The 71592-nt window shown below is 36.5% G+C and overlaps 8 protein-coding genes across 9 annotated transcripts; 1 reads left to right on the forward strand and 7 right to left on the reverse strand.

Annotated features, from left to right (window-relative positions):
* Positions 1-17527: 17527 nt before the first annotated feature.
* LOC120770015 (early boundary activity protein 2-like) lies at positions 17528-18427 on the forward strand. The gene has a single exon (XM_040097107.1). The coding sequence runs from the start codon at positions 17528-17530 to the stop codon at positions 18425-18427; it is 900 nt and encodes a 299-aa protein (XP_039953041.1).
* Positions 18428-28453: 10026 nt separating this feature from the next.
* LOC120771489 lies at positions 28454-29450 on the reverse strand. Its single transcript, XM_040099537.1, has 2 exons — positions 29309-29450; positions 28454-29235 (listed from the first exon to the last, which is right to left on the reverse strand). The coding sequence occupies exons 1-2, from the start codon at positions 29360-29362 to the stop codon at positions 28588-28590; spliced, it is 702 nt and encodes a 233-aa protein (XP_039955471.1). The 5' UTR covers positions 29363-29450; the 3' UTR covers positions 28454-28587.
* Positions 29451-32431: 2981 nt separating this feature from the next.
* On the reverse strand, positions 32432-33708 carry LOC120771493. 2 transcript variants are annotated; one of them, XM_040099541.1, is made up of 3 exons: positions 33309-33708; positions 33146-33240; positions 32432-33078 (listed from the first exon to the last, which is right to left on the reverse strand). In XM_040099541.1, the coding sequence occupies exons 2-3, from the start codon at positions 33194-33196 to the stop codon at positions 32512-32514; spliced, it is 618 nt and encodes a 205-aa protein (XP_039955475.1). In that variant the 5' UTR covers positions 33197-33240; positions 33309-33708; the 3' UTR covers positions 32432-32511. The 2 variants fall into 2 exon arrangements, with proteins under 2 accessions (XP_039955475.1, XP_039955474.1); XM_040099540.1 differs by having other exon boundaries at positions 33146-33707.
* Positions 33709-34943: 1235 nt separating this feature from the next.
* LOC120771494 lies at positions 34944-35703 on the reverse strand. The gene is made up of 2 exons (XM_040099542.1): positions 35582-35703; positions 34944-35528 (listed from the first exon to the last, which is right to left on the reverse strand). Exons 1-2 carry the CDS (start codon positions 35633-35635, stop codon positions 34989-34991), a joined length of 594 nt encoding a protein of 197 aa, XP_039955476.1. The 5' UTR covers positions 35636-35703; the 3' UTR covers positions 34944-34988.
* Positions 35704-38291: 2588 nt separating this feature from the next.
* On the reverse strand, positions 38292-39119 carry LOC120771495. Its single transcript, XM_040099544.1, has 2 exons — positions 38980-39119; positions 38292-38902 (listed from the first exon to the last, which is right to left on the reverse strand). The coding sequence occupies exons 1-2, from the start codon at positions 39028-39030 to the stop codon at positions 38459-38461; spliced, it is 495 nt and encodes a 164-aa protein (XP_039955478.1). The 5' UTR covers positions 39031-39119; the 3' UTR covers positions 38292-38458.
* Positions 39120-44871: 5752 nt separating this feature from the next.
* On the reverse strand, positions 44872-45891 carry LOC120771491. Its single transcript, XM_040099539.1, has 2 exons — positions 45585-45891; positions 44872-45516 (listed from the first exon to the last, which is right to left on the reverse strand). Exons 1-2 carry the CDS (start codon positions 45636-45638, stop codon positions 44944-44946), a joined length of 627 nt encoding a protein of 208 aa, XP_039955473.1. The 5' UTR covers positions 45639-45891; the 3' UTR covers positions 44872-44943.
* Positions 45892-49036: 3145 nt separating this feature from the next.
* On the reverse strand, positions 49037-49869 carry LOC120771488. The gene is made up of 2 exons (XM_040099536.1): positions 49751-49869; positions 49037-49681 (listed from the first exon to the last, which is right to left on the reverse strand). The coding sequence occupies exons 1-2, from the start codon at positions 49802-49804 to the stop codon at positions 49142-49144; spliced, it is 594 nt and encodes a 197-aa protein (XP_039955470.1). The 5' UTR covers positions 49805-49869; the 3' UTR covers positions 49037-49141.
* A 3914-nt stretch (positions 49870-53783) lies between these two features.
* On the reverse strand, positions 53784-54783 carry LOC120771490. Its single transcript, XM_040099538.1, has 2 exons — positions 54597-54783; positions 53784-54501 (listed from the first exon to the last, which is right to left on the reverse strand). The coding sequence occupies exons 1-2, from the start codon at positions 54654-54656 to the stop codon at positions 53863-53865; spliced, it is 699 nt and encodes a 232-aa protein (XP_039955472.1). The 5' UTR covers positions 54657-54783; the 3' UTR covers positions 53784-53862.
* Positions 54784-71592: the final 16809 nt, after the last annotated feature.

Genomic DNA, 71592 nt, shown 5'->3' on the forward strand with positions numbered 1-71592 from the left:
CCTCTGGTGTTTGCTCTCTAATGCGCTGCTTCCTTTAACTTCAATATTTATGTTGCGTAGCTATTAAGAATCCCGAAAAATGCCGGTATAAGTTTAACGGGATTTCTTGATTTTGTTAATTTTACTGAAAAAAAGTATTTCAAGCTTAGAAATTATATAGATATTTTATATCAATAAATTTTTATGGGATCCCGAAAATCCGGGATTGGGTTCAGCGATTTCGGGATCAACTTTTAAATTTTTCTTAAATATTTTTTCACCTCATTCATGTTTATGCACAACGATTGCCCCCGGTGTTTTCTTTTTAATGTGCTTCTTCCTTTAACTCAATGTTGAGTAGGTATTAAGAATCCCGAAAACTTTCAGTATAAGTTTATCAGGATTTCGTGATTTTGTCAATGTAACTCGCAAAAAATTGTTTAAGCTTCAAATTTAATATTTATCATCAACAAATTTTTACGGGATCTCGAAAATCCAGGTTCTGCGATTTTGGGATTAACTTTGAATTTGTTTTTAAATATTTTTTCATCTCACTAAGAAAACTTCTAAATTAAATACTTATATTTAACAAAATTCCGAAAATAGGGATAAGATTCTCGGATTTCGGGAACAAATAAATAAATCAACAAAAAATTGAGAAGATAACGAAATTTCTAGATTGCTGTCAACGTCATTAATCTCTGCAAATGGTCAGAAAATTTTAGTTAAAATTAATTGTACCGTTTTGGTATCAAATGCCTGCATGAATTACCAATATTAATTCTTTGAGCATATTAAAATAAATATTACTCTTTCTATTATATAAATTATATAAAGTCCAGATGCTTCTCTGAGCTTATACTTAATTCTGCTCGCTTATGTTTTATCAATTAAACGTTCGTTTCACTCTTTTGAACCTTAGTCAGCCGTTACATCCTAAAATATAGCACTCTATAGTTTTCCAATGAGACTGTGGTGTTCCAGAAATCATTATGGGGCACACTTTATGTGATAGTCCAAAGAAAATCGATGTTTTGCGATATATAAAAACTACCATATTATTTATTTTTTTAGTTTTAAAGATTCAAGTCTTTCTTAAGAAGACAGTAAATTTCTTAAACAAACATATTAATTGCTTTTCGAACTGCACGCGACCCTTAAATATCATTTTATAACAAATTCAGGGTAGTATTGTCTTTTATCGATAGATGGAAAATAAAAAGGGTTTTGTATTGCGACTTATGGTTTATTGCTCCCTCACCTATATCACATATGGTAACAAAAGTCCAGCACTCTGAATAATTCCAGGAGCATGCTGGCCGCGATAAAGGTAATGTGTTCACGTAGATGGATCCTAGGGCCTTGAGCCTGTTGCGTGAAATTGCTGGGCAATATAGAATCAAGTGTTCTGAAGTTTCCTGTTTCATGTCGCAAAACCAGCAGTTTGCGCAAGAAACTATGCCCATGTTGGACAAATGTTTCTTGAGCCTGCAGTGCCCAGTATAGAGCGCGACGGAATTTGTCTCGGAGAAGGTTAATCATATCATTTCTGTCGCCTGCATGACTTCAAGTGCTGCAGTTGGGCAAGTGTGCAGACTCAGCTCAGGGATCACATGATTTTTTTGTTCAAAAAAAGTGTATGCCGTGACGTGTTGTTTCAAGATCGCAAGATGTATTTGCATGAAATCTTCTAGGTTTCGAGCTTGTAGTTCCGAAGTCGATGGTGAGCAGAGAGAGTACTTGAGAAGATAAGGACCACATTGTGGAAGAAACGAAGTAATGAAACGTCAGAGACCCTACAAAGTATGTTTATAAATGATCAGCGCGTCCAGTTGAGTCGATACAGGTATATCTGTTTGTCTGTTCGCTAATCCGCCCATCTATATATATGAACTACTCCAACAGTTTTTAAGGTAGTATTTAAAGTCTCTGGGTTTTTCCTTTAAATAAGTAGGGAACCTCGAAGTGGATCACCCTTGTGAAAGCTTATAGCTTTTGTGCAGCCGGAGTAAGGTGTTTTCTTGTTTTAAATTTTTTTTCATGAGACGCAATCAAGCAAACAACAACAAAATTTGAAATAATGGATTCTACATGAATTTGCTAAGAATAGGCACTAAAAATAGATATATTTCACAACTCAAGTGTCAAATCGCATGCAACTGAACTTATTTGTGATATTTCTGATATTTTTGTACGCGCAACTCGATTGCTTCTTCACCAAAAATATATACAAAGTCATTTGCGCTCCAACGAGAGCAAAGTAGATATCCACAAACAACAAAACACACGCACTTCAACTACGAACCATAAAAACTTTAAAAAGGTGTATCTGTAAATGGAACAAAGTAAAAATCGCAAGACACTTTGCCATTGTTGTTGCTACCAACACTGCAGCACTAATACGGATATTGGACCATTGTTGGACTTTGCACCACGTTTACTATGGTGGATATCAGAATTCACAGAGAGTCTTCTTCTTCGCATTGCGTCCTTGGATTGCAAATTTCATACAAAGCTAAATACGAAAGCTGTTAGTGTATGGGTACATTGCTTTTGTTGCAAACTCAAATCTTCGCCAGCAACAATTTCGATTTACAGCTAAAAATGTGTGGGTTTGTTCTTATGTATATGTGCAGGTGATAGTGCAAATCAACAATTTGTTATTGTAGTTTGTTGTTGTTGCTCGTGAATAGCTTAAGTTGCTTGGCGCTTGCTGTGTGGCATCAAGTGCCAATTAGCTGTTAAAAATAGGGCAAGTGCCAAAAAGAAAGGCAAACATCGCACAGTTAAAGGCGGCTGGAAGATAAAGAAGCAAAGCAAACACAAAGAAAGAATCATCAAAAATTTAGCACAACGCAGAGGCAAAGAGATAACCAAGCAAAAAAAAGCAGATAAAAGAAAATAAAATTGCAAAAAAGCAATTAATTAAAAATTCAAATGTTCAGAAGAAAAAATAAAATTAAAATATTACAGTAAATTGAATGCAAAACGGATAACGGTCAAAATCTTTTAGCCAAATTGACAACTTGGTGAATACTGCAGAAAATTTTATTTTGAGTTGAAATATTTATATTTAAGATATTTTTTAGTCCCGAAATTTCGGGATTGTTATTGTTGGAATTTCGGGATTTTTCGAACTTTTTCGAATTTATTATAAATGAGTTATCATAAATCCTCGAAATTATAATCGGGATCGGGATTAGGGATTTTCGCGAATTTTTCCGGGATTTGTTCAAAATTATTGTTAACGACTTATTATAATTCCCCGAAATTTCGGGATTAGTACTGTTGAATTTTTGATATTTTTCTGGATTTCTAATAACTAATTAATACAAACAAATTTGAGGACTTGTCCTCAACAATTTTTGATAAGTTGGTCTAATAACAACTTTAAAAACCCGTAACCAGTACCGTTGGAACTTCGGAATTTGTTAGCGAGTTTGTCCAAATGAAAGACTACCTTTGAAATTTCGTGATCTTTGGAGATTTGTTCGAAACTATTAATAAGGAGTTAGATTGATCGAATTTTTAAAACTCGGAATCAGTACCTTTGGTATTTCAGGATTTTCGGTATTTTTTCTAAACTATTATTAACGAGTTAGACCGAATGAACTTAAAACACGGAATAAGTACCGGTGTTATTTCAGCATGAATAGAAAAACACAGGTTCAGTATTGTTAGAGCTTTAATATTTTTCGGGGTTTGTTCTAAACTATAGCTATCGAGTTAGTCCAATAGAAATTAAAAAAAGACGGGATGAGTACCGTTGGAGTTTCGGGATATGTCAACTAGTTTTAAGAGGTTGCCCAAACGAATTTGGAAAAAATGGAATGAGGACCTTTGAAATTTCGTCATCTTTGGAAATTTTTTCTAAACTATTAATAACGAGTTAGATGAAAAGAATTAAAAAACAAGTAAGGAAGGGCTAAGTTCGGATGTCACCGAACATTTTATACTCTCGCATGATAAAGTGATAATCGAGATTTCATTATCCGTCATTTACATTTTTTTTTTATTTTCCTGTAAAATTATTTAGATTAGTAGTTTCTGAGATATGGTTTTTGGTCCATAAGTGGGCGACACCACGCCAATTTAAAAAAAAAGCCTGGGTGCAGCTTCCTTCTGCCATTTCTTCCGTAAAATTTAGTGTTTCTGACGTTTTTTGTTAGTCCGTTAACGCACTTTTAGTGATTTTCAACATAACCTTTGTATGGGAGGTGGGCGGGGTTATTATCCGATTTCTTCCATTTTTGAACTGTATACGGAAATGCCTGAAGGCAACGACTCTCTAGAATTTGGTTGACATAGCTGTAGTAGTTTCCGAGATATGTACAAAAAACTTGGTAGAAACTTTGCGTTTCTCAAAGAAATTTCCCTGAACTAACTTTGGAGTATATTTGGGTTCTGGCTGTTTAAATTTATAGGGTGTCAATTAACGTTCTTTACATCATCATTTCAGCATTCATTAAACATCGAATAGTAAATCGCCTTTAAGGTCATCTGATGAATTTAAAGAAAGACATAAAGCGAAACTATTTATAGGAAATTCTGCAATGATATATTGACTAGAAGTATTGTAACTATGAATTCCATATAGTTTGAGTAGGTGCTGGAAATTATCTAACGTAAAATCTCAGGAATTATTAACGTTACAGACTAAAGTAGTCGAACTTTTGATATAGTTTTAGCAATTGAAATCAAATTAACGACAACAAGGTGTAGAAAACAAGTCTAAGAAGTGAGCAGAAGACAAACCACAGACAAGAATCAAAACTTCATTAAGAAAACATAAAAAAATGTAATAACGGGCAAGGTTTGCCATTTCATCATGGAAACATATATATATGGTCGAACAACGAGCCGAAATTATTAAAATTTACTACCGAAATTCGGAGTCAGTGCCCTCAGCTTTAAGAGCGTTAAGTCCAATTTATGATCGTCATAATCGTCCTGTGAGATCAACAATTGTGCGCTTAGTGGAAAAATTTTAATCCAGCGGCACAGAGGGAGTTCCTGTGCCAGAAAGACAAGGAAGTGCCCGTATTGCCGAGAATATTGTTGCCGCTATCTCTGTGACTTCCTTGTGGCGAATTTTGCGAAAGGATCTTGGCCTACATTCTTAAAAAATAAAACTGACGAAAGAAGTGAAGCCGTTTGACCATCAGAATCGTCATATGTTCTAAATTGTGGCTAAGCAACAACTTGAAAGTGATCCGGATTTTCATCTAAAAATCATCTTTAGCGATGGAGCTCATTTCTGGCTGAATGGCTTCGTCAGTCAGCAAAATATCCGTTACCGGTCAGGCTGCAATCCACATGTAATCCATGACTCACCATTGCATCCGGAAAAAATGCGGTTTGGTACGGTTGATGGGCCGGCGGCGTTATAAGTCCGTGATGATCAAGACCGGCATGTTACTGTGAATGGGAATCGCTACCGCTCAATAATAACCGAATATTTTGGCCTGAATGGGATGATATGGACTTGGAATATGTGGTTCCAACAGAACGGCGTCACAAGCCACACAGCAAATGTCACAATCGATTTATTTATTGAAAACCAAGTTTGACTATTTCCTGTATGCTATGTCAACTCTATGTGATCTGTGCCAGCAAGCCAGCGACGTTTGATGAACTCAAACTAGTCTATAAGATTCTGTGATACTGATCTATCCTTTCCTCTCCAAGGAGCTGCTAATTTGTTGGAACCGCCGAATCATATTTAACAAGATATCTTCACGAAATTCGACCTGGAATATTGTCTAAAATAACGGTAGAATCTTCGAATGTGATTTTCGAAGTTAACTAGGAACATAACACTTCAAATTAATGATTGTTGTGGGTTTAACTGGAATCAAAAAGTTTAGAACGTTTCAGCTTTAATGGTATTTTGGGAACACGAGAAAAGCTTAGAATAAAAAGAGAAGTGAAATAGAATTCATAACTGTTGTTATTTTTTTAAAAGTAATCACATTTTGATGCTCTGCAGGTCAATATTGCACTAGAGAATCATTTAGTATTTCGTTGATTCTCTTTATTTACTCTCTTGAACAATTTGGTATATTTTGAGAAAATAAAATATCAACACAAATAAAATTTCATCAAAAACCTGGGAGAAAGATTTCAAATATATTTGAAATGCTTTTACTAGTAAATATTGCACATTTCCGTAATTTATCAAATCTGCAATATTTTCAATTTCATAAGAAGCTAAGTTATTGGAAAATATCATATTACAAGAAAGTAGCAAAAGCGGAAACAAATCGACAGATGAAAATCTAATAACTTTCCCAACTAGCCGAAATGCACAAGTGGAAAGCTGAAGTTGCCCCGGGAAACATATTGAAGTGTATATTTGTTGTTGGCGGAAAGCAAAGGTTTATGTGTGGCAACAACAAACTAAATGCAATAAATAAATAAAAATGAAAGAGGCGGAAATGTAAGTAATGAACAACAGTTACAAAGCGGCGACCCACCGCGGAGTTGCAGCCATTCGCGTTTGCGTTTGCGTTGCCTTCAAATCAACTTATCGACATTGCAATCAAGCGGAAGGCAGCAGCCGAAACGAAATGAAAGTGAGTGCGGATGCACACACACACAAACACAAATACATAGACATACATATATGTATGTAGCATATATAAAGGAGCGCTTAAGCAAGTGAAAGCTGCGCTGAAAACTTTCATTTTTATGTTTGAGAGGCAGCAGCATAAAACACAAAAAAGAAAAAATAAAATAAAATAAAGAAACTCTTCGAGCACTACGAATATGCAGTATAAGCAATGAAAATTTCATTTTATTGCCACAGCTTAATGGAGATTGGAGCGGGATGATTTTTTACTTGAAAATACTAACACTCGTTGCAAGTAGCGAACAATCAGTGAAGTAAACTGAAGAAATAAAAATGAAAAATGCTGCGCAATAACAGTAAATGAATTAAATATTAACGGAAACTATGAGTCATAAAGTGTACTGGTGCACATATGGACTAACACACATGCATTTTTATGAGTACACATGTATGTATGTATGTACGCTTTCCTGTGGATGATTATGTGCTTTTGGGTGTAGCTTTTTGGCATTGTAACTGATGCACCAAAACTGCGAATTCATGCGCGAAACTAAACGTGGAGAGCACATGTAAACACACACGCATGTAACATATACATATAAATATATATACATGCTCACATGCATACTTATAAATACTCAGTCGCCATAAGGATAATGACTGCTTGAAAGTTAAGTAGCATGTGTGTTATCGGTTGGCAATGTTGGTGAAAGTGCATTAAGCAACTTTCTCTAAATACTTAAGTTCGCCGTAGACAAGTTATGACACGAAAATCGAGTAATGAAGAAATTGTATATACGCTAATGACTTTTAGATACAAACTACGATATGTTATGTGTGAAAAAACTTTTTTCAGCGTCTTAAGTGAAGCTTTCCGAAATTGATTTTTGTGAACATGAAGAAACATTTGTTATAAACAAATGATTACTTGCATAAATTTATATTCATAATTGTATTTTAGCTCTTAATGCACTCCTACTTATTGTCACCTATAATGCATTCTTACAAAATGGAGTTATGTGCAGAAGTTCACGCAGGTGAGGAAAGTTCTTTGAGTGACATTCACTTTGTAGTGACCAGAAACGATTATTTTCCATATGGCTCAAGCAGCTCACGACCTCCGGTCTTTTACCAAGTATCTTCTGTGTAGCCAAAGAACATCCGTTTGAAAGCGAGGTAAAGTGAGAAGGCGAAACATCACCTTCCCAGGGTTGTGCCTTAGGTTTGAGAGACGGAAAAAACACTACCAATGAAAAGAAGAAAATAGCCCCAGATAAGAAATCCCCTTTTTATAACGACCCCTGCAAACCTGAAATCTGCGGTTTCTTAATTGGGAACGTGTCGCTGTCCAGCTGGTCGAAGTCCTCGTTAGAGTAAAGGCTGACAACACCGCCGTCCAAGATATGTAATGGACGAGATAAGGCCTGAGGTGATTAGGGCCTTAAGGCATTTACTACAGTGGCCATGAAAAGGAGCGCAAATTCGGTGAGGGATTCGTGGTGGGAGAGAGACTACGTCGTCGAGTCTTTCGCCTCGGTGGATGAACGTCTAGCCACAATCCGCATCAAAGCGAAGTTCTTCAACATATCGCTGATGTTCGCCCAGGTCCCGACGGCAGAGAAGGCCTATGTGTGCAAAGATGTCTTCTGTGAACGCATGAAACGCACGAGAGTTGCCCCTGACAACGGTCGGTTAATTGAGCCTCCATGTTGAAATATTCCCAAATTGGTTGAGGCTGACCGATTTCGCCGTAGCCGGAAATATGGTTATATCTAGTACTACAGATTCCAGCATAAGAAAACTCACCAAGCTATGTACCTAGCTGTATTCGTACCTAAAAGCCACTAAACAGATCGATCATGTTGTGATAGACGGAAGACATATCTCCAGTATTTTAGACGTGCGTACGCTCGACTCGGACAACTATCTTGGTGCAGCCAAGATACACACCCGCCTCTGTGCAGTAAACAAAAAGCTCGTCAACAAATACAAGGAAGATTCAACGTCGAGAGGCTGCAATCAAAATAAACAACCAAACGATTTTCAGCTCGATTTGTACTCTTGCACTCTGAGGTCATGTGGGACGGTATTTCAAGCTCCTTACTCTCACGACGAACAAAAACCAAACTTTAAAAGTCACTAGTTATTCCCGTCCTGTTATATGTTGAAGAGGCATGGACGGTCGCAACATCTGATAAGTCGGCCTTAGGAATGCTCGGGAGAAAAGTTGTGCGGAAGATTTATGGTCCCGCAGTGTGTGGAATGATGATATAAGATATACGGCGGCATTGACATATTTCAGCGAATCAAGAGATAGGGCCTACGTTGGCTAGGTCATGTTGTCCGAGTGGATGAAAACACCCCAGCTCTGAAAGTATTCGGAAGCAGAGGAAGAGGAAGACCTCCTGGATGACTTTTCGAAATAACATCGCTACTGTCTAAAATAATATTGTTCGAATCAGACAACTATAGCATATAGCTACCATACAAACTAGTAGATCAAAAACAAGCTACACTTGTGAAGTGTATTATAGCTCAAATTATGCTGATATCCTTTTCTTCCCGAGAATCTACTCATTTATTGGAACCGCTGATATCGGACCACTTAAGAAGAATGTTATTCTACAGCATCCATAAATTCGAAAGCAAATTAATAACTCTTCTAGTCAAACTAACCGCCAAAACTTCGACAACTTTTCGCCCAACAAATTTCAGAATATTCATACCAAATATTCATTAGTTGTCGCAGCAAGGCATAGTTTCTGCGCCCACAAGCAGACTACAATAATTGTCAGAAACCAGATGTAACACACTTTGACCAATATTACAATCGGAGCATTCTACAGAAATTTGGTTCAACTCTCAATCAGCGCTAACCACAGCGCGTCTATTCTCCGACAACAAACGACTTTGTTTACAAACATACATACGTACATATACCAAAAAGTTCAGTTCATTAAGGAAGAAAGTTTCGCCGCCAAACTCCGCAGCTAGTGGCTGTCATAACCGATTTTAATATGAAACTGCGGATATGCATATATATTAATATATAGTTACAATTCTCGTACGTATATTGTATTTATTATTGAAACTATGTTCAGATGTAACTGGTTGCAACCCTGCGCTGCTCTTAATAGCAATGTTACTAAACTTCCACTGAAAGTTGCAAAGCTCTACTCCTTGGAGATTGCTGCAATATTGTCGCCAAATCGTTTACTTAAAGTTGCCAAACTGTTGTTGAAATTGTTCGAGGCGTGTCTGGGCATATTCATTTAGCGTCTTTGAGTTCGGTTAATATTCATTTAATTTTGTCGAAAGTAAGTGAGTAAGAAAAGTGCGCAATGCGTGTGAAGTGAAAAAGAAATGCGAAAAATGATGGCAAGAGATTGAGAATTAGAATCATGTCTTTAGGCACTAGAATGAAAGACGTTCGGGTTTTGGGCGAAATGAGCGAGCAACTACAATAAATATAGCTAATAGGAGCAAGGAAGTATTATCTGAAGTGAAGTGAGCCTAAGGGCTTTCATGAGCTACGTCCATAATTCCTGCAGTCCATACAACTAATAGTAATGTGCCGAATAGAATATGCTTATAATGATTACCTTAGATAATAATCCGTGCAAAATTTTGTGAAGATATCCCGTCAAATGAAAAATCCGATTCCTTTAGTTTGTATGGCAGTATGCCACTCTTTCGAAGCAAATGAAGTCTGCAACATTTAAGATCACTTGGACATACAGATGGATTTGGCAAGATCTACTCGGCTCATTAGGCTGATAATTTATACGCATACCTACCATAAAAAACAGTGTTATATTGAACTTCTATCCACGGATCTAGAAAATGGTCTATAAAAATCAGGAATTATGAAATAACTCGGTGAATTTCCACCAAAGTGGATGACCAGCACATTGGTTTCAGAAATGTGTGAGACAGATCATGTCGTATCAGGGTTTACGTGGGTCCAACCTGCGTATTACTGATAATTCGAACTCAGAACTAACGAAAAGTAATGGCCAACGTGCGGTAATTGAATAGCTGATCGCTAGCGGTCCACACCGATGCCCGCGTCAGGTCGAAGGTAACAAATGCCTTCTCTCCGCATAGCGGCTCTGTGGAGGAGCACTTTCCTGATTACCAACTATGATCAACAACAAAAACAATAATAAAACAACGTTAAAAACTACAGTAACAACGGACTCCTTGACTAATACCGTAACGAATAACAGGGACAACGGCATATATTAATGCTTATTGGAATCCTTGAAAAAATTCCTATGAAGATAACCTTCTTGTTTCTATGTAGTGAGGAGACGATAAAGAGCACTAGCGGTCCTACCAGCCAAAGTACCCTAAGCCTAGAAACATCCAACTTTCAAGGCAACAAAGACTACCACTGGCAGCCAAACGGACAGTAACAGCCCCAAAAGAGAAAGAAATGTCAAAATAAATTGAAGAAGAGCCACTGCCAGAGAACAGTTTTTGTGCTTGGAAAGATATTCATAGATCAAGCTGCTGGCGCCTCAGATGGAGAGAAGATAAAGCATCATCCACAGGTGTTTAAGGAGTATGCGATTTTCCTGGAAAGAAAGTATTCAGAATCTTCCGCCGAGGCTGCCAAAACAAATGTGTCAACAAGTAATCGTTCCCATAACGAAACGTTGGAAACTCTACCCAAAAGACTGTAGCAGAGTCCGCAGTTTGACTACACTAAAACTCTTAGATAGCGGCGACATAGACTGCCTCAAACTGAAGCTTATACGAACTGGTAAGGATATCCCAAATAGACCTCGTACTAGCTCTCGAAAAGCTCCTGCGGTGCATTAAGCGGCGGGACAAGTCTGTTTCAGATATAGACTACTGGCAGCTTATCAAAGTAGAGCAACCAAGTAAGTCAAGCAGACTCATACTGAAAGCAATTAGGCAGGAATCTAAAGAGGCATGGGTTCTATGTTTTAAAAGGTTCTTTCGCCAAACAGAGCTCAACTTGGGAGCCAATGACTTATTCGGATAAAAATCTAAGCACAAATAGTTCGATCTAACGTCTAACAATTGTCGTAATCGAACCATAAGTTTTCGATCCAATGGATTTCGAGATACCGAAAATGTGTGGCCCAGTGAATATGGCTAACTTTTTGCCGACAATTTCAGTTTAAAACCCACATGTTGAGTTTTATTGTTGAAACTCGAACAGAATCGCTTTATGATTACATCATAAGCACAGTATGTTTTTGCAACTTTTTTTTGGAAGCATTAAGGCATTTAAAAGGCGGTACTGATCTCCGGAGGTTGTGAAAAACCAAGAAATTACCTTCGATTGCCTCTATAAAATTTCGAAAAAATCAGTTGCTAACAAACGTTAAACAGAAAGTAGTTTGCTACAAATCTCTTCGACTAAGAATAGCGGTACTCTACATGCAGCAGCGTTGCATTTATAGCTACTAGGCTTCTGGGATCTCTGCCTTTTCAGCCCAACTTCGCATATAAATTCACAAGCAGCTGCCTACAACAACCTACTAAGCACACATTACGGTAAACAAACATTCTAGTCTATTTAAAAACAAACAGTTATAACAACAACAAAAACGCAGAATAGTTGTTGAAAAAGTTTAGTCGAGCTGGTGCAAAGTTTTTCGCTTACAAGTGCTCAGATGTGCAGAGCAGCAAATGCAAATGGCTGACAATTGGGGCGTTAAGTGGTGGCATGAATGTAGAAGTGACACTTCAGCTACCTATACATACACACACATGTATATTTAACTATTTATAAGCAAGTGCAAAGAAACGCATATGTGCCACAGATACTTGCAACACATGTTCGCACCTACTTACTGCCAACTAGTGGTTAGTTTTTAAGCAAATATTGGTCATATATATACTCTTTGCATATGTGTGAGTACATGTGTTTATGGCTGTGGGTATATGTTTACGTCTGTATGTGTGTTGTGGCATGTCAAAGCAGCGCAACGTTGACCAAACAAACAAACTAGCTAAGTATAGCCGAGCAAACAAGCGCGCATATGAGTAGAAACCCACATATATGAGAGATATATATACACACATGCCTACCTATCAACATGTGTGCATATTTGAGTGCATATAAATATGAATTTGAGTTGCAAAAGTAGGAAAGTACAAAAAGAAACGGCATAAATAAACTTTTCAGACACATTTACAAGCCACGAGTGTCAGTTGGACAACAAATACATATGCATATGAAGCGACACACTCATGCATGATACACACACATATGCGAAAAACACACAAACTCATACGAAACACACACACACACACACACTTCTGCAACTGCATAGCAGACATTATTCTCCATGCCGCTTGCTTAAGCCAACAAACAATAAGTCTATATTCTCAACGTGTGGCAAAGTTTATGCAATTTGGAAGTGAATGTGTCCGTATATATGCATATATGTATGTGTGCATGTGCCTGTTTGGTGATTTATACAAATGTGAAATTGTAAAAATCTATAACATTATTCAAGTTGGGCGCTTAAGTGTTGTGGCAATGCATATCAAGTGATAAAATATGCCTTACTTTCCAGAAATCGATAGACATACTAATACTAGACGGAATATAACGGCACACAATGGCTTTTGTACATGTTTATGGAGGCTTTCTTTAGCAAAGAGTAGACAAGTTATAAGCAGACAAAGGCAAAGACATAGAAATGTGCGGCTTTTCAACGTGTTGTTAGGTTTCTCTCACCGTTATTTACTCGAATTTCTACTGGTTTGAAGAAAAAAGACTCTTGAGTGTTTTTGGTATACAATACTTTGTTAATTTATGTATGTATTATATATCAATTCTACAAATATTAAACATCTTTGAAGGGTTCTGAAGCATGACGAAGTACTTTGAAATTGTTGAAAAGCTTGTGGTGAAGAGATTTTGCTCTCAGATACGCTTTAACGAATCGATAGTTAGAGTAAGCCGCACCGTTGAATTAAAAACCGTCAGTTTGTTTGACAAATCATATCTATAAAGCTAAAGCGTTGTTTAATGAATTCTGTTATCACAGCAGACGCGCCTGCTTCCCAACTAGAAAAAATCATCAAGTAGCCTGAGAACTTCGAAGTTCTCGCTTTCGAAACCCTCACCACACTCCTAGAAAAGCTCACATTATATACTAATATACTTCATGAATCAAAGCCGTCATGCCTGTTGGCTCATTAGTTTGTGAATTGTATCTTTTTGATTGAAGCAACTTTTGCTATTGTGAAAAAATTGTTTAAAAAAAAAATTTTTTTAAAATTTCGCGTGTTTATAATACATATATTACTTTTTGAAGGGGAAAAACTGCAGTCGAAGCAAAAACTTGGCTTGAAGAATATGATCGTTTGGATGTAGTGAAACGCCTAAGGAAACTTCAATCAAAATACTGCATTCACATTAATTACAGGATGCTTCTTGATATCTCCTATTGAACACGTACCTAGTAAGGCCCGCATTCTTCCGGCCAGATATCATAGAACAGTACTTTCAGAGTTGGAGTGTTTTCGTCCATTCGGACAACATGTCCTCTGAAGCCAGCGTAGCCAGCTGTCTTTTAATTCGCTGAACTATGTCAATGTCATCGTATATCTCGAACAGCTCATCGTTCCATCGAATGCGATATTCGCCTTGGCCAATGCGCAAAGGACCATAAATCGACTCATCGGTTGCCGTCATCGCCCAAGCCTCCGCACCATATAGCAGGACGGGAATTATGAGCGACTTATAGAGTTGCTGAAGGGGAAAAACTGCAGTCGAAGCAAAAACTTGGCTTGAAGAATATGATCGTTTGGATGCAGTGAAACGTATAAGGAAACTTCAATCAAAATTCAGCATTCACATTAATTACTTCTTGATGCTTCTTGATAACTCCTGTTGAACAAGTATCGTACTATGGTTAAAACCTGTCGAAGCAGCACATTTCTTGGACACTTTGATGACAACCAACCTGAACCGTACCACCCAAGCGAAGACTATTTAATCACTCTACAATAATATCACTATTCCAGTCGTTGGAAAGAAAACATTTTCATTTTACTTCTTCTTCACGAGATATGACATAGATCTTCGGCGAAGACATCCTTACATTTTTGAAGAAATTAGCCTTGTTGCAGCCTAAAATAACATTTTTTCTTCTTTTTGAATTTTCTTCTTACTTTGAGCTTCTATGTTCTCACATCAAGTACCTTGGGGTAGTATTGGACAGCAAACTACTGTGGAAAAACAATGTGGAAGAAAGGCAGATACTTGGTGTAATCTAGGTACTTTCTCTCTCTCCTATGCACTGGTACTACACACCTATTTTCAAACCAATTCTGCTCTACGTTGCAGTAGTATGCTGGACAAGCGCACAATAGGTATTTTTATTGGAAACTAATGGAAAGAGTGCAGAGGCTTGCTGCACTATGCATAGCGGGAGTTCTAAGGACTATTCTAACTGGAGCTCTTGTACTAAACTAGATCTGAAATGGATCTCTTCGCTGAAAACTGTGCGACAAAGTCGGCGGGGCACCTATTGACTGTAAGAGAAATTACGTATAGAGACTTCGAGCATGGCTCGGTGGGCAATGGCCATTTAGCAAGCACCGCCTGCATGCTCCCTTTTTTCAATTTAAAAAGAAAGTTCAGAAAAAGCTTATAAAAAATTGACGTAAAGGAAAGTTAGATGAATTCTCGAAAATGGAGAATGGAATTGGTGCAGTGCTATTTTATACAGAGTTAGACATAAGGCAGCCCTTAAAGCTACTAGAAGACTGCAGTATATTTCTATATATTTCAAGCAGAGGCTTTTGCTATTGCCACAGCCGCGGAGTTAACTTATAATGCATCATCAGACAACTTCACAGTCAACATCTACGTAGACATCCAAGCAGTGATCAAGGCAGTAACCTAGGTTTGCATATTAGACAGAAGTGTATTGGAAAGCAGGGCAGCAGTGTAGAGTGTCGCCAGGAACAAACGGCTACTCTTCAACTGGGTGCTAGGTCACAACGGCATCGATGGTAATGAAATAGTAGACGGTATTGCTATGTCATTCGATAACGTTACCGAAATCGATAAGCCCATGCATTATCTGTATGGCAACCTAGACATGAGCATGGCAAAAAGGTTAAAATTCGATGGATTGATCTATCGGGAAGCGACACTACATAATGTATGTTAGCTAAATGCAAAGCGGTGGAAAAAATTGCACAATGTTTCTACATACTCTTAATAGAAGAAGACCACAGGAACATGATTGAAATAATCACTGGTCACAGTCCGGTGGCGACACACGCCTGCAGAATGCAGCTGACAGATCGAGATGATGCAGGAAATGTCAAGAACAAGGCACCAGGGAAATAATGAAGAGCATTAGCAAGGCAACGCTTAAGACACTTCCGACCACACGATATGAGACACTGAAAGAGGCATCCAGAGCGAAGCCGCTAAACCTACTGAAATTCGCGTCAAGTGAATGCATTCGGGAGGATGACTACTTCTCATGAACTACGTTCAATCGGCCGACTATCGTGGCAAAGGTGAGCCGAAGCCGAAAAAACACGTCAAAGCACTAAATCTGGCATCGTTAGGAACCAAAACTGGTCTATGTGTGGCTCACGAGCCTACCAGAGTAACCTAACCTAACTTTTAAAAATTACTACGAAACGAAATCAGCCTTCCATTATGTTTATCACATATCCATACGTGTTTATTACTTGCACAAATATTTATTATTATTTTTTTTCTTTCCCAAACCACAATCGCATACGGAATGATAATATTTATAATTCATTAATAAATAAAATTATGATACATATTCAGAAAAAGTTGTTATTAATATAACTCAATATAACAACTTTCGGAACACAAAATATTCAGCTGGATTTTAAAAGTGGTGGTTCGTTAGAACGGGCAATTAAATGGCTGTCTGAATAAATGAAAGCTCTGCTGTGTTTTCATAGAAATTTCGAACAAAAACAGTTTATCAATAACTCTTAGACAATAAAAATTTATTGTGAATATGACAAGCATTACAGTTCCGCCATCAAGAATATTTCTAAAAATGAGCGATGAAGAATTTCTCAGCTAGACAGCAGCGCGTAAAAAACTTCAACCACAAAACTATTAATAAAATTTCAACACATCAAAACATTGCGAGCTGTCAACACATGATTATAAACAGTAGAGTAGGAAATATTTGATAAGCACATAAATATGTTTTAACTGTACTTTAATAAAGTCATTATATAACTTTAAAAGCTCAAAATCAACCTAGTAATATGAAATTAGCACCTGGGCAAAAAAGAGTAAGACTTTTTAGTTTAAATTCCGCGCAAAAACCCATTCGTGGAAATATTTTATTTTCTAAAAAAATCTGGAAAGTTCACTTTTTTCGGCCTTCTAACAGTAATATAACTCCTCAAGTATTAGTCGAATAACACCAGCCAAAATGGTGCCATCCTACGTATGTTTTATCTCATATAAAGCACGTAACAGATATTTTTGTCCTTTTTTTAGAAGAAAGGAAAAATACTTGGATTGGAATACACTTGAGGTGTGCTGATCCGTTCCCAAAATTTCCTTGAATTCTTTTTCTCTAACAGTTAATCCCCTTTTGAGCAAAACTATTTATTTAAACAAAAGGTTGACAATGAGAGTGACAATGGAAGAAGCTGACGCCCCTAATTTATTACTATAAATAAAATCGAGCTTATTGCTCAGGGTCAAATACAAATGCAGGTACTTAAACAACAAAACAATCACACTAAATAATAAGTCGACGGACAGACATTTAGAAAAGGTGAAAAGAAGTCTCATGATGTAATAAAATTCTACCTGCTCGATCCGCATATTCTACCTACGCCGACTCATATAAATATAGCAAAAAAATTATTTCCATCATCATTACAGTATTAGTTACCGACTCTTAAACAACAGTACTTTGAAAACAATCCACAATTATGGATTTATCCAAGAACAGTAAAATGAATTATGTAAATACGAACGAATCGACAGAAAGCGCACTTGATTTACGGCAATTTTCGATAAACTCAACCGAAAGTTTTGGACAAAAGGCAAAACATGATTTTCCCGAATTTAAAAATCGCAAGCAAACAGGGAACAAACGATTATCTGCAGCTGAACTCCAATTAAAACGTCGACAAGAATTTGAAATAAAATTCAATGATGAAGTAAAGAAACGAAAACTGGTCGCAAACATAACACCACTGCGAGAAGAGCCACCTCGAAATGATGCAGAAACACCGACGGTACAGACACCACCTAATATTCGTAACATTGAAAGTCTTTTCCGACTATTACAAGCTCGAATCTCCACTAATTTTGGTACAGTATTACCAAATCCATTGAATAGCGGCCTTACTCCGAACCCAATCAACGATGTAAACGCAACGAGTACTCTGGATGCTAGGGACTCTCTTTTGTCAATACCAGTCTCTTTGTCAAACATTAAACAGGAACCGACGGATGAGGCAAATATAGCTTTCAACAATTCTAATATTGAGAAGAATATCGAAGAGTCCGCTTATGTTCAAATAGGTCCACACGGCACACGCGTATCCAAAGTGGATTTAGCTTCAATAGACTGGACGGAAGCATCACTTGCCACGCGAAAACTTATGTCTTTTCTATTTGACCGTCAAACGCTAGGGACACATACGCTCAGTGGCAAACTCTCCCCAGCTTTCCGTGACCGACAACTGAAGGCGCAACTGGATCCACTGAAAGTAGCTGACATTAAACATTATGTGCAACAAAAGATTAACTGTAATGAACGTGAAATTCGCAGCGCAATAACTATGAAATGCGCCGACACCGCAAAAGCTATCAGAAGGCGGAGGTTGAAGTTGGAGACATCGTTGTAATACATTAAGAAAGTTTCTATATTAGGTATAAGTTAGGTTAGGCAAAATGGCTGATCGCAAATGGATTATTAGTAGCCAATACGAAGGCGTCTAATGTCAACTCTCGTCAGTTCGGTGGGATGTCTGACGGTATGCGCTTCCAAGCCTTTATGTTTTGATCTCCCAAACACAGGACTGTCAAAAAGGAAGTTGAGTTGTTTCCACCTCCAATAGGGCGTTCCAGGATGCCTTTCCCTGCTAGCTCATCAGTTTTACAATTACCTGCGATTCCGCTTTTGCTCGGCACCAATACCAGTCTTATCACAAGACACTTGATGCTAGCATAGAACGCACTGTAAATGAGTTCAAGGCTAGAATCTCCGCCCTGCTATCTAAGTGGATGTTCACTTCTCTGAAGGAGGCTGCACTCCGTAGCAGTAAATCTACTGCTAATTTAATGGGCATGATCTAAGTATGAAGTTAAATGTGTTAGGATATCCGTGGGTTCAGATACGTGTTATTTTAAGCACACAGATGCTGTGAGTCTGATAAACACTTTCGCAGCCGTAAACCTTCCGACGACGTCTACGGGCACTTTGTGATAGATGGCGTTAAGTGCCCTGGTTGGAGTGGACCTTCGGGTACCAAATATGCTGATCAGCGCCGCCCGTAGAACGCTCTCGATTTTCTTTGCACGTGTGGTTTTTTCTGGAGGCTTTCACTACATAAAGACTCCACAGAACACAATGTGCTTGACTATGGTGTCTTAGAACCAGAGGACTACTTTCTCTGAGAGACCTCACATTTTGCCAATGACTCCTCGGCCTTCTGATTAGGTATATACAAGACTAAATTTTGTACTTTTTAATAAAATAGCAGAAGAAGAATATATATGCTTATTTTGCTTTATAGTTGGGAGGATTAAGAATTATTATTTTGAAAATAAATTTTCAGAAAGGGTCTGATTGTTTCAAGATATACAAAGAAAGGTTTTGGAAGTATATATTCCATCTTCAAAAAATAAAATAAATAAAGAAATGAAAATAATATAAAATAGTTTTATTTGAATCGGTTTAAAAATTTGTCAATGGTTTATCGATCTTTTTAGTTTAAGTCTTATATATCAGAAAATAAAAGAATTTCCGGATGACGCCTTATTGGATCACCATGTACGACATCTTTGTTTAGTTTAATACCAAAAATTTGTGAAATAAGTCTACGAATTACGCGACCCCTTATAGCACATATAACGTTTTCATTATTCAATCACTATTTATGCCGAATACGTTGGGCGGGGTGTGAATTAATTCATAATACATAACACATGGAAACATGTTCATGAGTGTACTTGAGTAAAGTGCGGTTTATGAGCCGGCGGAGTGGTAGGGCCGTACTTCTGCCGTGAGGATCAAGACCGACACGTTAATGTGATTGAGAATCGGTACATCTCATTGGAAACCGAAACTTTTTGTAGCGAATTAAATGCTGTTAACTTGGAAAATATGTGCTTAACAGAACGTCGCCACAAGCCTAACAGCGAATGTCACAACCAGGTTTGGTGAACGTGTTATCTCACGAAATGGCCCAGTCAATAGAGCGCCTCCGTCGTATGATTTGACGCCGTTAGACTATGTCCTGTGGGGCTACATCAAGTCTATAGTCTATGGCAACAAGCCAGCACTTTTGATAATTAACGTGACAAGCTGAGTTAATTTGGTGATATCCGTCCGTCTGTAAATACGCGAATTAGTCCTTCACGATCACGAACTTTTTTATTTGAAGAGATATTTTCACGAATTTTGACATGGAATATTTTCGTAGACAATGGGGAAATCTCTGAAGGAATTGATTAAATCGAACCACTCTAGCGAATAGCCACCATACACATTGATCTACCAAAATCTAAATATTTTTTTTCCTTTATTTTTACCTTTTTATGATATAAGAAATGCGGCTGTGAAGGGTTTCCAGCTTCGGTGCAACCGAGGTTATCGTTTTTTATGTTATAATAGTCCACACATGGAATATTTTGAAGGTATTAAGTGAATATATTTTCCTGGCCACAATATGGTTTAGCTTTTATTATGAATGAAATCGGTGCAGACCGTGAGCTGACTGCCATAATTTTTAGGCTTCATTCATATTCATCAATCTGTAAAATTTGGTAAATCTCCAGGCATTTACATGCCAAATTGAACAGCAATAAGCGGCTCTTTGTCGGCGCAAAATATTTGCAAACATTATGTACAACAAAATAAATATGTAAATATGTTTTTGTATGCATGTATGTTGATAAATATTGTGTGTTGATGACAAAAATATTCAATAATTCCACTGACTGGCCGAGGACAAGCAAATATTTCATTTGTCACTAAACAATTTGGTGCACATTTTGCGGCCAAATTAATGGTCAGTTAGATTGGCTATGCTATGCCATGCGGTGGTAGGCTGAGCTGAGCTGTGCTGTGCTGTGCTATGTTGTGCCTATGAACCGCATGTTAATTTGAGCCTAATGCAAAGCAACATATTTGCCCGGCCGAGGCGCACAAGCAAATGCACTTAGATGTGAGGCCTACGACATTCCCTCACACACACACGCACACACATATTCACCAATGGTAGTATGGACAATTTAGACACTGTCTCTGTGAGTGTGTGCGTGTGTGTTGATAATAACGCATTTGACTACACATTAACCACTGCCCACAACAAATATGCAGCAGCGGTAGCAGCAGTGGCGTTAGGAGCAAATCACAGTCAGCTTGTAGTTGCGTATACAAGTAAATTAGCGGTTGCAGCTCTGCACGAGCATAAACACACACACTTACACCCGCGCTCACTCACACGCCTGCACAAGCACTAATTTGATTGTGAGCTCATACCTCGCACTGCTTGCCACTAACACGCACACATTTGGAGATATATATACAAATATGAGTGCCTTCAGCGCGGCACCGACTGTCAGCACGAACTGTCAGCGCTGGCTGTCAGCACGGCAGCATCAATTGGCGTCAACCGAATGACCTCATAAACAAATTTGCAAATTCATCAAGTGTAAATCCCTTGATTATGACAGCATTATCACAGGCGGTGGCAGTGCCGTTGGCGGTGCTAGTAATGAAATGTTGTTGTTATAGTTGCTGTTATTGCTACTGCATATCCCTACACTTATATTAAGTTATATGCGGGTTACACTGCCATCGCCCATATGCGCAGTTTCATATGATTTACTCAACAATCATTGTGTGTGAGTGTGCGTTGGTGCGGGGTTCATATACATGCAGTAAAAATATATACAGTTGTGTGTATTTGTTTTTAAGCAAACGGTCGCAGCGGGAAAATCAATACAAACGAAATTTAGAATATTGCGTATACGCCAAGGTAGGCGTGGGAAATGTTTGTGGATGCACAGAGGGCTTTGACGAGAAGTGATAAAAAATGTGGAAGAAATTAAAAAAATAAAAATTTAAATTAAAAAATAAATCATAATTAAATAGAATAAAATTAAATTATGTTACACTAAATTAAAATGAATTAAATATAATAAAAGTAAAATAAAATAAATTAAAATAAAACAGGAGAAGATAATATAAAATCGAAAAAAAACAAAATAAAATAAAAAAAATTAAAATAAAACGAAAGAAAATAATATGAAATCGAAAAAAAATGAAACAAAATTATATAAAATTATATAAAATAAATTAAAAAAAATTAAATAAACTAGAATAAGATAAAAAATTGTATTTAAATAAAATAAAACAAAATCAAAACAAGAAAAAACGTTAACTTCGGTGGCACCGAAGCTAAATACCCTTCACAGGTGCATTTCTGTTAGTAACTATGTGTTCAGTTTGTATGGAAGCTATATGCTATAGTAATCCGTTCTAAGCAAGTTTTCTAGAGATTACATTGGTGCCTTAGAAAATAATTTATACCAAAATTTCGTGAATATATCTTGTCAAATGTGAAAGTTTTCCATACAAGCATTTGATTCCGATCGTTCAGTTTGTATGGCAGCTATGTGTTATAGGGATCCGATATCGGCCGTTCCGACAAATGAGCAGCTTCTTGAGAAAATGACGTTTGTAAAATTTCAAAACGATATCTTAAAAAACTGAGAGACTAGTTCGTAAATATACAGACAGACGGACAGACGGACATGGCTAAATCGATCAGCTCGACATACTGATCATTTATATATATACTTTATAGGGTCTCCGACGATTCCTTATGGGTGTTACAAACTTGGTGAAAACTTAATATACCCTGTTCAAAATAAAATAAAATAAGTAAAATAAAATAAATCAAAATAAAATAAAATAAAATAAAATAAAATAAAATAAAATAAAATAAAATAAAATAAAATAAAATAAATAAATAAAATAAAAAAAAAAAATAAAATAAAATAAAATAAAATAAAAATTAAAATAAAATGAAATAAACTAAAATTAAATTAAATTAAATGAAAAAATAACAAATGCAAAACAAAATTAAAAAAATAATGAATTAAAATAAAGCAAGAGAAAATAATATAAAATCGAAACAACTTATATGCAATAAAATGGATTAATTAATTAAATAAAATAGATTTAAAAAAATTAAATAAACAGAATAAAATAAAATAAAATAAAATAAAATAAAATAAAATAAAATAAAATAAAATAAAATTGTATTTCAATAAAATAAAATTTAATTAATATTATATTTAATTAATTTAAAAATTAAATTTCATTAAACAATAAACCGTTCGAATGTTAGTACGAGTATACACGCGAACCAGCCTCACAGTCTTTGAGACATAGATCTAAAATTTAGCACACGTCAAGAAGCCACCTATTTGTTGGAACCACCGCTGTCGAACTGCTGAAGCATATAGTCGCCATAAAAACTGATCAATCAAAATCGTGTACTTATATGGAAAATTTTTTGATTGGACCAGATATATTTACAAATAATCTCTGTAAAAATTTTCCAGATCGAGTAACTATATAAAATAGCTGCCATGCAAACTAACTGATCAACATTATTATTGACTTTATTACAGGGTTGCCATACATTTAAAAAAATATTTACTTGACACATTAAGTATCAAAAGAATTCAAAAACCGAAAATAATTGCTTAAAAGTATGAAAAGAGTTACCATTAACTTTTATTACAAAAAAATTGTGATGCCATTTTTTTTTTAATTGCACTTCTCAGTATTCTATACTGGAAACAAATATTTTAATATTTAATTAAAATTTTTACTGAAAGAATCTGTTTCATCTGCAATTTATTAAGGTTGCTTTTCATATTTCGGTGTTTGACGACACTAGTGGTACAATCTGACAACTTACACTATTATCGTAAAGCTTGACAATTTTGTTGTTATACATGCTCAGAACAATTTGACGTACGAGCGCTATTTGTGTTGCTTACAGTAACTCAAAATATTCACCTCAGATAAATAGTGGAATTAAATCACGAACATTTGCGCGCGTACGCGTACTTTCGTCGCGGCTTAAGGGGCTATACCAGTGTGACGCATGAAAAATTAGGCGATTTTCGTGAATTTTTTTAAAAGAAAGTACTAGATTGAATGTTTCGACATTCTTTGGACGTAATAAAGTATATTTTTAGCTCTATTAAACATTTTTTTTTACAAAAATATTGAAAAATTACGGAGTTATGTGCTGTCTGCGGAAGTGCCGAAAAAAAAGTGCCTCAACTGCTGGCATGATTCCGGTCGATTGAGTAGCTGAAACAAAAAAATTGAAAATGTTTATTAAACTTAAATATATTTTCTATACAATGAACTACGGCCTTGGAAAATATCAGAAATTAAGAAAATGGCGTAATTTTGAAAAGAAAAATCGTTTTTTTACGAAAAAAATGGTCGTTTTTTTAATGCCAAATTGAAAATTTTCAACCAATCAAAAAGAGCGTAGTCTATTGTATAGCAAATGTATTCAACTATATCCAGTTTTAATTTGAAGTCGATCGGTCAATTTCTCGTTGAGTTATAATGCCAGCAATTTTGAAAAACGTCGTTTCGAGAAAAAACGCGTTTAAAGTTTCACTTATATATGTTTGCACCTCTGAGCGGTCGCTGTTTATCAAAAACTATTCAAGATACGACCTTGCGGATTTCACAGGATATTTTTCAATATATAAACTATCGAAAAAAAAAAAAAAATTTTTTTGAAAGTGTCACACTGGTACAGCCCATTAATGCAACAACAGTGTATCGATGAACTTGATTCAATTTTTGTAGGCGAAGCTACATCAAGGACCAAAGTTTATCGATTGTTAGGTTCAACAGACGTCGTAGAGAACTGCAAAACAAATTTTGTGGTCGTCTAAAATCGGTTGTTGTCCCGGAAACCACTGATGCTGTGCTCAAACTGATATTGCAAGATCATCATGTAACATCTCGTGAGATGGAGACAACTATGTGCATTAAAAGAATCAGCATACATTCAGTATTGCATGAACAATTGAGTCTAAAAAATTATTCCAGTTAGATCACATATTATTTGTCAAAAACTCAAATTCATTTAGTCGAGGGAAACGTTTAAAAAAGTACGAAAGCGGTGCCGCCAAACACTTCTGTGATATCGTTTCTATACCTTATCATACATATTTTCATTTATTTATCGAATTTTTATTTATTTATTTTTGATGGGATTTCTTTTCACTAATAATATACACTGTTAGCTTCATTATGAAGGTATAGATTTGTCAATTGAGTTAATGAAATGATGAATGAGTAAGGAAAATTTTATATATTTTGAGTACAGCCAAACATTTACAACGCGATTTGTGCGAATGTTGTTTTTTATCCCTTGCTTGTTGTTGATTAACGGATAATTAAATTTCCTCGGTATGACATGGATACAATGGAAAGTTGGTAGGAATTTAACACGCGGAAAAAATATATATTACATTGCACTGTTTATTTAGGCTAAGCAGAGAGTGAAGCATGGTGGAATACAGGCAAGCTATAAAAATTTTTTTATTTATTTTTTTTTTTTATTTAATAATCAATCATCCTCAATTTTATGAAGCTCGAGGCAGAGGTGAGAAAGATATATTAGAAATCAAGAGAGAGATAATTGTTAAATAAAGAGAGAGAGAGTTTGACAAGACATCCATGCGTTGAAAAAGTGTTCTTGCCGAAGCAATTAATTGCACTTAGAAGTCAAAATATTTTACAGAAAATTTAATCCTTGAGCAGTGATATTATTATTAATTATTTATGTCCAATTGATAGGTAAAGCATATTTCTGAGCAACATATGTGCCAAGTACACAAAAAATATGTCTCTGTTGAATCGAAAAATCCATAAGTTAAATTTTTAACAACATTTCGAAGTCCGACGTGACAAAAAGGGTAGCATGAAACTTAAGCACGCGTGCAAGGCAGTACATAGATAGATATGTATACATGTATGTCACACTAATTACGAATAATAAAGTAGCGTAACTTGCTTCATAAACAAAAAAACATGAAAACTTTGAAAATCAATAAACACACTGAAAATCAAAAAGCACTTAAGTACGCAGACAACCAGAAAACCAGAAAACCGAGCAGGGGATTTGGAATACGCTGAGTGACTTATAGACTTACTAACATACTTACGTACTCATACATATAAATCGACAACTGAGTTGTCCCACAGTTGTTTGTTGTTCTCATAATTTTCGTGTGTTAACAGGGTCAAGGTTAGACGACAACACTGCAGCGCATAATATTATTTCTTGAACTGATTTGAGTTTTTTCAGTGCGGTAATGAGGCTTAATCGTTATTTCATGTATTGATATTATTATTATTTCACTACATTCAAATGTTCAACAATTATGGACTGACTTTGCGCATTTGTCGTCGAGCTCTTACATTTAAAGTGTACAAAATACAGCTCGTGCAAGAACTGAAGCCGCTCGACCGTTCCCAAGCGTACATCCAAAAAGTTCGAATGTTCTCAAGACAACTTTTGTTTAGCGATGAGGCCCATTTCTGGTTTATGTAAACAAGCGAAATTGCCGCATTTGGGACGAAGAGCTACCTGAAGATATTCAAGAGCTGTAATTTCATCCAGAAGAAAGCAACGGTTTGGTGTGGTTTGTGAGCCGGTGAAATCATTCGTCCATATTTCTGAACTGACTGACTAGTTGATGCCTGAAATTGTAGCTTGCGATCTCTGGGATATTTGGTTTCAACAAGATGGCGCCATTTCGCACACAACGCATCAATCAATGGATTTGTTGAGAGAACACTTCGGTGAGCAGATAATTTCAGGTTTTGGTCCCGTCGATTGGCCACCAAGATCGTGCGATGTCACACCGTTAGACTATTTCCTATGGGGATACGTGTTAATGATTCGAAGCAGTGTTTGGAGATGTTCAAGCGCAATAAACCCGAGTTTTTGCACCGAAGTGTGGCAGTAGATGAAACATGACTCCATCATTTTACACCGAAGTCCAATCGATATTCATCCGAGTGAACTGAACATGATGAACCTGCTACAAAGCATGGAAAATCGCTATCGTCGGCTGGCACCGTGTCACAAGTCAGTGAAAATATTGGAAAAATACTCTGAATTGGGTTTCGAATTGCTTCCGCAGCCGCCGTATTCTACAGACCTGGCTACCAGCGGCTATTTGCATTTCTCAGACCACAAAAGAATGCTCGCTGCAAAGAAAATTTTGTTGAATGAAGTGGTGGTCGCCTAAACTTAGGTCTATTTTGAAGCAAGGATCGCTCGCAAGGATTTCTCTTTCTTTACAAGGCTTTATTGAAGTGCTTTCACAGCTAACTAATTTAATATTTATATAGTGAAGGATCTTTATTTCGGTGTATTAAATTCTAAATATCATATATTGTCCGAAATATTGTTTTAAGTTCATGAGAGCTTCAATTATTGACTTGGTGACACTAATACCACAAACAACACGAAGTTTATTTGGAAAAGTTTTTAGATTTCAGTAATGTATCACTTTATCGAAATCAACAAATAATTCGAACATTATTACTATTTCCTGGCAACCCTAAAACCACATCGAGTCAGCTGATTGCCACCGTGAGATTTTGTTTCAGCATCACATTCACAAAAAAAAAATAAACTTAAAAAATGAAAGTAAAATAAAATAAAATTAATTACTTGTATAAAATATCAATTTCAAATCCCATCAAGATTACTCTCAATAGAATTTGTAATGTAAGAACACGTCAATTTCGTTTTCATTTGTCAATTGAAATTTCAATTAGATTCATGGAATTATTCTTCAACTCTCTTAAATGTTCGCGTTCGCAGACACATCTCTTTCACGCAATTTTTGTCTTATTGGCGGCTTTTCTTTTTGGCGACCTTGAACTTCTGACAATTTTCACTTTAGTTCTATTGAATTTCACAGCTTCCCAATTTATATGTGGTTGTTGATATTTCTCTTTTAACTCATCACCAAATTTTCTTGGTTTAATGAAATTTCAAGCTGACAAACGAAACAGCTTTCTTCACCATTTCCGCACAACAGCTTTATTAAATAAGCCAATTCGTGCTACTACCGGTTTCCGAAATACTAAATCCTACTAAGGTAGCATTTTTATCTCTTCCAGCATTTTATTTAAAAACTAACTTTAACTCAATCTAACAATATATCTAAAGATTTACTAAAGCTTATGAGCTACTCCATTAGGCATGATAAAAGTGGTCCAACTGTTACACGTTTTGGTGCGTGACTTCGCTACAAATACTTTCTCGAAACAGTACTTAGTATTATGCCTAATTGTAGACAATATTTCAGAAATAGCTTTATAAACCAAAACTATAATATCTTTATAACACTAAAGGTCTTTTTATCCCGATGTTTGCTTAGATAAAGGTAAATCAATTATTGCAAATAAAATATTGCCTACAATTAGGCAGATTCGCTAAGCTAGCGATGTCAACCACCAAATTCAGTTAGTCGTTGATTAGTTAATTAGAAATTGAATGAATATATCTGATATGAAGTATCAAGACTGTATACAGTAGTGACTATAAAAGATGGCTACGTCTTTTTGGCTCCAATTCTGTTTTTTTATTTAAATATAATTTAACAAATTAATTAAACTTTTAACACATGTCAACCAATTTGTCATCTCAGCTACTTTCCACTAAATTTCCTATGAAAATCCTCACAACTTTAGAACACTTCAACTTTATGACATTTCGACCGGTGTTTCCAAGTAATAATCACGCAAAAAATCTTTGAGCACACCCATTTTCTCTTGCACTTCTGTGGCTTCCTTCATTTTCACAGAAAAATCGGATAACTTTTGTGCCACGGCCTTTCTTTGTTGATCTGGCGACAAGCCTTTCACATAATCATCAATACGCCGCACACTATCACGAACCAACTTAGCGCGTTTTTGATTCAGCGTCTCAATGAAAGTCTGAAGTCCAAAAGACATAAAGTCCTCCTCAATCCAGCAATCATGACGACTCAGTGTGGGTTCCAAACGTGCCACAATATCTAAGAAGTCGGTATATAGCAACGACTTGCCGAAGATGTAGAAGAAACGTGCTGCTTTGTACTCCCTTGATGGCTGCTTCGTCTTATACTTCTCCTTCACGAACTCAACATAGTTTCGTAACGTGATTTTCTTGTTCAACAAAATTTCACTGCGTATATTTTGGAATCGATCATCGTCCAGTACTCTTTCAACCAGCTCCTTACTCTCTTTCAATTCATAGTCGAGTAGTTTCAGGTAATCGGCCGCCACAGCTTCAAACAATTGATCGCGTGCTGTTTGCGGAGCTTCAGCGGGAGCTTCGGTGGTGGTGGTGGTTGCGTGGGTGCTGGTGAGCTGTGTTATCGAGAAAATTGCAGCTTAATGCATTTTATTTATAACAAAAATATGAATTTGCTGTTACTCTTACACCAATCACTAGTAGCAAGGCTATGAAATATCTATTCATAATTTGTTGTGACATTTTTAGAATCCGCAAAGCGTCAGCCCGGAACTGCTGCTTATCTCTACAAACGACGTGCGCACACTAATGATCTTGTTTCAAGCGTAGTTTCAAAAATAATTGCTACACACACATTTTTGTACATACATACAGACGTATGAACTTTGTACGAGACCCCAACGATTACACTCTCACAGCAAGCAGCAGCATTCGTCAATTAGCTGATAAGGAGCTGTGAGCGCTGAGTGTTTCAATTTTCTTATCAGCCCTCTCACAAGATCAGTCTGAGCTGAGCGAAGAATCGTGTACATGTAAGTATGTACATATGTTATTTTGTGAACATATATAACGATCTATTATATTATGTATGACTGGCTATTTATGAATGTTTTTAGTATTTGCATTTTATAGTAAATTTCATAAACCTTGTACTGGCGATGCTGATGTTTGGCAAAATATTATGAATTAGGAATAAAAATATATTTAATAGAGTTGCCACCGTTTTTAAATTAAACATTAAATTCAACTGTACCGTAGCTGTAATACTTTTCACATGATAATAATAATAGGGAGTTTTTATCAACCGGAACACCAACTTACTGTCCAATGGATACCAACAAAATATCAGATGTAATAAACTTCTTTATAACTAAGAAGTTGTCTGGAAATTTCATCGAAATACATAGCAGGTGGGTTAGATCTAAGCTCTGACCACTCCCCAGTATATTTAATACTAAGTGAAACCGTTATTAAAAGAGATTTTAGTTTGAAGTTATACAACAAAAATACGGACCTCGTTCAGACAAATACTTCAGACCCAATTAAAGTGTCAAAAAATCACAACAATTTAACAACTAGAGTTAGAAGTTGACAGATTTACGAAAGAAATTTAACAAAGTAGCTTTGGATAATGATCCGGAGATAAAGCGAAAAATTATGAGTTCAGTTTACCCTAAAGAAATAAAAATGCTTCTCTTCAATAAAGCAATCCATCTGACACATTTTCCAAGCCTTCGGAAAGTTGCCGAAATTGTTTTGGTTCCTAAGCCAGGAAAGGACCTTCATATAGTCTCGTCATAAAAGTAGACCAATTTCACTACTTCCACAAATCTCAAAACATTTTGAAAAATTAATTTATCAAAGATTAAAATATATAATCTATGAAAAGCAGTTAATCCCAACGCATCAGTTCGGCTTCAGAATCAAGCATTCAACAATAGAATAAATTCATAGAATAACATTCGAAATAGAAAAATCCTTGTAGGAGGAACGTATGCTTAGCTGTATTCCCTGTCGTTGAGCAAGCGTTCGACAAGGTGAGGCACGCAGACCTTACGCAAAAACTAAAATCATGTCATCGTGAGATTTGTCCGTGTAAAGCAAGAAAATGAATTCTCCAAACTCCAAAAGAAACTGAAGCCGGAGTTCCTCAGAAAAGCATCTTAGGGCCACTTTTATATACGTACAAGTATTATACAACAATTTCAAAACAAGGTCCTAAGAGGTATTGTAAATGCTCCTTGATACTGCAAAGTGCTGATATTCATCGAGATCTACGGGCGAACATAGTCGCCGAAGAAATACGGAGTCAGGGAGGTGTCGACTACAAAAGGCTTAATGCGCATGTGAACGAGGAGGCGAGAAATCTTCACAGTTTTCTTACTGACATCCTACCATTAACATAACTAACCTCCCTTTTCAATGTTCTCAAATCGGAAAGGTATTCTCTGAAAGAGTTTTTTACATTCTGACATGGAAGCAACGTCCTACTGTGCTTGTAAAGAATCTTGAATAACTGATCATCTTCAACAGTCATCCCGAAATATTTGCAGTATTCGAAAAAACATCTGATAGTCGAGTTTTACAACTTGATTCCCATAACGACGAAGCACTACAGGGACTAAGCGATTTCAGTTCTGATACGCGTATCTCTGGAACTACACTCGTTCCGTTCTTATATACATATCTCCTCGTTGAATAGCTTTTGGTATAGTTCCTCGCTTTTTCCGAACCCATATTTGTTTAAATACTGTAATTCTTCAAATATGGCGTCTAACTATCGATTGCGGGAAGCCAATAACTCCATTTGGGTGTTTTTAGTGCCTTGGGTGTTGGGGCAGATAACCTGAGTTGTATTGGTAAAATTTATTGATGTTTTGCGTAAAAAATATTTATGGTTTGCTTACACCGATCACCAGCAGAACCGCTGCGCAAAACTTGTCGATTGACATCCCAGCCATTTGAGTCCAGATAGTTGAATCGTACTAACCTTTTCTAATGATGTGTACTTTCCGCTGATTTCGTATATTTGGTGTGTGTCTTTGCCAAATTATGAAGAATTTGTTGGACTTTTTCCAAGTTGTCACCATATAATGGTTGCTGTTTACTAAGAGACCTCAATAACACTCAGTGGATTGAGCAGTATCTTCTACAAGAAAGCACAGAAAGTGGTTTCTCAAAAGTTTTGGAGGTGTCTAAGTGAATTTTGAACCCATAACTCAACGAATCAAAGACACTAACTTAATGAGTCACTGCTTTCAAGCCAGCTAATGCAAATGAGTCAAATGACGTCAATTTTTTATCGGTTTCGCTAGAAGATCGGAGTCAGGACCCAAGTTTATCAGATTGTGATCTCCGAAATGTTAGTATTTTAACAACAGAGTTGCCAGCTTTTTGTAATTTAAAACAAAATATGAAAAGTGAGATGCAATAAAATCTGTAATATATTCCAAAATGCTTAATAATAAATCGAATACGAGTTTAAATTTGAAAAATTTAGCTGAAAAACAAGTTGGTCAAAGTTGCAAACCGTTGTCAATTAACTGTGTTTAAAATAAAAAATATTTACAATCGAGTTGCCAACTGTTTACAATTATTTTAGTTTATTTCCTAAATGTAGTAAAGCAAAACATGAAATCATAACGCTGATATTTTTAGAAAAAATAAAAAAAAAGTGTTGCCACCTTTTTAGTAATTCAATTTTAATATTTAACGCAATCGCTATAAATAAATTGCAAACTTTAATATTTTCTAATCGCTGAAAATAATTCAAGAAGCTGACTTAGTTATATATACATAAATTTTGTAGTATTCGTTAGCGTTGCCAACTCTTGGCGATTTTAATTCTGTGCAGCTAAATAAACTTCCAATATTATTAAACAGCTCGCACTTTAAACACTTTCTTGCAAAAAATAGTAACGCATAAAACTTCTAAAAGTCATCGCCTTCCGTGCCAAAGTTGAAGCCGCCTTAATTTTACTTGACCACCCTTTCAAATTTCGCGCCGTCGTGTTTCTTTGCTGCTCCGGTGTCAAACCCTTCAGATATTCTTTAATTTGCTGCAAAATCTCTTCAAAAAATGTTTCATATTTTTGCTCCACAACCTTTTGAATATCCTCCAATCCATACTTAAGTAACAAAGGTTCATCTGGACCATATACATTATCACGACTCGCTGTGGGATCAAAACGATCCTCGATACGATTAATACAATTTCTCAGAATTGTTTCGTGAGTAACTGATTCTACAGATTTCTTGGACTTTTCACTTGCTATTTTCTTGTATAGCAGTATCTCTTCGTTGTCCATCTTCTTGCATAATTCCCCACTTCGTCTCAAAACGTATATACTTAATTTAACAGCCTCATTATATATGGATTTTAACAATTGATTGTGGGAGTCAAGCATCTCCAAGTCGGTTTCGGAAATTTCGGTGCCATCGCCGTTGATGCAAACGACCTGAAGTGCGTTGGGAAAATTAATTGATTATTTCTTTAGTAATTATAGTTATTTCTTTATTTCTTACGCCGACTACCAGCAGCAATGCTCCGAAATACTTGATAAACACTCCAGCCATTTTCGTCTTGAATTGTACTAATCGCTTCTAACGATCCACACTCTCTGTTGATTTTATTTCCAATGCCTTTTTAGTTTAATATTTCAACAAAGCCAATAGCAATTCAACATACCATTGAATATATATTATGTTAAGTTGGTATTAATAATTTAGGCAGGAGTTAGGCCGCGATTCTTGTAAGTGGTGTGCATCTTTGCTAACTGACAAAGAATATGTGGAGAGGTCTACGAGTTTTCACTACAGCATACTTGGTAATTATTTTGAGATACTATGATAAAAACTAAACATTTTCAAAAATGACCAACAATATTTGAAACTCTTTAAAATTGTTTACGTTTTTTTATGGCTTCCGCCTTGAATACTCAACCACCAATTCACAGAATAAAAGATGTTTGCTAAATGCCCTACATTTCTAGGAGACAGCTAATGTGAATAAGGTAAGTGAGAGCAAGGTCTTTATCAGTTTATTTTCAAAATCTGTGAAACGAACCTAGGTTATCAATTTAATCGCATATACTTATGTATAATCATATTTAATATTGAGTGTGTGTAAAGAGCTATTAGAAGGTAATAATCAGATAGGATTACCAGCTATTTTAAATTTCGCAGATACAACTTTAAATTGAGTTAAAAAATATTAATATGCTATTGTCCGAAGCGAAAATTTATCTTCATTTTAAAAAATTGCATTGATGATTACTTCTAAACTGGATAACAAGCCTTCTAGCTGCGTAATCTTATTTAAGGGCTTACGAGTTTCAAAAAATCTAACTTTCTATTGCCTTATTAAGTTTTACAACACCTCTAGAACATTGTTTTGAATTTTCAAGTTGATCCGAGTAATATTTTCGGAGATACAGCCTTGAGGACTTGTGCGCTTGAGGGCTAGCTAGTGCCTGGTGCGCATTTAAACGCGTTTTCTCTAAGATTTTCATTATAAAAATATCTGCCAAAAAACCAATATTAGTTTTTTTCTTTCATCCAAGTTCTAAGTTTAGCTAAACCACGTATTTTTTATTTAGATGATGCTGTAAGGAGTTACCCTGCCAACGCGGGCGCATGTTTTTTCTGAGAGGTTTACAAGTAGTCCCATAAAGTCACTGATAGTTTCCAAGCTCAGCTGGGCATCGTTTTCGTCCTTTGTTCTAGTCCACCACTACCAATCCTGTGAGCCTCATTACTCTTCACCTCAACGCTTCGACTTTAAGGCAAATATATGAGGATTCCACCGAACGACCTACCCAGCCCCAGCATATTGATAAATTCTACTATACTGCTAGGTGCTAGGAAGACGATGTGATCCTTATTTGGATACGTGGATCGAAGGGCCTTTATTCTATGCAGTCAATTAGCAGGTGTTCCGGAGTTTTAGGCTTCCTCTCGCAGAACCGGCAATTTGCAAAGACAGCTAGGCCAATGTTGTGTAAGTGCTTCTTTTTCTAACAATGGCCAGTGTAGAATGAGAAAAGTAGCCTGAGTCTATACCTTGAGAGGTTGATTACACATTCATTTGGAAAAAGACATGGTGCATGCCTTCAAACCGTTGCCAATACATCTCCCTACCTAATTCTTCTTCCTTGTGGATTATCAACTAATTCATTCCCGGCTATACTTTTGTGACCGGGAACAAACGACGTTGCTTATTTGTCAGTTGTTCCAAAGACCCTTAAGAACCTTGAGACGAGCTCAGTTAGTCACTAACCAAAAACACAAAATATTGCTAAGGTTTTGTAGCTTTGCTTTCATATTAAAATGTTTAATTTTTGAATAACCTTAACTGAAAACATATACATTAAACACCCCTCTCAAAATAATAAAATCGCATACATTTCCTAAAAGCCATTTCTTTCATTGCCAAAGTCGGGGCATTCTTAATTTTACCCGACCACCCCTTCAGATTTCGCGCCGTCTCTTTGTCTTGCTGCTCTGGCGTCAAACCCTTTACATAGTCATCCATACGCTGGACCATCTCTTCGAAGAAATGTTCATATTTTTGATCCATAACTTTTCGAAATTCCTCAAATCCATATTTGCGCAATGGAACTTCATCTGGGTGATCGCCACGATGACTTTCAGTGGGATCGAAACGATCCACGGTGCTACCAACACAATTATTCAGAGAATTTTCGCGAGTCTCTGGATCTACGCTTGTTTCGTTCTGCAATATGTCTTCGTCTAGTACCTTCTGACAAACTTCCTTACTCCATGCCAAAGCATATTCGGTTAAATTCTCCCAATCTTCAGTCATGGAGTCCAATAATTGATTGCGTGAAACCCATATTTCCATGTCTATTTCCGGCTTCTCAGTGCCATCGGCGTTGGTGCAGACAATCTGTGGTATAATATGTTGATATCTTCCTTAATAAATATTTGTATATTGCTTACACCGATCACCAGCAAAAACGCTGCGCAAAACTTGTGGATAGACAGCCCAGCCATTTGATTTAGAAGGTAATGGACCGCACTAATAAATTTTAATGATGTGTACCCTCCGTTGATTTAAGTTCAAATACAATTTCGAAACCTCAATTTATGCAATTTATTGAAGAACAACAAAAACAACAATATTATGTAGCGTAAAATAAGTTTGGTCTTAACTAAGACAGGTGTTGGGCCAAGGTGCTTATTTGTGGTGTGTGTCTGTGCTCAAATATGCATAGTTTGAGAAGAGTTTTACAAATTTTCACGACCAAATAGCTGCAGCATATTACGAAAGGAAATGTGAGTATAAACTCCGTGTCCAACAAAGTCAAAAATTTAATTTAAGTCTTTAAGATTGAATCTTAAACCCACGATTCACCGAATTGCGCACGCGTACTCAACGAGTCATCACTTGGAAATACTCACTAGTCATTTACTGTAATTTGTAAACGTGACGTCAACGGGCTTATCAGTTTTGTTACAAGGAGCGGAGTCAGGAACCAAGGTTATCATATAAATATTGTTTATAATATCTCTACATATGTATATTGTATATATGTATGTATGTAGATATGAATGAAATATTTGTATTTCCAAAACACATTCAAAATGCAAAACGCAATTAAAACTTATTCTAGGAAGTAAATCTGGGAAAGCGAATTAGATCATAACCCTAAAATACCTATACTTAGAAAAATTCGAAAATAGCTGCCATCTTGTTGGTTAATACGTTTTCAACATTTTTTATAATCTCACTAAATTAAATTAAAATTTAAACTACTATATTTTCGATATCACAATTTTTCTAAAATTTTGAATAACCTTTTTAAAATTGAAATATACAAAAATAAAGGGTATTTCAATCAGAGCTACAAAAGTTTGGAATATTAATGAAATTCTTTACATATTCTTGTAAAAGTACATTCGATGACATTATGTATGGAACTCGATTTCGTTTGCATCGCCACCACGAGCTCGCCTGCAGAAGCCTTGCAGAAGTCTAGACACTGAACTCAATCTTCGACGGTCTCGAATCATAAATCGGCCGATACTGTTGCATCATCAATGGCCGCGATTTCGTGAGATAACGCGTTCACCAAACTTGGTTTTCAATAAATCGATTCTGACAATCGCGGTGTAGCCACATATTGTCCAAGTCCATATCATCCGATTCGATCCAAAATATTCGGTTATGATTGACCGCTAGCGATTCCCATTCACAGTAACATGCCAGTCCGGATCACCACGGAAGAAGTATGGCCCAAAGACGCCGCCGGCGTCAAGCGGCTTCAATTCTTGCGTCAATTTGATCTTGTAATGATGATGCCCAACGCTTGAGAAGGACGTGTGGGACACTGATTTGGATCTTCCTCAATTGATGCGCTAGCGGCAGTAATATTCTCGACACTATGGGTACGGGAGCATTTCGTACCGTGCCTGTGGATTCAAATTTTGACACATGACGACCTCAAATTGGAAATAGCGCTCTTAAAGTTGAGGCCCCTGACTGCGAATTTCGGTAATAAATTTTAATAATTTTGACTCGTTTTTGGATCATATATCTTTCCATGTTAAAATGGCAAGCCAAGAGAAATGTCAAAAGAGCGGGAAAGAATATGGCGTCGGTCTACTTTTGTAGCGTTCATATTGAGAAACACGTTATATGGTATGGAATTGTTTAGAAATGTTTACAGACTTAAAATATGAACCACCTTATTTAAAAAGGGATCAATGATTTCAGATTATAGTTACTCAAAAGCGAATATGCCTCTGATAGACTTGTGTTTATGATGGGTAAAAGCACATTTTGCAGAGTCCTATCCAGCCGCTTACTATTGAAAGAACTTGAAATCGAATTGTTGCAACTAATATGACGCAACTCCGACAGTAGTTTGGCCGCGATTGTCACGCTCTTTTTTGTTTAAGTCAACAGCCGACGATTTCTGGTGTCAGTAAGAACCCCAAAAGTATGAGAATATTTGTCGAGGCTCCAAATTTATACGGTAAAAATTACAAATTCTGAAATTTGTTGCAGCTTGGCTTTGAACTAATCGAACATCGAGTGTAGGACATGTACCGAGTGTACCGGAGACAGCCAGTAACCGGCAGAGCTACGTTTGTTGATTATAAGAGTGACGCACACAACATTATCTGTTTTTTACAAGATCGCCGAAGTCACATAGCCATCTCTCTGTTTATGTAACAGGGTTAGAGTTATTTAGGGTTAAGTGTCCCACCGATACTTGACTGGTACGGACGTCAAATTATTGCGTCTTTTTTACTTTATCAATGCGATTAGTCATCTTCTAGACTGACATGAAATGGGCAAAGGATGGTACTGCAGTTATCTGGAAATCCATCTTCTCGACCGGCATTTAGCCTGTGCGAAGGTCTTTGGTCTTATCTGGAAATCCACTGATACGATCGAAAGTGTTGTATTATCTATTAATGGAAGGGGAATTGACAATGATAGGAGTTCAAATATTGAGGTATACTGGGAAGCCTTAAGAACGAGAAGGTTGCTTGAAAGAATATTTCTTTATTAGAAAGAAATCACATTTTTTTATAGATCAAAGACAATCTCACCATTTCTCTGAAAGCCAAAGACCCATAACGGTCAACTCGCCTAACTTGTGTCTAATTACTAAAATATACTAAAAGCAGTTTGCAAAAATACTTGCATTTTCAAACATTTTATTTTCCAATATAATTAACTTAGAGCATTGAACAGCTCGCACACTAAACACCTTCCTCAAATAAATAGAATCGCATGAAACTTAGAAACTCTATCTTTTAGCCCGCCAAAGTTGAGGCATCTCTAATTGACCACCCTTACAGATTTCAGGCCGTCGGTTTGCTTTGCTGCTCCGGTGCCAAACCCTTCGGATATTTACCAATGCGCCGCAAAATCCCTTCAAAGAATTCCTTATTTTTTCGATCCATATCTTTTCGAATATCATCCAAGCCATACTTAAGCAATAGGAGTTCTTCTCGATCGTCGAAATCGAAAGGTGACAGGAGGCGGCCAATACATTTTCTCTGCAATGTTTCGCGAGTATCTGCTGCTTCAGATTCGTCAGGTGCTTCACTTGTTTTGTTCTTGTATATAAGTGTATTTAGATCTTCGTCATTTATCTTCTTGCATAATTCCTCAATCCGTTTAAAAATATATGCTTTTAATGTAAGGGCCTCGTTGCGTATGAAGTTTAACAATCCATCTCGGGAAGCAAATATTTCCGCGTCTGTTTCGGCGTTTTCCGTGCCATCGGCTTTGATGCAGATGACCTGAAGTGTGTTGGAAAAATTAATTTATTTGTTTCCTTAGTAATTATTATAATTATAGTTATTTCAATATTTCTTACGCCGACTACCAGCAGCAATGCAGCTAAGTACTTGATAGAAACTGCAGTCATTTTCGTCTTCGACTTTACTAATTGCTTCCAACGATCCACACTCACTACTGATTTTATTCCAAGCACATTTTCGAATGCCTTTTATGCTTTTTTGCAACAGTGTTATTAGCAATTCAGTATGCATTTATGTCAGTTTGGTCTTAGTAGCTCTGGCAGTAGTTAGGCCGCTGTTCTTGCAAGTGGTGTGCGTCTGTGCTAACTAACGAAGTATATGTGGAGAGGTCTACTACAGCACATCTGTTAGTTATGTTAAAAAAATGTCAGCGACGTTATAAACTTCTTAAAGTTGTTTAAGCTTTTAATGGTTTTCATATTGAATTTTGAACCCACAATTCACCGAATTGAAAACGTTAGCTAATAGGCAGATATACCCTAGAGATCGGTGGTGTGAATAAGGTAGGTTATAGCATGATCTTTATCAATTTTTCTCCAAATCTGCGAAGAAGCCTAGGTTATCAATTTAATAGTATATACTTATGTATATTCATAGTATATAATGATGAGCGTGGGCAAAGAACTATTATAAAATAATATTTTACCATTATATGTAACATCAGGCAGGGGTAGGGTTACCAAATAAGATTAACTTCGTACTAACCACTGTAAACACAACTAAGCTTATAAAAAATTACAAGCTGGCATTTTTGTTCTGATTTAGATATATTTGAACCTCTTCTTCTCTATCCGCGTAGACACCGCTTACGCGATTATTGGCGAGTTAACAATAGCGCGCCAGTCATTTCTTCTTTTCGCAACGTGGCGCGAATTGGACGACGATTTCAAAGCAAGGTCCTAGGACCTAGAGGTGTTATAAATGCTCCTTGGTACTGCAGAAGTGCTGATATTCATCGATATATAAGGGCGAATACAGTCGGAGTCAGGGAGGTGCCCACTACAAAAGGCTTAATGCGCATGTGAACGAGGAGACGATAAATCACACACAGTTTTCTTGCTGACATCCTTCCACCAACGTAGGAAGCCTCACTTTCCCATGGTCTCGAATAGGAAGAGTATTCTCTGAAAGGATTTGTTTATATTCTAACATTGAAAAAAACGTCCTACTGTGGTTGTAAAGGATCTTGAAAAACTGATCATCTTCAAAAGTTTTCTACAAATATTTGTTATTCATCTGGTAAATTATTGGTATCAGACAAGATCCAAGGCAACTGCAGCAAGATAATGAAGTAGACGAGTTTTACAACTCATAATCAAATGTTATGCTTGAAGAGTTTTAATTTCTCTAACGATTATCGATTTATATCAGAACCAGCATGCGTTTAACAGGAGTACTACAAACCTCACACAGACAGCAGAGCGAAATCCCAATTGACAGAATAGGCGGAAATTTATGGTTTTTAAGTGGATTCGGCAGCTAATAAACGACTTTGAAAATTAAATATTTGTGATGAATCTACCGAAAAGAACCCCAGTGTTCAAATCAGTAGTGTGAGGTTAGAGGTATTATTTTAGCTTTCACTTTCTAGAGTGTTGAAATAATATGAATGGTAGAGAAGTTCTCGCCTCTAATTGAACTACATATAACGATGAATGCAACAGAGAGAAATATTTATTTTGCTTAAAAATTCTTTCTATAATACAATTAATTTCAAGTGGACACATTAAGCACCTCTCTCATAATTTGCCGTTTCAGTCCAGATTGTTCGATCGTACTAATCTCTTCTAGCGATGTGCACTGTCCGCTGATTTCGTTGCTAATGCAGCTTTCAATGCATTTTTATACAAATGTTTCTATAACAACAACAATAGTAATAACTTTACCATTTTCAACTTTCATAACTTGGACAGAAGTTAGGCTGAGGTTTTTGTATGCGGTGTGATTCTTTGCTAAATCATAAAGAAGTTTTTGGACTTTTCCCAAGTTGTCAACATAGATATAATGGTTGCTGTTTACTAAGTGACTTCAATAACACTCAGTGGATTGAGCAGTATCTTCTACGATAAAGCACGGAAAGTAATTTCTCGAAAGTTTTGATGGTGTCTAGGTTAATTTTTGCACATATAATTCACCGAATCGAAGACACCAACTTAATGAGTCATTGCTTTGAAGCCAGGTCATGCAAATGAGTCAAACGTCGTCAAGTTTTTTATCAGTTTAGTCACAAGATCGGAGTCAGGAACCAATGTAATCATATTTAGTCATACACGTAATCAAAACACAATTGACCATTGATGTACAAAAATTTATTATAGTTAAATAAAGTTGATTATAGAGATGCCAGCTTTTTAAAATTTGAAACAAAACATGAAAAGTGAGATGCAATAAAATGTGTAATATATTACAATGTGTTCTATAATAAAGCTTATACGAGTTAAAATTCAAAAATTGAGCTGAAGAACAAGTTGGTCAGAGTTGCTATCTGTTAACAATTAAATGTTCAACTAAAATTTTCAATTATCGGTTTAGTTATTTCACTCGTTTTGGTACATCAAGTGTGTATAATATATATTAAGTTTTTTCACTAAAACAGAGTTGCCACCGCAAGAAAAGATTGCATATATTTATAATTCTATTATTTTAATTATTCAGTGGTTTTATTTTATTTGTTGTTTAATAACTGGCTTTAAACGAGTTTAAAATAAAAAATATTTACAACAGAGTTGCCACCTGTTTACAATTATTTTAGTTTATTTCCTAAATTAATTAAAGTAGAACATGAAATCATAACGCTGATATTTTTAGAAAAAAATAAAAAAAAGTGTTGCCACCTTTTTGGTAATTAAATTTTAATATTTAACGCAATCGCTATAAATAAATTGCAACATTCGATATTTTCCAATCGCTGGAAATAATTAAGGAGCTGATTTAGTTATATATACATAAATTTGTAGTATCCGTTAGTGTTGCCAACTCTTGGCGATTTTAATTTCTGTGCAGTTAAATAAGCTTGCAATATTATTAAACTGCTCGCACTCTAATCACTTTCTTGCAGAAAATAATAACGCATAAAACTTCTAAAAGTCACTCCTTCCGTGCCGAAGTTGAAGCCACCCTAATTTTATTTGCCCACCCTTTCAAATTTCGCGCCGTCGTGTTTCTTTGCCACTCCGGTGTCAAACCCTTCAGATATTCTTCGATTTGCTGCAAAGTCTCTTCAAAAAATATTTCATATTTTTGCTCCACAACCTTTTGAATTTCCTCCAATCCATACTTAAGTAACAAAGGTTCATCTGGACCATATACATTATCACGACTCGCTGTGGGATCAAAACGATCCTCGACACGATTAATACAATTTCTCAGAATTGTTTCGCGAGTAACTGATTATACAGATTTCTTGGACTTTTCACTTGCTATTTTCTTGTATAGCAGTATCTCTTCGTTGTCCATCTTCGTGCATAATTCCCCACTTCGTCTCAAAACGTATAAACTTGATTTAACAGCCTCATTATATATGGATTTTAACAACTGATTGTGGGAGTCAAGCATCTCTAAGTCTGTTTCGGAGCTTTCAGTACCAACGCTGTTGAGGCAGACGACCTGAAGTGTGTTGGGAAAATTAATTGATTTTTTTCGTTAATAATTATAATTATTTCTATTCGCCTTAGGCCGATTATCAACAGCAATGCAGCGAAGTACTTGATAGACACTCCAGCCATTTACGTCTTGGACTGTACTAATCGCTTCTAACGATGCCACACTGTCTTTTTTGATTTTTGCCAAGTTCAATTTCGAATGCTTTTTAATGCTAATATTCCAAAAAAGTCAATAGCAATTCAGTATGCCATTGAATATACATATACTATATTAATTTGGGTTAATAACTTAGGCAGGAGTTAGGCCGCGGTTCTTGTAAGTGGCGTGCGTCTGTGCTAACTGACGAATAATACATATATGGTTATTGTGATATGCTATGATAGAAAATATGAAAACTTAAAAAAAATCAGCTACGTTAAAACTTCTTAAAATTGTTTCACGATTTTTGCGGTTTCCGTATTGAACAATCAACTTCCAATTCCCAAAAACGTTCGCTAAATGACCGAGATACTTAAGAGGCCGCTTAGGTGAATAAAGTAAGTGATGGCAAGGTCTTTATAAGTTTTTTTTTTAAATCAGTGAAACGAACCTAGGTTATCAACATAACCGTATATGTGCATTTGCCTATATTCAGTTATAATGATGAGTGTGTGGAAAGAGCTATTAGAATATATTATTTTACCATATTAGATAAAATCAGGCAGGGAAAGGCTTAACAATTATGTTGAATTCCGTTCTAACAATTTAAAATATAAATAAGTTTGTGAAAAATAACAATCTGGCAGTACAAAAAAAAATATTTGAACTATAATTTCGAAAATTGTGTTGAGGATTCCTTCTGACCTGGATACAGTTGCTTGCGGCTGTGTAGTCTTACTTTATTCACAGCATACCCTAAATGAAATTTATCAATCTTCAAATTGGACTGATACTATACAAAAGTAAAATTCAAATATCTGTCGTAGATGAGTTCATAATAATCGAACGCTTGGAGAGAGGAACGAATTTCAAGCGATCAGCACAGTAAGCTTCAAATTCATATAAAAAGGTGATTTTTGTAATCTTTAGCTCTAATCATCGGTTGACAGTGGAAAGTTGAATAACCTGTTAGGGCACAACCACAAACTAAAAGAATGAGTGAAATATGTTCAAGCATCTTGCAAGGGTTAAACTACCAAATTATCTCTCCCAAAACCAAGATAAAAACACCAAACAGTCCCCAGCTTTATAGCATGAACGCCATTAGGGCAATGGCCTGTTAAAAACACCTCAACTAGTGAGAGGCTAACCTCACTGAGGGTACAGAGATCACTAGATCTATTAGAATCGATCTTGGACCAAAATGCTTTTGGGATAGCGCATGTACCGTTGGTGACCCAGCGCTTGCCAAGCTCCAGCAAATCCCAGCTATCTAGTAGTAGAACACAAGAGGATACGGGAGCATCGACTCGCTCTCATTCTACCGATAACGGTTCTAGTGCGCCTTTCTTGCTAGCTCATTAGCTTTGTAATTTCCTGCGATTCCTTTATAGCCTGTCGCCCATACCAGTCTTATCACAGAGACAGTCGATGCTATTGATAGCAAGGTTAGGCACTTATTGACGTCCTGTTAATGAGTTCAAGGCCAGTATCACCGCTTAGCTGTCTGAGTGGATGGTCACTTCTCCTTTGAGTGAATAAAACTAAAAAAGAGTTATTTTATTTACAAGATCGCCTTAGACACTTAGACATCTATCTATTTATGTAAGAGAGTTAAAAGCATTTGGGGTTAAGGGTCCCCAACGATACTCGACTGGTATGGACGATCAAATTATTGCGCCTTATTTACTTTATCAATGCGATTAGTTATCTTCTTGACTGCCCTAAAATCGGCATTCAGCACTAAGCCTTCCACAAAGAATGCTGTCTAATTTCCTTAGCCTGTGTGAAGGTCGTACCACGGTTATCTGGAAATCCGTTAGTAAAATCAGAAGCACAGTATTATCAATTAAAGGAACTGGCATTGACATGCTGAGACCTTAAGAAATGCGGAATAAAGGCAGCTTTAAAAACGAAAATAAGATAAGTAAGATATAGAAAGATGTCATGGTTTCCGAAACCCAAAGATTGTCACGATATCTCTGAACGCCAATGGCAAAGCGAAGCAAATCTTTGCATCTTTGATCTTCAATCGAAAACACGCAAAAAATAAATAATTTAGTTCAACTGAGACTATCTTTAGTGTAAGCACGATCAAGCGGAAAAATTTTCGACTTTAATTAAATTGTGCTTGAGTATGAATATAGCAGAAATGAAGAATGAATTAAATTAACAAACTCATAATTAATAAAATTTACTGTCAAAAATTTGGAAAATGTCTTGCAAATTCAAACATTTTATTTTTGAATATCATCATCAGTGCTTTAAGACTATACACACTAAACACCTCTTTCAAATAAATAAAAGCGCATACATTTTCTAAACGCCATTTCCTTTTGTGCCAAAGTAGCGGCCTCTCTAATTTTACTTGACCACCCTCTCAGATTTTGCGCTGTCGTTCCGCTTTGCTGTTCCGGTGTCAAACCCTTCAGATATTCATCAATTTGTCGCAAAATCTCTACGAAGAATTCGTCATATTTTCGATTCACAACCTTTTGAACATCCTCAAATCCATATTTATGTAATAAGACGTTCTCAACACGATTACTAGAACCACTATATGTGGGATCCAAACGATCATCGATATGACCAATGCAATGCTTCAAAGCCGTTTCGTGCGTCTCTGCTACTTCAATTTCCTCAGATTCTCTGTTCAAAGATTCTTTGCTCGTTTCGTATTCGCCTATGTCTTCTTCGTGCATCTTCTTACATAAATCCGCACTCCGTTCGAAAATATATTCAGTTAATTTAAGGGACTCATTAATCATGGACTCTAGCAATCGATTGCGGGAAACAAGTATTTCCATGTCTATTTTGGGGTTTTCATTGCCATCAGCCTTAGTGCAGACTACCTGAGATATGTTAGGAATTTTTATACATTTTTATTTTTGCCGTTAATCATTATTTATAATTGCCTTACACCAATCAGTAGCAACAGTGCAACGAAGTACTTGTGGTTAGACCATTCAGCCATTTTAGTCAGGAACAATTGCACCGTACTAATCTCTTCTAGCGATCCACACTCACTGCTGACTTTATACTAAACGCGATTTTCATTAACTTTATATGCAATTGATTCAACAACAACAATAACGATGCAGCATATAGCTAAATTATTTTCTCCTTGACAACTGTGGCAGTAGTTAGGCCCCAGTTCTCGTAAGTGGTTTGCGTCTGTGCTAGCCTACGAAAAATACGTGGAGAGCACAATGAGTTTGTACCGCAGAATAACCGCTGGCTATTATGAGATACTTTTTTATGAAATATATTTACTTTATGCGAAGTGCTTCGTAACGAAACGAAACGTAATTGTTCACGATTGAATTTTGAACCCACAACTTGTCGTTTGCCAATGTTTGCTAAATACCAGAGATACTCAGTAAACAATTAATGTAAATAAGGTACGTTTCCTCAAGGTCTTAGTTACATTAGAAGATTAAAGGAGCGAGCTGAGGTTATCAGTTTTAATCATATGCAAGCATCCTATATAGAATATATAGCAGCTATCTTGATAACTATATAACGGGTGATCCAAGTAGAGTTTATTTTTTGTTCAGTACTGTTTGACCTGAACAACGTTTCAACTTTAAAAATCACGTTCTATTAAGAAAGTGCTTTGCGCGCTTTGCTTCACTTATGGTCACCATAATCGGCCTGCTAAGCGAACTATTCGCAACAACATCGTCTATCTTGAGACCTGAAACGAAGCGGGATTGTCCGCATACATTTTAGATTTTATATATTCCCACAGAAAAAACTATATTTTTCTCACTTCGTGCCGGACGTTGTCTATTACGGCGAATATTATCCCATAATGAATCCATTGGACTCTACGGATGGACCATCTGAGGCGTAGACCAACGCTTGAAACAAAACATAAATGCTAAAGAATATTCCTTCGAATGTTAGTAAACATTTCCCATTAAGTTTGCAGTTTTTGTTTTTGTTTTCATCAAAAGAAAAGAAGGAACATCGAATGGATCATCCTGTAATATAATGTTAAGTAATATTTGTATTTTTGCAACGCTTTCCGAATTGCAGCGCAATTAAAATTATATTACAAGTATTTCCGTAAATAAATCATAATCAGTAAACATTTATAGATAGTGTTTCCAGAAGCATTCTAAAGTAGACTTGAACCGAAATATCAATTTTAGTGGCAATAAAATGGTGTTGATCCAAATTAAGCAGCCAATTAGTTTTAAAAAATATGTAGCAGTAACTCCCTGACATTTTTGGGGTATCAAATTTGATGAACTAAAACTAAATTTATAGACTTGAAAGCCTCTCTGTTCAATGAAAATAGCAACTATTCCCACCGAAGAATGTTGTGTTGCTCCTGTTGGACTAAAAGTTAAAGGACTGCAGGCTCAGGGTTATGTTAGAAGCATTTAAGGGCTATGGTATTTTTACATGCGAAGATGCAAACCAGGTTTCGAAATCAAAGCCAAACTAGAACACACTCTCGATCCTTAGAATTTGGATCTATCGTGTCCAAAGCTCAACAGTTAGATTGGATTCATGTGTAGTTTGCCAAGAAATTTGCTTTATATTTACTTAAATGTTCGAAAAAGTCCATTTGCCGACTGTGGAGAGCATAATACTTCTAGGAACTTCCTACAAAATATCAGCACGGACACAAACCATGAACATTAGTAAAAGCTTGGTCACACTTCTGCAAAGATGTAGTCATAAACTTTATTTTCCGTTTTTGCTAAAACGAAAAATTATTATTTAAGTCAGCCCATTATCTAAATATAAGTTAGATTAGGTTAAACTGGCCGGCTATCACGCCATACACAGACCTACTGGTTCTTAGTAATGCCAGATGGAGGTTCTGTTTAACTTGAGGTGAAGAATTCGCTACACTGGACGTCAGCGTTTTTTGCGAACTTTTACAGTGACTTGATGCCGTTTGATACTTCATCCAGTCTTTCGAACTCCGAAGCTTTCAGATACTTGAGTCGAGCTCTAGATAATGCTAGATAAACGCATAGGAGGTATTTCAGCGTCTCTCTCATATTAACTTCTCTGCAGTTTCTGCTTGTTCGCCCATCCGACTCGCAGGTGATGCCATTAGGTTGAGACCTGTCACAATCGATTTATTGAAAACCAAGTTTGGTGAACATGTTACCTTACGAAATGGCCCAGTTAATTGGCCGCCTCGGTCGAGCGATTTGGCGCCGTTAGACTATTTCCTGTGGAGCTACGTCAAACGTATGTTCTGTGCCAACAAGCCGGTGACGATCGATGAACTTCGTACGAAAATCGAAAGTGAAATTGCAGCAGTATCGACCGCCGAATATTGCGTTCAGCGCCTGGACTTCTGCAAACGGACCCGTGGCGACCATGCCAAAGAATTCGAGTTCCATAAATAATGGCCTCCAATGTACTTTCACAAGAATAAAGAATTTCAGTGATATCCATAACCGCACTTATTGAAAAACTCATTATAAACCCGTCATAAGCGAATGATTAGACTGAAAACCAGTCATACCCGTACGTAGGGAAAAATATTGGACTCGGGCAGCTTTCAAAGACTGGAAAAAGACAGCTTCACACATATTTTTAGAAAATTGGAGAAGAGGACCGAAGCCCTACAACTTGCGTGAAAGCCAAGCGAAATTTTAGACGCAGGAATCCTTCAGGGTATCATGTCTTTAATCTGAAGCTGAATGAAAGAGTTCAATCTGCTGAACTGCATACAGAGCAGGAAGAAACAAGTTACCAAACACACTGTAATAAAAGATCTAGTAAAGAGAATGCCAGCAAAGTGTCAATACATCACATTATAAACATTGTTCCAAAATCGGTAAGCTGTTCAAGACAGGATTGTGGGTTAGGCATTTTTGCTAAGTGTTCGGAGGGACTGGCAGGCAATCAACTGCTATGAGCTGCTCCACAACTCTCAAACTCTTAACTCGCACCTGTATGTTCAGCAATGGGACCTTCTAAAGTAGGGCCAGCATTGGAGAATAAGTGAGGAGTTGTACGCCATTAGGAATATACCAGGCCGCACATCAATAGTGGCTCAGCAGATGCTCTGAAAGCTTGGTTAGCAAGTCCCATGCAACCACTTCAGCATATGCTCCGGGAACTTGATTAGGCAAGTCCGATGCATGCACTTCACGGCTTGGACCTGGCGTAATTATTATCTGTACATGTCTGCATTAATTTGCTGGTGTAACATTCGGCTCAAGAGAATTTTGTAAAATTTTCGTTTGCGGGTGTCTTTGAGAATGACAATACGAATTACCTTAAAAGTACCAACAAGTTATCGTACAAAACGATAAATACTCGAACCGAATTGGATTATTCCAACTACGTCAAGTAAAATCTTCAATATATGTAATGCAAAATTATATATTTATTTTTACTAGAACTTAATCTTGACAGAGTTTTGTAATTTTACTTGTATTTTTAAAACCAAAAATATTTCCGTTTACCTTTGCTTTAAAGCATTTAACAGCATGCCCACTAAACCCCTCTATCAAAATAATAAAATCGCATGCAAGTGTTATAAAATATGTTTTTCATTGACAGAGTTGGTGCGTCCTTAATTTTATCTGACCATTTGCTCAGATTTCGTGCCGTCGTTCGGGTTTGCTGCTCCGGCGTCAAACCCTTCACATAATTATCCATTCTTTGCACAATATCTGCGAAGAATTCTTCATATTTCTGATTCACCATCTTTTGAATATTTGCAAATCCATATTTAAGCAATAGGGTTTCTTCGGATTTGCTACCATAACGATCCTCTGAAGGATAAAGGCGGTCCACAACGCGTCTACGGCAATTTTTCACGACAGCGTCGTGACTCTCCAATTCCTCACTCGTTTCATTCCTGTACATCTCATCGTCAATTAACTTTTCACATAATTCCTCACTCCGCGCAAATAGATATTCACCTAATACAAGGGAATCATTAAATATGGAGTCCAACAACTGATTGCGGGAACCAAATGTTTCTATGTCTATTTCGGGGTCTTCAGTGTCATCGGCGTTGATGCAGGCGAGCTGAGATGTGTTGAGAAATTTTTTATATATTTTTGATCACTATTACTAATTTATATATATTTTTCTTACACCGATCACCAGCAGAAACACTGCAAAGGAATTGTAGATAGGCACTCGAGCCATTTGATTCGGAATAACTGGGCTGTAGTTATCTCTTCTAGCGGTGTGTACCCACTGCAGATTTGACTTTAAATGCAATTTCGAATGCGCTTTTAACAAATTTGTGAATAACAACAACAGCCAAAAGATGTACATATATATATATGTATATGAGTTTTGCTTTAGTAGCTTAAAGAAGAGTTGGGCCCGGCTTCTTACTTGTGGCGCACGTTTCTGCTAACTTACTAACAAATATGTGAAGTGGTTTACCAGTTTTAGCCGCAGAAAGGCTGTGATATGCTACGATAGATTAAGGGTTAAACACAAATTCTTGAGAACTATACATTTTTGCACCAATTGCCTGTTGAGTTTTGAACCCAAAATTTACCGAATTGAAGACGCGTACTCAATGAGTCATCGCTTGGCGTAAACAGGGGCTATGAAGATAATAAAATTAAGCCACGTGACAGCCAGGTAACTATCAGTGTCTTTATGTTACAAGATCGCAGTCAAGAACTAGGGTTATCAGGTTGTTATAAATATGCATAGATCCATGTTCATATATACTCGTATAGTGGTGCCTGTGGGAGTTTGAGTTGTTTATTTTTTATCAATGATTTCAGAATTGCAACACAATTGAAATTTTATTTTAGAAAATAAATCATAAATAATAAATAGGCATCGATAGCGTTGCTAGCCAATTTAAATTTTGAGTCAGTTAATAAAACGGTAGATACAGCAAGTACAAAGGTTAACTTCGGTTGTACCTAAGCCTTAATATCCTTCACAAATGACAAAGATTCCTTAAAAGACTTGATTTTGATGGGCCAGTTTGTATGACAGCTATACGCTATAGTGTCTCGATCTGAACAATTTCAGCGGATATTGTAACATTACCTCAGATAATGACGCGTACCAAAACTTGTGAAGATATCTCCAAAACTGAAAAAGTTTTCCATACAAGCCATTGGTTCTGAGCGTTCAGTTTGTATGGCAGTTACATATATGCTATAGTTATCCGATCTGAGCAATTTCTATTGATATTGCAATATTGGTTAAGGCAATGATCCCTGCCAAATTTCGTGAAGATATCTCGTCGAGTGAAACAGTTTGCCATATATGACTTGATTCCGATTGGGCAGTTTGTACGACAGCTATAGTTGTCAGATATCAACGGTTCAGACAAGCAAGCAGTTTCTTAAGGAGAAAAGGATGTGAGCAAAATTTCAGATCGATATCTAAAAACTGAGGCACTATTCTGCGTATATATCACATTGAGTGCCAAGGGGTTTTGACGAAACCTTCCCCGGGTGCCAAGCACATTTTTTGCTATAAACTGGTGTAAAAGTAGAAAATATTCAGTTCTGCGCCAATCCCGGATGATTTTGTGGTTTATTTTGTATTTTATTTTTTTTTGTCGCACGTTTCCTTACGATATGGCACTGCACGACGGAATAGCATTCGTAAAAATCGATGTCGTACGAAAATGTGCGACGCGATTTTTTTGCTATTTCTTATTTTTTTCTTTTTACGCATTTTCCTTTACATTTATTTAAATTTTTTATTATATCTGTTTTTATTTTTCTTTATTTTCTTTTATTTTTGTAGATTTGAATTAGAAAAATGGCGAAGCGAAACCTTAGAGATCGTGAAATACGTGAAGCGTTAGAAGGAAGTGTTGATGGTAGTGATTTTTCTTGCGATGACTTGATTAATGAGAACTGGCTACCAGGTAGTTTGGACACTGACTTTGATAATAACAATGATACTAATAACAGTGATAACATTTATAACATCGATACTGAAGATGACTGGGACATGGATGAGGACGAACCAACAGCATTGTCAAACGTAGTCGATTCTTCTAAAACAATCAATTGGACTGAATTTAGTTCTCGTCAGAAAACTTTTACATTCACTGGGGGATCAGGCTTGCAACAGTCTATTCCCTCAGATATTTCCTGTTTGGATGCATTTCTCCTATTTGTTGACAACGACGTTATTGAATTAATTGCATCAGAAACAAATAAGTATGCGGATGAATATGTAAATAAAAGTGCTGTTACCAGAGTTTCTCGAAAAAAAAAATTGGATACCAACAACAGATTTTCAAATGAAAAAGTTTCTTGGCCTTATGTTGTGGATGGATTTGGTGAAGGTCGGGTGTTTAAAAGACTATTGGTCCAAAGAAGAGCTCTACAACTTTTCAATTCCGGGGAAAGTAATGTCACGCAATCGCTTTCAGCTATTGCTTAGTTTCATGCACTTCTCAGGCAATAACTCAATTATACCAGGTGATAGGCTTGGTAAAATAAAACCACTATTGGACATGCTACAAATGAGCTACCAAAGAATTTACGTATCAGGTGAAAACATAGTAATTGATGAGACCCTTATTCCATGGCGAGGCAGACTATTATTCCGACAATATATACCAAATAAAGCTCATCCTTATGGTATAAAGCTTTTTAAGCTCTGCTCTACCGAAGGATTCACATGGTCAGTGAAAATATACTCCGGAAAGTCATTAAGTGGATTGAGAGAAGTCGGTTTGGCTAAAACTGTTTGCGAGGATCTGATCATTGATTTGAAAGGTCAGGGTCAGGTTATATGTAGACAACTTTTACACAAGCTATGAATTGGCTCGTTCAATGCTTGATCAAAAAACACATGCGGTCGGTACACTCCGTGCCAACAAGAAACATTTCCCAAAAGAAGTTATGGTTGCTCCTGTAAAGAAAGGCGAAGTAGTGGCTAGAGAAGATCCCTATGGTATAGTTATTCTAAAGTGGAAAGATAAAAGCGATGTCAGAATGCTATCCACGAAACATGCCCCGATAATGGTATCCATAACAGATGGAGCACGTAATCCTGCAGAGCCTTCAACTAGTCAAGGAGCGAGACGTAAAAGACGAGCAACAGAAAAGCCACTGGCTGTGGTAGAATATAATAAGGGGAAATCAGGCATTGATCTTTCCGACCAAATGGTTTCATACGCAAATACCCTTCGCAAAGGGTTAAAATAGTACCGAAAGCTGGGAATTGAACTTTTACTTGGACTTTCCGTGGTAAATGCCTATACTTTGTATAAAGCAGCTACGAATAGAAACATTAATATGCGAACATTCCGTCAACGCGTTGCTAAGGGCCTACTAGATCTCACATCCCCGCTGCCTGTATCGCAATCAAAATCACAAGAAGAGTAGATGAAAATAAAAAAAACCATCCGACGTGCTTGTGTTTTATGCTACGCTGAAGCAAAAAGAAAATTTAGTCGAAAGGAAGCAAGAAAGAATATGAAAAGGACAACTACGTACTGTCCGCAATGCCCCAAAACTCCCCAATTGTGCATTGATTGCTTTCCAAAATAGACACATCCAAAAAATTAATGTAAAAAATCAATGTAATTGAAGTTATCATATCCTAATTTTAACTTTTCAATATCTTTTTTATACTTTTTTCCGAAATATCGAATGAATTCCAATAAATTTTCAAAATTAAAAAGAACCTCCGGGCTTTTATCATAAAAACCGCAAAAATGAAGATATCTCTATGCAACTTAGACCAAAATTTAGGACAAACATTAGGCTACTAGAAATACATTTAAAAAAACCATGTAGCGTCAACCAAAAACACATGACAATACCTAAGGCCAGACAATGCCTGTCGCACGAAAACGTGTAGCCATGGCACTCAACGTGATATAGACAGACAGGCGGACAGACGGTCGAACGGACGGGCGGACAGGCCAACGGTCATGGTTTAATCGACTCAGCTGATCATTGATATATATGTATATATAAGAATGTCAATTAAGCCATGTGTTTTGTTGTCCCGCCGTTTATAGGGTCCCGTCCTTTATAGGGTCTCCTTCTGAGAAATTCAAACTTCGTGGCAAACTTGTAAAAACTCATACGCTTCATTGAATTAGAAAGACTCCTTGGAACTTGCTACCGAATTTTAATGCAGAAAAGAACCACAGTCGGGAGTAAAAGCTTGCACAAACTTTTCCAAAAGCTGTTAAAATTATTCAGTGAATGCATCTTTTCATTTAGATAATATAATATATGGGTTAATATACTTCAAAATTTAACAAAGAATCTCATAAAATCTTTAAAAGTCTCCATTCTCAGCTCCACATCGCTTTCAGCTTTCATTTTTGCCGACCACTCCATCATTTTTTGGGCTTCCACCTCGTCCGTACGACGCTCTTCTGGCGTCAAATGCGCCAAAAAAGCGTCGACGTCCTTGACAAAATCACTCATAAACTTAATTTGCTTACGCGTAACCCTGCGCTGCAAATCGTCCAGTCCACTTCTCTTCAACGCACGTTCAATTAGGTAATTTTCCGGACTAAACTTACGTCGTGGATTTGTAGTGTCATGCCGTCTAAGTATAGCTTCGAATTCCTGATAAATCAACGACTTCGCAATAAGATAAAACAAACGGTTCGCTATATTGCTGCGCGTTGGCGGCTCCTCTTGCTCTTTGTCGACGACTTGCCGCACGAAATTCTCCATAATGCGGCGCTCGGCCTCCATGAGATCGCTGTGTGTACGCTGCACCTCCTCATCGGCCAAAACACTCTGCACCAGCGCTTTGCTTTGTACCAATTCATAGTCGGTTAGCTTTAGGTACTCCTCAATCATTGTGGCGAGCAATTGTTCACGGCGATTGGCTAAACCCTCCTCGGCGGTTGAGGCGAACGCCCAGTTGACAAGCTGGAAATGTGAAAAAATCGTTTGTAGCTCATTTTCTGATACATTTTTTTTTTATTCCAAGGCAATGGATGCAAACTATGCCGACATTTACATACCACTCCCAGCAGCAATGTTAAGGCAAGCAGCAGCTTAAAGCGTTGACAGGGCTTGGCCATTTTGTTTTCGTGCACCTGCAGCCGTTCTTCTTGGATGTCGTAAAGCGAAATGTGTGTTTACATTCAAATTTAAACTGACAATGCCCTCAAATAGGAAATGTTGTCTGTCAGAGCAGTCACACAACCGAAATGTCGGCCGGCAGAAGCGATAACACTCAACTCGTTACATACTCAGTTGCAGCGCTGAGTAGAGTTTTGCTTGGGCGCTTATCAAGCTGTCGCTGAGATCGCAGAGGTCACCCTGATTGCTGATAGTGGAAATAAATAAACACATCTGCATTTCTGTATTCCTATATACATATTTACAAATTGATTTGTTGAGTATATGTGAATATATTCGTTATGAATATGAAGTCACCAGTGTTGAGTAACCACTCAAGAGTGAAGAGCGCGTTTACTAAAATCTATCACACACAGTTGGAAGTTTTGAAATTGCTCGTTGGATAAAAACAAAAAACAAAAGAGGCCCAGTCTTAAGGTTATGAGGGAATTAAGCATAAAATTAACATTGAATCAATGCTAAAGTTATACGGGAACGAACGGACCACCAAAGTTCCAATTTAATCCAATATATTAGTCAACGAGTATCCCTTGTTAGGTAAAGAATCTTTTAAATTGAGTAACAAAGCATTGGAAGATCATCTTGAAAAAAAAACATTTTCATTGCTGATCAAAGAAGATCCTCAATACTTATAATGATTTCTTGGGGCTAAGAAGTCAAAGTAGGACACAATGTGTAAGTCTACGAAACAAAGATAAGATGGTTTTAGAACAATGGAGGTATATCAGGAGACACTTAATTATGAATAATATATAAAGAAACAGATAAAAGTGGATGGACCTTTACAAAGCATTTAGGTCTCTTTGTGGATATGAAGTGCTATTTCACGATAAACCTGCAATGCGTTCCAGGACATAGTGATATCAGTGGAACTGTGAAGCAGACGAATTCAGCAGAACAGGCATCAAACTACAATTAGACTCGGAATAAGGAAGTTTTTTGCCTCCTACTTGCAGATATCTACAGGTAATCGACAAACATGTCATAAATTTAGCTGAGTCTCGGTTGAATCAGTCTCTGCTCAACAAGCAGCCAAACGTGGCTTAAATATGTAGAATATGAGCCGCACATGTCAACTACTAAAATTTAAAAAGAAAAATATAAGGACTTTAGGAGGAGTTCTAACAGATCACAGACAGACATGCCACCAGACTGCGAACGCCATATAACGACTATTGTAGAAGCTGTGAGGTAGATGAGAAGTAGACTAGCAAACATCTTCTAGGCGATTGGAAAGTTCTATATAGGAAGAAATCGCAACTATCAGTTTATGTTTCTTGACGACGACGTATCGCAGGTTGCTCAGATAAAACTTCTCGTACTGATGAATTTAGTGTGAGGGAACTTAGGCCCGGTTATATCACAATGGGCCTTTTAAAGACCTAGGTGCGTCGACAGACAGCCACCCTACCTATCTACCTAGATACCAAATCACAATGGTATTTTTTAGGCAGATATTGGAAGTGTTTTCTCCAGACTGGATAAGGAAATGAAGCGTATGGGTCTGTCGTTTTAACGAGGTCAAGACGAAATATATTCTGTCATCAAACAAACAGTCATCGCATACTCGTTTGGTTCACACGTCGATGTTGACAGTCATAACTTTGAAGTCATAGATAGTTTTGTCTATCTTAGAACCAGTATTGAATTGCAGCTACTACTTTGGACTAGGTAGGCAATTGAAAAGTGAAGTCGTCTACCGAAGAACAATGACAAAACTGTATAAGTATTTCTGGTGCTCTAGATAGAATTTGTTTACAAATACTTAAAATACTTCATGCTCTAGCATTTCGTTGATTTACAAATGTATTTAGGCATCGATTCCGCTGTAACTAAGGTTTGTAAGTCCTACCAGATTTATGTAAGGTGTCTTCGATTCGCCAAGAATTGGAGACTAGTGATCCGTCTTCGGCGATTAATTTTCCTGATTTCTTGAAAGACATCTATTCCTATACTAAATGCTTAATCACCCCAAATGTCTTCCTTATCATATACAAGGTGCACTCCAAAGTAAACTTTTTGAATATAGAGTCTCCTGGTGGCGCCATTTTTTTCTCGACTGATGAGTTAGAATCTGCTATCTTTATCGATTGTCCAGTGAGAATTTCATCGATTGGAAGTGAAGTTATTGGATTTTAAATGTCAGTATGTTTGTGTTATCGTTTCGAAAATGAGCTTCGAACAAAGAGCTAACATTAAATTTTGTTTTAAAATTGGTAGAAGGATTACCGAAACGTTTCAATTGATGAAACAAGTTTATGGCGATGATTGCCTATCCCGTAGCAGAGAGTCAAAATCCGTGATCACCGAAAATTCCATCGAAACTGTGCGTGAATTCATCAAAAATCATCATTGAAATTCACTGAAATAGAATTGAATATCTACAAAATATCAGTTTATCGCATTTTGACCGAACATTTGGGCTTACGAAAGGTGTGGGCACGGTTTTTTCCGAACAAATTGACTGACGATCAAAAATTGCTCAAAATCCAACATTCGAAGGACGATTATTTGACCAGAAATCACATTTTAACCATTAACCACTCCCCGTATGCACCTGATATGGCACTGTGCGACTTCTCCTTTTCGGAAAACTGCATTTGCCCATGAAAGGAACGCGTTGTGCAGACGTAGAGGCCATTCAAAAGGCTTGCACCGGCATACCGGCGGCCATATCGGCCAATGAGCTAAAACACTCGTTCGACATGCTTTTGGACCGTGCAAAAAGCCGTATTGAAGAAAAAGGATACTATTTTGAATAAAATAAATAAAAAAACATTTTTTCTGTTTTTTTTAAGACCTGTTTACTTTGGAACGCACCTCGTTTGTAGGGGGAGAAATAATATACATATAGCAATATTCCTATAGGACTCAAAATGACTACCTTTGCTTAAGTTGACTTAAGCTATCTTCTATGTACCTCCACTTTTTCAAACTTTTGTTTCATTATTAATATACCCTCCTCTCACCGCTGCTCAATTATCTCACTTGTGTACAGCGCGGCGAGTGTTCGTCGTCACTGCCTCGGCATATTTTATGAGTTGTTTTTCGCTCACACATGTTAATTGTGGAAGAATTCAAATTAAATTCCTGTTGTTAGCGTGTTTGTGTGGTTTCTTTGGGCGCCTTGGTTTCGTATGTTCCATGTAAATTCTTGCCACAAATTATGCGAGTCTACATATTTGCCACTCGTACATAAATACCAAGAGTAATTCTCTTGTGTTCGACCATTTCAGCGTTAATTTCCACATAATTGTGGTTACTGTACGCTGGTGGAATCATTGGACCGTATTTTTTCAAAGATGCTGTTGGACGCAACGTTGCGGTGAATGGCGATCGCTATCGTTCGATGCTAACAAACTTTTTTGTTGCCAAAAATGGAAGAACTGAACTTGGTTGACATGTGGTTTCAACAAGATGGCGCTACATGCCACACAGCTCGCGATTCTAGGGCCATTTTGAGGAAAACTTCGGAGAACAATTCATCTCAAGAAATGGACCCGTAAGTTGCCATTCCACCAAGATCATGCGATTTAACGCCTTTAGACTATTTTTGTGGGCTACGTCAAGTCTAAAGTCTACAGAAATAAGCCAGCAACTATTCCAGCTTTGGAAGACAACATTTCCGAAGAAATTCGGGCTATTCCGGCCGAAATGCTCGAAAAAGTTGCCCAAAATTGGACTTTCCGAATGGACCACCTAAGACGCAGCCGCGGTCAACATTTAAATGGAAATTATCTTCAAAAAGTAAATGTCATGAACCAATCTAACGTTTCAAATAAAGAACCGATGAGATTTTGCAAATTTTATGCGTTTTTTTTTTTTAAAAAGTTATCAAGCTCTTAAAAAATCACCCGATAGAAGACAAAAAGGAAAAGTTTTCACGCTACAGTAGTTGACAGTTATTTTGCGATTGTCATACTAAAGACTGATATGGAATCATTGCAAATGTCTGAAAAGGTTAAGCGTGACTCAGTTTTATCAAAAACACAAGCCTACGAGAGGCACAAAGCTTTCAAAAACCATCGAGAGATCGTTGAAGACACACAGACTCGTTTCGGACGACTTTCGACCTCTTCAAATGATGATAATATTAAGAAAGTGAAGAATATGGTGCCCGAAAAATAATGTAAGGCAAGTGGTATAGCGATGGCAAGAGAGCTCGACATCTCTCGCGTGTCCATATTATGAGTTTGAAATGCATTCTTGCTCGCCTCGTGGCGATAAAGATGATTTTTTATTTTAAAGTCTACCGTTAACAGATCTTCTTGAACATGCCTGATCATGCGAATTGTGATCCCACATTCATGGAGAGAGTTGTAACTGCCGATGAGACATCGGTATATAAGTCTATGACATTGTTTTTTTCGGTAATCCGCACTGCATCATGAATTTTATCCGGAGTGACATACAGTCAATAAGGAGTTATGTATGGTCGTATTAAGGAGTTTGCGTAAGAATATCTGTCGAAAACAGCCGGAATTGTGTAAGAACAATTCATGGATTTTACACAATGGTAATGCACCAACGCATCGAGCCACGATTGTGACCGAATTTGAAACCAAAACCGCAATGCATCCCTTCGATTAATTACCCTATTCATCCGATTTGGCTCTGTGTGATTTATTCCTGGTCTCCAAACTAAAATTGCCGCTCCGTGGAACCCGTTTTCAGTCAATCGAAGAGATAAAAATTCACTGAAGGAGCTGAAGGCTTATGAAAAAGGTTTTGGGGGTTGAAAAAATTGTTGATATAAATGTATTACATCTGAGGGGTATTACTTTGAAGGCGACAAAATACGTAAATATTAATGAATAATTAATTTTTGCGTTTTATTTACAATTTCCGGGAACTTTTTTTCAGAATATATTTCCCAAAAGTTTTGTACTGCAGTGCTACCCTAATACTTATCACATATGTAAGTGTATCAAACAGTAAGCTATTTACCAAACTTAGGGCTTACGTTAAGTCCAAACACTCGATTACTTAGTCAAAAAAAAAACTGCTTAAGCATGTGTAAGTGAAACTACTTATTTATGCCGCATGCGGTCTGCCACTCATTTTACTGCACATTTATTTGGTAATTTTATTTTATTTCACTTCTAGGGAAAGACTTGCGTATTTTCTCTTGATTACTTTTTATTTTATTTATATTTTATTCAAAAGGCCACGCAAGTCAACAAATTAACAATTTAGCAGCGCACACAACGGTTGCCAGATATGTAAATTAGAAGCAAGGTTAAAGGTAAGCAGGAAGCAGATACATATCGTGACCTAAAATACAAAACAACGTAACATCACTTTTCATAAGTTTACAGGCAAAAGAAAAACGATATTTTAATTTTGGTTATAAAATGGTTATATATTAGTTAGATATTGGTTATATATTGGTTATATATTGGTTAGACATGGTTATATAATGGTTATATACTGGTTACACATTGGTTAGATATTGGTTATATCGTTTTATATGATACGTTGCTTTGCATTTTAGGTGACGATATGTTCATACATATGTATAGGTAAATTGTAGGTATATTAGTATATGCCAGTAAATAGCGAGCATTTCGTATATAAAACTTAAAGCAACGTAGCTAACGCTAAGCAAGTGTCCTTAAGGACTCCACCTTCCGAAAACCTGCCACATATTAAAATTATATGACAGCATATGTGTATATGTATATATATGTCAAGAGTAACCGCCGACAAGTTGCCATTGAAAATGTATACCCGCTCGTCAACCAACTCGTACATTATTAATCAATTAGGAAATACATAAGCACACCACAAAACAAGAAGCAGATGATAAAAAGGAAGAAGCAGAAATTATTTGAAATACGTGAAAATTCAGAAATTTAACCAAATATATGTATATCTACAGAGTTAGAAATACAATATATTAATATGATTCACACACACGCACACATGGGCCGCTTTGTTGCCACAAAACACTCTGCCGCTGCGCACCGCAACGCACCAGCGGTTTTGGGGTTATATAATACTTGTACATACATAAGTACTAGGCAACGTGAAATTTTTATTTGCATAATGAGTAGCTCACACGGCGGCTGGTAAAATCAAGCGAACCGCGTTCGGCCTGATTACTTTGTCGTCACCACAAAAATGTGCTTAGCTTTGGCGAGCGGTGGATATGCGGGTGTTAAGGATAAGCACATATGGTTCATATAAACGAGCAATACGAGTATGTATGGTATATGGCATCTATTATATTCTGCTTTACAAAACAAATCATAATGAGGGTTTAGAAATGTGTGTGTGCAGGGCGAGTAGGCGACAAAAGCTATATTTAAGTTTCAGGAAGGAAGTTCCAAGGAAATATAATTTGGCATTTGCATAAAATATTATAGAATAATAGCATCGAACACCTAAGAAGTGAGTGGAAAAAGAACGCTGGTTACAATAAAGAGCAAATTTAGGAAATCGTACAGTCTAGTCCGTTTCCAAAATCAGTTCTGCAAAGTAAAAGCAAATAAGAACCGGATTTTTTGTAATAATGTCTGTCGAAAGTAACAAGAACAACAAGCAAGGTGAAATATTTGACAGCTAAGATGTTGGCAGATTTTCTAAATACCTTGAAAAATCTTCAAGTTGACCGTTCGTTTGTCACTCTCATAGAACAGGGTGGCTAATTTTTAAAGGCAAAAGAAATCATAGTGGAATGAAACCCATTGGAAACGAAAGGCAAACAAAAATTATAGCACACTTTACGGTTACCTTGTGGTCACGAAGAAGAAGGGGAGGTTCTTAATTGGATTTTTAAGGTTTCAAAACGGTTTAACTCGATTTATTTCCTGCAAAACTCCGAGCGCTACAGAAAAGTAGTTGCATGACAAAGTTGTAGATACTGCAGAAAATTACAACTTATAATAAAAATATTAATAAAACCCCAAATTTCAATCAAAATTTTACTTAAAAGTATCAGACTAGTAAACAACAACACACCAGTCGTTCTTTCTTTTCGCAGTGTGACGCCGATTGGGAATTCCTACTGCAAGCAGGTCCTGCTCTACCTGATCTCTCCAACAGAGTAAAGGTCTTCCTCTTCCTTTGCTTCCACCGACGGGCACTGAATCGAAAACTTTCAAAGCTAAAGTGTTCTCTTTCATCCAGACAACATGACCTAGACAGCGTAGCCGTTGTCCCATAATTCGCTGAACTAAGTCAACGTCGTCGTATATCTAGTACAAGCAACTAGTCTCATCCTCCCATCGACTGCGGCACTCGCCGTTGGTAATGCGCAAAATACCATAAATCTTCCACAAATCCTTCTCTCGAACACTCCTAAGACCGACTCATCAGATGATGTTATTGTCCATGCCTCCGTATGGGGATGATGAGGAACTTGTAAAGTTTACTCTTTGTTCGCCGAGAGAGGACTTAGCTTCTCAATTGCCTACTCAATCAAGAGTGATTCTGCATTGGATTTCACGGCTTGAGTCATCAATATGATCACAACGAATAATTTTTTTCTTCCCAAAATTGTTTTTAGTGGAAAAAATGTAAACAGTGACAGAATGTCTCTTGTCATCAAAAAAAAACACGCTCTGTTTTCGTTTTGAAAATTGCCTCGAATTCAGCCTTTTTTAGAGGCAAAAACACTCTCTATATACTACATATCATAGTTGAATTACAAACAAAAAGTTCTTCTACAAAAAAAATATCTCCCAATAACCCATACGATAGTGAGGATCTTTAATAACTCAGCTCCTGTATCAATCGAAAAGTCGAAGAAGAGGACTAAATATTTTTTCAATGATCGCTTGGAATACCCATTTATCTGGGCAGTATGTTTGTCAATGCCAACGTCACATGAAAACTTAAAGAGACTTCAAAATTTATTACAAATTTCCCGGAACGAAAAATTGTTTCCAGTGAAGCTCGAAATAAGAAATTACACGCTGATGCTTGGCTGACTCCAGAGGTCAAAAGAAAACAGTAACAAAGAGCTAGATGCAATACAATCCTTCAATGTACCAGGGACAGACAAAAATGAGCTAGGTTAGGAACAGAGCGGTAAGATGATGTTTAGAGGATTTACGAAAAAGTAATCAAAAGTTCGGCGACGAAAAGAAGTTTTCCAAATAGGATTATATTTTTATAATAATTAAAAAATTGAAAATATATTTGTGTTGCGGAAGCAAAATTTGTAATATGTATCTAACGGTCATACTAAATAGTCTCATTGCTGTACCAAAAGCAGAGTCTCTTCAGAATTCAAATAGAAGTGACGTCGTTTTATTATTATTTCAAATTCGTAATTTTAAGGTTAAACAAAAGTGCTTTCTTTAGGGGAACGTCTATACTAATAATATCTTAAATATGGTGAGATAAACATTTTTTGAGTTCGTCGTGAGATAAATATTTTTCTTCGTGAGTTTGTTGTGAGCCTTAAAAAAATTTATTCACATATTACGACAAGAATAGAAGCCTCAGAAGAGAACCATGTTCACCAGAATAAATAGAAGAATAATCCTCCTTTTTGACCGAACAGTAAATGAAAAAATATTTTTTCGTTTTTAATTTCTAAGCAACTCGCATTTTTCGACAAATAATTACATTTACTTTTGGACTAATACCGCCTATGATTTCCCTAAAACTTGCGAATTTGCATATTTTTTACTTTCCAATTCACTGTCATTTAAACTGTCAAGTGAACTTTCTGTTTTTCAATTATGCCACATGTCAGCAAGAGAAGTCATAAAAATGCAAGAAAATCAAGAGAAAATTCTAATATTTGTTCCAAAAAAATATATGTAAAATAAATAAACAAAACAAAATGCATGCCACATTTACAAACATGCAACTCCAACTCAGCCCTATCTGTCTCTAAACTCAACTCTGTGGTGGTGGCAGCGAGCCAGAGCTTATGGCTGTATGAAGCAAATACCTTAGAGTGACGCAAGCTGTTGACTTTTTGCTCGTAAGCGAGGGGAAAGGAGATCAAAGATTTACAATTTAGATTTCATGACGAAAACAATGACATGTCAAGATCTTAAACATTCTTGACTGTGGCTTGGTTGACACTGTTGTTCGGCGAAGAAGCAGGCAAAATAAAAATATAAAAAATATTAATTTTGATATGGAAATTCGGAGTAAAAAAGCAGAATTGATGACAGGGAATGTGAAAAATAGCTGAAAGTATTGTATAATTGTAGACATTTCTGGTTAGAAGAAGTAAAGAATATTGCCTCTCCTCATAGGCGGATTTCATATTGTGAAAAACATGCATGGGTTTGACTCTCTACGCTGAAAGTATTGGAATTTTTTCATCTTTTTCTTGCAATATTTTTCCTTGAATAAAAAAATAACAAGAATTTTTCTTGAATAAAAAGGCCAACTAGTCTGTTAATGTAGCCATTTTTCCCATATTATTGTTTTGGTGTACATAACTCACTACTTGATAAAATTAAGAGCCAGTCTGAACAGCCGATAAACATTTGTTTATTCAAGTCACAAACCCCGAATATAGTTAAGTTACACTCCCTGTGTAGAAATAATTCAGAATATTATTCAGATCATTAAACTTTCTAATAATTTATTCGTCATAATAAGGTAATAATAATACCAGAATATCTTTGAAAAATTAAAATGTTCTTATTAAAGAAAAATAAATTATTTTAGGTAAAAAATCTGAATTTCGGAATGGAAAATTCTTACTGCAGAGCACAGCAAACCAAAGTATATACAAATATTTGATGTATGTACTTATAAAGCAGATTTATTATCACAAAACTTTCCCATAATACCTACATATATATGTGAGTGAATAATCGATAGAGTACACAAAAGCTTCATTTGTCATATTCTAAATAGGTCAGGTTGTATCCCTTTTCATACAAATGGACTTTCTCATTGCTTTTTAGGTCGGAATTTGCATACTTTTAGGAGCACTTTACTTTCATTACTCAAGGGCTTTGCTGTCATTGCAATTTTTGTTTGCCAAATAGAACAAAATTATAAAAACCCTGAAAATACTTGATTTGTTGCTTAATTTATGCAATGGGTGAAGACATATTTTGAATGAACCAAAGTACATTAAGAAATTGCTTGGCTTTGGTATACTTTTCTTTTAAATTGTTGAGATATTTTTTTCGAAAAATCTACTTATATTTTGGCACTTTCTTTATGCATTTTTATATTCAGTTTTCATATCGAAAAAATTTCGATGGTATATCTTGAACAGGCGACTCAAAAAATTTCTTGGATACAAGAAAGTGTCACTAAATATTATGCAAACACATAAAAAAGAGAAAATTGCCTCCGCTGGCCTTTTTAACTAGATAACTTTCTGAACTTTGCTCGAAGGTGCTAACTGAGTATGCAATCGCCAAATCAATTCATTGAAGTCTAATTTTTGAAACACTTGATAAATGATTTTTAAGAACAGAAATATAAAACAGCTTTGACAAAAAAGAAGAAATTTTGTGTGAACGACCAAGATTAAAAACTGAGACTTGCTTGAGGTTAACTCAGTTCATTCTGAAGAGAATAACCAAACTTACACAAAGCAATTCAGTGTATACTTTCAGGCAAAAAGCAAGTTTGTTAGAGCGATGAATCGAACATACAACTGATATAAATTACATAAACTGGCAATAAAAAATTTAGCTGACTACAAATCGCCATTTCTCAGCTCACCCTCTTTAGACGTTGTTCTCTTCTAAAAAAACCTTACGTAAAAAAGCAACAACAAGATTATCAGGTTGAATTCGTGCAAGTGAATTTAAGGATAACTCAGAAAATTGCTATAACTTTTATCATCAATACAACCAAGTGTTATTTGCATATTTTAGATTAGTTTTACTATTGTGAATGGCTCAATTGACAAATAAATATAAAATTTCTTTCTAATCTTTGATTTTAAAAACTTCCGACTTTAAATGTATTATAATAGCTTAGAAAAAACCAAACCAAGATGTTACTAAAGCGTTTTGTTACACGGAAAAAAGAATTTCTCCACAAAAGAAAGAATTTAGTTCAGGGTTGCACAACAACTTCTGCAAAGCTTGTTCAACTGACTATTCCCCAACGCTTAGCGAATTGAAGGGAGCCTTCGGCTAACTTGAAGGAATATAATGATATGATATATGTATATACAGCGCCCGCTTAAAAACGTGAACACGCTTTTTTGCGCATTGACTAGTCCAAAACATGAACAAAAACCTTCCAATAATTGAAGGTATTTTATATGTACAGAAACACACTGCATTCTCAGAGCTGTCAAAAATGTAGAAATCTCTTTATCGTTGGCTTATCCGTATGTGAACTGGCCAATAAATGGTTTAATGCCAAAAACCTGCATTCCAAATTAAAGGAAAACGAAGCTGATTTTTACGCTAGCGACGGATGGCTTCAAAATTTCAAGAAAATATGCGGCATTCGACTTTTTCAAATATCGGGCGAGAAGTTGTATTCACATCTTTAACTAGTTAACTCTTTTATAGAAAAAGTTAGAGCTAAAATGACCGAATTGGACTTGATAAGTAAGTCTTCAGTTTGGAAAAGAGTACCTCCATGTGTAAAGTCAGTGAAGCAGCGAATCACGATTTTATGTTGCTGAAATGCCACTGGAACTCATAAACTCAAAATTTTGGTAATTGGAGTGGCAAAGAAGCCACGCTGTTTTAAAAATTTTCAGTATCCCAATCAGTGCAGTAACTCAAAACCCGCCAGAATGACGACGGCAATTTTCAAAAAAAGGTTGCATGAGTCATTCGATCCGCAGATATTACTTCTTTTCATAATTCGTCAACATTTTTGGAAAATTTAGTGTTTTTAAGGTAGAAATCATATCAAAGAGAGAAAAACTTGCCAGTTAAAGGTCTTCTCCTAATCGACAACGCTTCTTCTCATTCAGATGAAGCTGAACTGACAGCGAAAGATGGAAAAATGTTTGCAATGTTTTTGCCACCAAACGTTACTCCCCTTATTCCATCGACGGATCAGAATGCAATAATAATCACGAAGCTGCGCTACAGAAATATTCTTCCAGCTACAAAAGCAGCAACGAAATCTAATTTCCTCCAGTCAATGAAAGAGCTAACATTTAAAACTGAAATAATTCTTTTGAAAGGTGCTTGGAGTCGTGTCAATGAAAAAACCTTAGCTGATTGCTGAAAGAATATTTTAAACTTTGCGAAAACGTATTGATCCTTAATATATTATGCCATTGGTAGTTTTAAAAGAAAGTGGGAACGGAAACTCCGCTTCTTGATGAGCAATACAATCCATCTGTTCCACAGTTTGAATCTTGAGGTTTGGTTTTGTCCGCAGAAATCCTCAATGGTGCATAAGTTATTACGAATTTGGCACTTTTAGAGAGAATGTACGTTACCAACCATACGTGAATGGAACGAAGAAATTGAAGTAGATAATGCGTAAGCCAATATTGACCCAGAGTAGGAATCAGTAATTTAGTGAATATTTATATGGAATAGCCGATTGTCAAACATATTATTATTAACTCGTCGAGTTTTGATTTCTCGCTAGTCAATCCTAAGCGGCTTATCAACATGAATCATTAACTTGACATAACTCCGCAAGAACTAGTTTAACAGAATCAAACCACTGGATCTAGATGGCCAACTGAAACACAGTTTCTCGTTAAGATTCGGTTAGTACAACTACATTACAGCAAAGAAATTATCTCACGATAATGACTAAAAAACATTTGACAGCAGATTTGACAACTATGCCGCAATGACTCTGAAATTAAGAGAAATGCTGAAAATAACACTCTATAAACTAAAACAACCAAAAAAGATAAACATTTTTTGTTCTCCATTTTTCTAATGCCACAAATTTCAAGGTACTCATAACGAATAGTTCTCACGAATAAACTGTAAACTATGAATCATTGCTATCTAGAAGTTAGTTCCGAAATAAAATTTGATTTTCTGGCAAATAACTTTTTAATGGAATGTGAGTCATTTGTAGAACAGAATGAACAGTTATGCAAAACTATTCTCAAACAATAATTTAAAATAATAAAACTTCGTCTGTGGCTTTTACAGGTATGTAATAACAGTTAACAGTATACCATAGTAAGTAGAGAAATACGGTTGTTTGATTGCAGTTGGGCTTTAGTACATCTCTGCTTACTTTTCGGGCAATAAATAATGTTAATTTGCTTGCATGCTTGATTGATTTGAAAAGCAAAAAAAAAAGATTACGTTAGATTATCGTATAACATACATATGCCATATACATATATATATATATAAATAATTTAGTATATGTTTATATATCTGTCTGTCGTATGTGACTATTGTTGGTATCAAGGCGAGTGTGAAAGTTGCATGTGAACGAAATGTGAAAGGCAACTTCCGAAACCTGTCATTCCATCGAAGTCATGCATGCAATGCATTAAACTCGGAACTTCGAGCAATTTCTAGCATGTCCATGTATGTGTATGTCTTTTTGCTTTCCATTTGGAGAAAAATCTTTTTAATTAGATCAATAATTGGCAAATGAGTGAAATTCGAAGTGACGACTAAGTTTGGCACTGAAAATTTAAAACAAATGCATTTATTCGTTAGAAAGTCTGATTGCTCAAGTTATTGGACTCTGAACTTTTAAAGCTTTTAATTATGTTACAGAAATAATTAAGAATGCCTTTTTTTTAAATAAAAAGTTATTATTTTAAATGATTTTGAGTTAATACATTAAACTACCTATTTTTCAATAACCAAAACGGTAAGTGAGAACAACAAGAGAGTTAATATCTAGTGTTTTGAGTGAAAATCCAAAAGCTTAGAATTTCAAAATAATTACCTGAAACTGCAGCATCTTTAATCAAAATTTGCCTTACTAGTTAACCCCATATTAATTAGTTGAAAATAATGACATGAAAATAAATAACGTCTGAGCAATCCGATCAAAAGCTAACTAAAAACCAACCGGAGGAAGAAAATAGAGGAAAGGTTGGCTTTCGGTACGGCTAAAATGGAAGAAGGCCGAGAATATTATACATCGAGGCCGCAATTCACATCCTCGGATCCGTGATGCGCAAGTCGGATCGAGGAAGGAAATGCAGCCAAAAAGCAGAGATCCGTTGAAAGTCAAGCTGGCGCCGTTGCTTGAAATCACCGAGGAATAACAACGAAGCTGTAAAACCAAACGTCAGACTTGATCAAGTTAAATCCTCAACGTGCAAGGCAGCAGCGGCGATCAGTGAGAGAGCCAAAAGGCATCTAATGGTGCCACTTATCGACCGCAGCAACCTCCTTGAACAGATAACAGAGAAGAAGTAGAAAGCGGAGAGATGAAATTGCTTTGAAATACTAGATGGTGACCCGGGCACACCTATGCCAACTTCCTATGGCGCGGAATGACTTAATGAGAACAAGATATTAAAATATAAGGACGATCCTCACTGCCATGAGTGAAGGCAGCCGTTGGGAGAAAGCCGTTCTGGAAATAGTGGACCGCAGTTGCATTCCTTTCATACCGAAGGCGAAGCTTCTGATACCTCGCAAGGTAAAACCGGAGGATGCACTGCGGTTCTTAGGAGACAAAATCCTGATGTGCCGATGGAAGATTGGAGGGTGCTGAAGGTTACCAACTTCGGCAAGGAAGATGACAGCAAAAACTACATCTTCCAAGTAATCAAGTCGAACGAGGATATGCTATACGACCGTTTTGGGAAAATAGCGTGGGGTGTAAGTAGCGTTCACCTTCGTCTTAAGAAGCGCAACCCAGCCGACAAAAGCGAAAACACGCTAGAGGAGCGAGAGTTGGAAAGGGATCTAAGAGAGGTTCTAGAAGCCACATTAAAGATCCACGAAGCTGAAAAGGGAGAGCCGCAGACTCAACCCGACCCATGAAGAAGCCGGAACAAAACAATGAAGGTTCTTCAAATAAATCTGCATAAAAGCAAAGTGACCTCTGATGAACTCTTCCTCAACTTAAAAAGAATCGGCTGCGAGGCGGCTATAGTTCACTAACCATAGATAGCCTCGGAAAATATGGCCTCTGAACCAAAGTCGCCGACAAATTATACGTAAAAATGGTAAGAACAGCCATAATGGTAAAATTTTCTTCAGTCAACCTGCCTCTAATAGCCGTAAAGGAAGTCATGGATGAGACCCTACTCCTTGCATCCCATTGCAAGCCTCATGATGGTGAAGTGCCGATTGTATAACTCCGGAAGTTGGTGGACGCAGCGGATAAAACAGTAAGACCTCTGGTGATAGGCATAGACGCAAGGTCACTAAAAACGATATACAACGAAGTTTATAAAAGGGCTGACAGGCGGATAAGGGAGAAAAGTAATGCCTTAAGTACATGCAGGGCCAACAAGATCATGTGCAAGAGCCCCTTCAGAAAGCTCGCTTGCCTCTTATTCACTCGGTCTCGAATGGACTCTCGGATGACTGTTGGCCTCTTGACAGGTCACAACCTACTGACATCACATGGGAGCCGTATGGTTAAAAGTGTTGACGATACATGTAGAAAATGCAGAGAAGTTGACATGCGAGAGACACTGGAACATCTCCCATGCCTGTGTTCAGCGCTATATAGAACTCGTTCTAAGTATTTCGGTGCTTCGGAGTTCAAAGGACTGAACGAAGTATCAAATGTTGACATCAAGTCGCTCTTAAAGTTCCTAAAAAGCATTAACATTCTGTGTGACGAAGACTTCAACTTAAACTAAACAGAACCTCCACCTGGCATTAGTAAGGGCCAGTATGTCTACGGGTATGTATGGCTTGATAGCCGGCCAGTATAAGCTAACTCAATCTATATTACCGTAGATTACGGCTTTATACATTGTGTAACTCAAAAATATAATAGATATTGAAAGCAAAAACGAATACAAAAATAATGTGAACTGACCTGTACCAGCAAAATAAAGTTAAACTGGTAAAAAGTGTCTTGACTTCTTTTAAGCTTAAATTCTTTCACATTTTCCTAACTCCCTCTACTTGTATATCCAACAGCATCTCTTATTTAGTTAGTTTTATTCTAACCATGTATAATATATATATATATTCGATAAAAAGTAAAGACATTTCCCAGATATACAAGTATATAAATATATTTCCCCCTAAATTTTTGCGTTCACAAATTTCAATGGAAACTCAGGAGCATTAGCACTCAACAAAGAGCGGCACTCGAGAGATAACCTAATGGACAAAAACAAAAATAAAACCCAAATCCCGTTTTATGTAACTCACTTGCACATTTATGTGTATTTAGTGCTGGAGTAGATGGGGCAGCAGGAGTACATACTTCACTCATTCAAGGGAACAGTGCAGTGGTCAGTGCTGGGCATCACTCTTCCTAAGTAAATTCGTAAATAATTCATTAGCGCGCTTGGGAAATTAAAGTATTTTTGCATTGCATTAATTGTCGTAAATAAATTACGGCAAATAAAAGTTGAATAGAGGAGAAAACGAACAGAAAATAGAAAGAGAAGAATGAGGGAAATATTAGTTGATGAGTTTATTATGGTGTATTTTAGTGCCTTTTGTAAGCAAATGGTTATGATTTCCCTCCGCATAAGGGTTAATGATCTACAACTGGCTCCCTACCAAACTTGTCAGCGTTTCGAAATTTTCCGTCAGTTTATAATGGTCGGTTCACCACTTAAATGCATATGTGAAAGGTGCTGAAGCTCGGTCAAGTATCAAGTAGATATGTAAAAGCCAATTATATATAGAAGTTGGAATACTCAATTCAATATTGCAGGGGGAAGTACTAAAACTTTGGAGACAATATTTTCAGTACAATCTTTGGAGTATTGCTGATACTTGCGAGCGGAGAAGGTAAGGTTTAGATGAGTCTCTTAGAGAGAGAAAGAGAAAGGGAGAGAGAGAGAGAGAGAGAAATTCACTTTTGAGGACATGAAAA

Source organism: Bactrocera tryoni, chromosome 3, assembly GCF_016617805.1.
Source record: "Bactrocera tryoni isolate S06 chromosome 3, CSIRO_BtryS06_freeze2, whole genome shotgun sequence".
Classification (NCBI taxonomy): Eukaryota; Metazoa; Arthropoda; class Insecta; order Diptera; family Tephritidae; genus Bactrocera; species Bactrocera tryoni.

Excerpts from the sequence above, each read along its gene's own strand:
- LOC120771495 (XM_040099544.1), bottom strand. The coding sequence starts at position 39,030 with ATGACTGCAGTTTCTATCAAGTACTTAGCTGCATTGCTGCTGGTAGTC. Across the intron at positions 38,903-38,979 it reads CATTGCTGCTGGTAGTCGGC|GTCATCTGCATCAAAGCCGA; the intron begins GTAAGAAATATT and ends AACACACTTCAG.
- LOC120770015 (XM_040097107.1), top strand. The coding sequence starts at position 17,528 with ATGAATTATGTAAATACGAACGAATCGACAGAAAGCGCACTTGATTTA.
- LOC120771494 (XM_040099542.1), bottom strand. The coding sequence starts at position 35,635 with ATGGCTGGGCTGTCTATCCACAAGTTTTGCGCAGCGTTTTTGCTGGTG. Across the intron at positions 35,529-35,581 it reads CGTTTTTGCTGGTGATCGGT|ATTGTCTGCACCAACGCCGA; the intron begins GTAAGCAATATA and ends ATTATACCACAG.
- LOC120771493 (XM_040099541.1), bottom strand. The coding sequence starts at position 33,196 with ATGGCTGGAGTGTTTATCAAGTATTTCGGAGCATTGCTGCTGGTAGTC. Across the intron at positions 33,079-33,145 it reads CATTGCTGCTGGTAGTCGGC|GTCGTTTGCATCAACGGCGA; the intron begins GTAAGAAATAAA and ends AACGCACTTCAG.
- LOC120771488 (XM_040099536.1), bottom strand. The coding sequence starts at position 49,804 with ATGGCTCGAGTGCCTATCTACAATTCCTTTGCAGTGTTTCTGCTGGTG. Across the intron at positions 49,682-49,750 it reads TGTTTCTGCTGGTGATCGGT|CTCGCCTGCATCAACGCCGA; the intron begins GTAAGAAAAATA and ends AACACATCTCAG.
- LOC120771490 (XM_040099538.1), bottom strand. The coding sequence starts at position 54,656 with ATGGCCAAGCCCTGTCAACGCTTTAAGCTGCTGCTTGCCTTAACATTG. Across the intron at positions 54,502-54,596 it reads TAACATTGCTGCTGGGAGTG|CTTGTCAACTGGGCGTTCGC; the intron begins GTATGTAAATGT and ends TCACATTTCCAG.
- LOC120771491 (XM_040099539.1), bottom strand. The coding sequence starts at position 45,638 with ATGGCTGAATGGTCTAACCACAAGTACTTCGTTGCACTGTTGCTACTG. Across the intron at positions 45,517-45,584 it reads CACTGTTGCTACTGATTGGT|GTAGTCTGCACTAAGGCTGA; the intron begins GTAAGGCAATTA and ends AACATATCTCAG.
- LOC120771489 (XM_040099537.1), bottom strand. The coding sequence starts at position 29,362 with ATGTCACAACAAATTATGAATAGATATTTCATAGCCTTGCTACTAGTG. Across the intron at positions 29,236-29,308 it reads CCTTGCTACTAGTGATTGGT|CTCACCAGCACCCACGCAAC; the intron begins GTAAGAGTAACA and ends TCGATAACACAG.